This window comes from Gavia stellata, chromosome 8 (genome assembly GCF_030936135.1).
Source record: "Gavia stellata isolate bGavSte3 chromosome 8, bGavSte3.hap2, whole genome shotgun sequence".
NCBI lineage: Eukaryota > Metazoa > Chordata > Aves > Gaviiformes > Gaviidae > Gavia > Gavia stellata.
The window spans coordinates 15010463-15082142 of NC_082601.1; the positions used below are offsets into that span (position 1 = coordinate 15010463).

Sequence of the window (71680 nt, forward strand, 5' to 3'; positions counted from 1 at the left end):
ATCAGGGACTGAATCTCTCCAGATAGCTGGCCTTAGACCTCTTCTTTCGGCATTTAATATTTCTCTTCAGTTAAGTCTATGCTAATTATAGTTTCTCAGCTTGAAGCAAATGGAGCACAAGTCCCAGCAGTGCTAGGTGTTTGGGCACCTCACCAACTTCAGCTCTTTCTTTCTCCATGCTTCAGATCTCTGCGCTCTCGTTCCTGCAGCCTACAGAACAAGATCTGCTGCCCCTGAGTGTCCTGACTGCAAAGTGGTTGGATTGATTCATGAATGCCTTAAGATCCTGAAATGAAAAATCATTAGTGCTACTTCTCTATTCTTACGGCAGCAGGTACCACATGGATTTTCCCCGAATAATTGTTAAGTGCTAGAGTAAGACCACCAAAAACCTTGCAGAGTGCCATCTCTGACTTTAAGTATTTCATGCTGGTGGTGTGACTCCTCTTCCCCAGGAAATAAATACCTTCTGCCAAAGGCTGCCCAAACGTCCCCCCCCATCAGCAAGCTAACCCTTCTGGCCAAAGCGTGCTGGAGGAGGCAAAAAGACTTCACCAAACTGAGCAAAAAAACGTGGGAATGAAACTCTGTGACCAGCTCTGTGGGAAACTCAATGCCAGAAACCAGCTTAAGCTCTTGTGAAGGTTTGGAGACGGGGATGAGGGCAAGGCAAGGCAGGAAGCTCCCAGGGGAGGGTGGGCAGCACCCTCTCCGCAGCTCACACCATTGTGCTTTTTTCGACCTCCACAATTGTGTGAGCAGAGCCCGGTGCATCAGCCTTCACTTCAAATTTCCTGCTTTTTGTCGGCTCACATCCCAGGCACTGTTGTTTGAAACATGGCTCTTATTATGGAGCTTGCAGAAAAGAAACCCCTGCCCCATAAGCATGTGCCCGGGCCTTTGAGTGTGTTCCCAGCACCAGGGCTCTGGCTTTAAGGGGATGTGGACTATTGAGATGCAAAGAGGCATGCCAAATACCCGACTGGGTGTGGGGCTGGTTAGGCATGACTACAGCAGTCACTGCTGTCACAGAAGCCACATGATACCCACCTCTGCATGTGGCAGTCCAAGGACCAGCTCGTGACTTGTTCAGCTGGGCTGACTTCTCAGCAGAGATTGTCCTAATCACAGACCATACAATGTCTCTTACCCAGATTTGCAGAGGATTAGTTTATAGAACAGGCTCCCAATTCACAAAGCTCCTTCCTTCTCCTCTTGCTCCCGCTCTCTTATTGAGCAAATCCAGGATTTTGTCTGAGTCCCTTCCTCTTTGGCTGCTGGAGCTGACCACATGCTCAGTCTGAGCTCTCGTGCATGCCCTGGTCTGCAGAAGAGACCTGGGAGGAGGGACGGAAACCAGAGAAGTAATAACGCTTGTGGCAAGTCAGACTGCTGTGTTGGGCTTGGCACGGTATTGCTGGTCCCCAGGATTTGGCAAAGGAGCTCTCAATTCAAAAGAAAGAAAAAAGCTGTCCCAAAACTGCCAGAGCATTAGGGGATTTCGCCTGTCTCTACTCCACGCTCAGCACTGCTGGACATCCCCATCGCTGTTGGGAACACTAACCCCTGCACTTACCGACCTGGTGGGTCTCACATGCTGAGCACAAGCCTTCCTCCCCCGGCCCCCTCCCTTTGGCACTGCACACAGCAGCGACACAGCACCCGCACATTTCTCCTGCCTTGGGAAGTCTTCGCCTGCCTGACCTGCTGGCCACTGACTGGTAACTTCTTGGGGCTGGAGGGATTTGCCACAGTGGTGGGAAAAAAACCCCAAACCAGAGCATACCTCAGTGCTGCTGCTCCTCCTCGTCTCTCCCTGTCGTGGGATCCGGTACACACAGAGTCATCTCCCTGCTCTGTCCTGCTGCAAGCAAGTCCCATGTCATCCCAGAAACTGTCTGTGAGATCATCTATGAAATATTTATTCTCCTTGCATGCAGGAGAAAAAGAAGCAAAAAGCCTGCATAATATAAATGGAATCCCTGATAGCCAAATATTGAATTATTTACAGCCTAATTGTGCAAGTGATACTCATGAGAATACTTAGACTGCAAGATGCAATTAATACATTTCACAAAATTGGTGACTTCGCTTCTGACTTTGTTTTGATGCATTGGTGAGTCCCTAAAAAACAGGCGAGATCCCTTTGCAGAAGAAGAGCTAGAATATCCATAGAGACTTGCGATGTCCACAGACTTTCTCAGAGCGCTGCTGTGAAATGGCTCTCAAACCCCCACGGGCTCAACTAGCTGCCTAAAGATACACACCTGGAACTGTTTCAGATGCTCAGGTGAATCTTACCTGGCTGCTAGCTGTTGCTCCAGAAAGGCACAGATCTCCCATAGGTCCTGTGTTACATCTGAAACTCCCAGGCAAATGCCCTGGTTACCCCAAGGCATCTCAACTGGCATTAATTACTTACATGCAAGACACAGAACTGAGCCTATATGAACGCTGGCCACAGCATCCTTCATCTCCTTTTTACTGTAGTGCCAGATGTGTAGCTGTAATGCAGTACTTCACACATACACTAAAGGTCCTCCTTTCTGCCCAGCCTACAGCAGATAGAGGGGATTGGCCACTGAACCCCAACTCACAGAACTTGGATTTCCAGACACAGAGGTTTTCTGTCCAGTCCCAGGTACACGGGCTGATGTGGCAATTGTCACAGGAGCTTGGCTATTTCTCTAATGCCAAACTTCTCTCAAGACCTCTCATTAGTAAATACATATCTGAATCCTGACATCTGGAGTAGTCCACAAGTTGTGGCTCTTAAAACACTCTTATATTCTGTACTCCTCATCATATTCTACTCTTAGCAGAGCTTTGGGGGCATTGCCTTATTCCCAAGCACTTCAGCAGCATTTAGCACCCACCTCTTGAAATTACTGGAGCTGAACAAGGCTCTCGGCAGTCTGTTCGGGCCTTAGGATGGTAACAAGCAAAAAAGAAAAGTCTGAAGCAGTATTACAATGCTGTCCTCTCCGTGCCTAACAAAGCTCATTTCCTCTCAAGATGAGACACATCATGTATGTCTAAACCCCTCAGCCTATCCCAATTTACAAATTCTAGTACAGCTGTAGGTTTAAAAAGCCAGCCAAAATTAATTATGACAGATTAAGGAACAGAGCAACATACTGCAATGGCCTCTTGTTAAACTGAAACATCTGATCCAACCCAAGCAATCTCAGCCCCTTGTTAAGCTCCTGCTTGTCTTGTTCACCATCTCTAGTGTTTTTCTGCTGAGCACCATTATCTGAACATGATTCAGATGTACCCAGACTGTCATTGAGCAGCTTTGCCAGTGCTAGCACTGGCCTTGGCTGAGACAGCCAAGAAAGCAAGTTTGTAGGTAGCCCACCACCTGCAGGCCTGCACAGTTGGGCTTTTTTTGTTTGGTTTTTGTTGTTTTCAGGCTTTTGTTCCATTTAGAGTTGGCAGGCAGAAAGGGATAATTAAATTCTCTGCTCATGCCAGGGGGAAATACTTATTTTAGCCAGGTACTTTTCCTTCTCTTCCTTCCCACCTCCCCCTTTTCCTTAAATCAGAGACCAAGATAGACAGACAGATGACTTCGCTTGTACAATAAATGCCAATCAAAAGCCAGTAAGCAAACAAGCTAGTGCCATTATTCCTGCTTCATAAGCAGAAGGACCTGAAGGAGGAAAGAGCAACGCGATTTACCTGAAGACAGTGGTACCGCTGGGACAAGATCCCAGGCTGGGGAGGAGGCCATTTGGTTATCAAATACAAGTGAATCTGCAATGTTTTACCCCTCTCCTCTTTTCACTTTGTTTGTCTATTGAAAACAAGGTAAGGCTGTGGCCAGCTCTCCTTTCTAAAGTCCTGTTTAGCAGAAGAGGAACCAGATTGCTGAGACAAACAAATGCAGATTTACCCAGGGGCTGAAGACGATGTTAGGTCACTTGGACCATCAGCTCTTTGGAAAATGAGCCCCAAGCACACTCTTACAGGATCCTTCTCCAGACTGTCTCTGACGACAGCAAAAAGTCCTTTTCCATCGGATGCTCCATAGAAAAAAAACAGGCCACCCAGCAGCACGGTTGGTGCTTTCGGTAGCTTAAGTACCATCAACCAGTGTCTCACAAACCAGGTCTCTGGGTGCTGCATACGGCAGGGAAGGTGCTCTCGGTTTGCTAACAGCCCTGAATATGAAAGGGTGAGTTAGATGGCAATGGGCTTTGCATACCTCACTATTTTGAGCACTCTAGACTCATCAGAGATGTGATCCCTGTTGGAAAACACTCCTTGCTATAAACAAGTTGATGAACATGGAAGAAAATGGGCATGCTTTCCCTGTTTACCACTATCCATATTCAGTTGTTAATCTGCTCCTTTCCCCTCCTCCCCCATTATTCTGCAATAGCTGTTAGTTGCTAAAGAAGCTGAAGAAACAATTAAGATGCTTGAGAAAAAGCAGATAATTTCTCACATGCAGTGCTAAGTACCCAGCAGATGTGACTCAAGATACACACATGCTGTTTTCAGGCAAGTATTCCCAAGCGTTTAGATAAAAATAAGGATGAGGGGTTTCAGCAGAAATCAGGTTATTTTTAAGTGGAAGGGCTCTAGGGGGTATTATCAGGGCTCCCTGAAAATGCCATCATCTTCTTGTGTGGGGGATCCCATAGCATTAGTTGTGTACAATTCAAAAAAATGAAGCCAGTAGCCAGGCTAGGCAGGGATTCTGGCAGGAAAGCAGTAACAGGGGTTACAGCAAATTGGGTTGGTTGCACATATCAGACACCTTCTGATTTACTAGAGGTTTTCAAGGCAGAACAAATGAGATGCCCATAGGGAGCTCTTCACCCCCAGAAGATCATGGCAAGTCTCAAGAGCCAGGATTTGACCCAGATGGTTTTGGTCACCACAGTTCAGCCAACAAGGAAACAATATAGTGGGAGAAATGCTGCAATGGTCTGGAGCCAGATCTCAGTTGACACAGGGCGTTGCAACTTTACTGAAGCGCGTGGCCCACATCCAACGCAGGAGTCCATGAAAAATATTTCTTCCCAATATCACCCTCCTTAATCCAGCCCCAGCATCTGTCATCACACAAAAGGGGACAGAGGCAGTGGAGCCAGCGTTACAGTAAGCAGCTTGCTGATCCAGCCGCAGACATTTGCCATCTTCTGGCTGTAATGAAGACTGAACAAATTAGGCAGATGTTGTCATTAGCTGCACTCACCTGAAAAATAATCAGCAGCCAACTCCCATTTCTCGAGGTAGCCCAGCAAGGAGTCAAGAAACAAAATCCAGTGGCAAATGGATTGCAAAGACAAACATAAACAATTAAGTTTGTGATGATCCACCATCTTGAACGGATCTTCAATATCCAGTACCAGGATTTTCTGTGCTCAGACACACAAATCTCAGGCATTCATACCCTGCCAATATTTTAAGTCATGCCCATAAAGCATATTTGAATAGGATCCAAGCTGATGAAAAGCAAGTTGTTACTTTTAAAGGGGTTTGGTGACCCTGTGAATGGAGCTGATGGCTTCAGTCCAGCAGATGACAAACCATTAAATTAAAGAAAAAATTGCCACTGCAATTCTTAGTGCCAGCAAAGGTGTGAGAGAGAATGTGGCCCCTCGAGGATGTGCACAACCTATTTCTGGTGCCACAGATGTCGGCTTGAATGGCTGCAGGTTTTCTGCCTTGTCTTTTCATAAGGCATAAAGATATTTAGTCTCCACTGTTTTCAGGAGACATTTTAGATATACTAAGCTTATGAAGAGACACAGCCCACTTCAGCAATTTTCAAAACACCTCTTCCTTTCAAGTCACCAACTCTCAGCAAAGGGGGGAGAAGAAGAAATGAAGAAACGTTGAGCCAAAGCCCATAAACAGATTTTTTTGGCGTGTGCGAGATGAGCCTGGGAAAAGCAAAACAATTCATCTACCCAAGAGTGGCTTTGCAGGGAAAGGTTAAGGAATAATGAAGAGGGATTTAGATCGCACCACTTTACACACATTTATGAGGGAGAAATTCAACACCCAGATAACAAATTCAGTTCAGCTTTTACTTCCTCTCTCCTTTTCACCCCCTAAAAGATGACATACCCTTCCATTTGTAAATTACTTTAATTTAAATACTTCCAGGTTAACAAAACGTCTTAACTTTGACATGCCCCAAATTACAAAACAGAAACAAAACCTCTTGACAAAGGGTAAGAAAAAAAAATAATCCAAGCCCAAACCTCCTTTCCTAAGCTGGAGTTTATGGTCTGTGAGCTGGCTGCCCTCCAGAGTCTGACACAATGTCTGGAGCACCCAGAGCAGCTGGAATTCATTTTCTTCCTCCAAATCTATGCACTTTCATATGAAGTCGTGTTTTGGCACTGCCGCATAAGAGAGAGTTCAGTGCAAAAAATCTAACCCTGGCCGTGTTTCTTTGCAACCCAACGCTTGCTGAGCAAACAACGAAAAAGGAGAAGAGGACGAAAAAAAAAAATTAGAGAAAGAAAAGAAAAGCCCTTTCCCTTCCCCCACGCATACACAGACGACTGTACCAAACAGGGGGGCTATTCATGGCTGTTCAGAAATGGGCCACAAGGAGAAATGTTTGCAGATAAAACCAACACTTTTTTTTTCTTCCCTTTTTTTTTTTTTTTTAAATAAACATCATGGAGGCCCCTGGAAGGCGCTGGGGATGTTCAAGAGTCGAGGTCCTGCTGATCCCTTCTGCCTCCCATTTGCACGGCTCCCACGCCAGCCCCAACACGCAGTCCCCTCTGGGGGGTCCGGACCCCGTCCAGCCGCCTCCTCCGAGCCTCAGCCGCCGTGGGGAGCCCGAGGGGGCAGCGGGGCCGTGCGGGCATCGCGCTGCTGCTCCTCGCCTGGGTTAGCAGTGGGTCAAGGGAGGAGGAGGAGGGAGGCATCCAAGGCACTCCCATGTGGTCCCATCACAAAATCACGCACTGGAGTTTGTGGGAGCCCGTGGCTCTGTCCCCTCGCCATTTGGTCTTTTTCTTCTTCTTCTGGCTTTTCTCTGGGATCTGCTGCCTGTTTTGGGAGACAGAGAGGAAAATAAGCAGGTGAGACAACAAGCAACAACTGGGCTGGGTTGGACGTCAGCACCCAGAGCCCTGGGCAGCCAGCAGAAAGGCATCTTGGGGTGAATATGTATATTTGCATATACATCTCCGTATATATCTCCACATACCCTTCCAGCACCACGTGGCTTTTCATGCCACACAGCTAACAAGACAACCACCTCCATTTTTAAGGAAGGAGGAAAGAAGCCATAAGCAAACATTAAGGCTAACGGCAGGGATGTATGTCCTGCCAGGGCACTGTGCCTCAGGTTGCCCTGGGTGAACTGCTGCCTCCTCCCCTGCCAGGGGGCTGCTCTGGGAAACAGGGGTGCTCCAAGCAATGCAACACCATCCATCACACTGCTGCCAACGCTCATTAGGGAAGAGGATGAAAGAGATACAGGGTGCACAGAGAAATAAACCCTGCTGGAAAGATTTGCTTTCAGCTGGCATTGCCCTTAGCCCGCTGCACTGTTGTGGACTTGGTTATGGAGGAGGGTTCAAAAACAGTAATGAAAAAACGGAGTCTGCTGCCAGTGGGGCACGGAGCACGGAGAGCGAGCTGACCCCAGAAAGATGTCCCTGGCTGTCTGAAGTCACAGCCACCAGAAACACGCAGCTGAGAGAGAGCACTCCTGCGCTGCGCCCCAGCAGCCCCCAGCAGTCAGGTGGGTTGTGAGCAACCTCTAAAATGTGATGTTGAGGGCTTCTCCCTTTTCAATAAGATGAGGCATTGCCCAAATGCCTGTTTGCAACTGTACCTGTTTGCAGCAGCCACTCAGCTAGCCCAGAGGTGCAAATCCAACAGAAGAAGGCTTTAGTTCAAACACCCGACAGGCAGCCCATAGACTTAGATTTTATTGCAAGATAAACCATACCAACACCAGCAGCTTCCATAGATTCAAACAGTGTCTAAATAACCAACCAACCTGGGTTTGAACAGTTCAAACCCAGCCTCTTTGCTATGTAATATGCCAGGCACTAAACTGAGTGTTTAGATCAAGTTATCCAGACCAGGATGAGACATAACTGGGGCTTCATTTGGTGTTTTTCTTACAGCTTCAGCTCCCAAATGCTTGCAATCATCTGAAAAACTCAGTTTTGACGAAAAAGATTTTTTTTTCAGCAAGTATGAAGGCTGGAGGCATGAAAAACATAAAACTTTAAAGCTCAAAAGCTAGAAAGCTGAAATAAAAAAATACTTTACAGTTAATTTGGCTAAACACTAAGCAGCCGCAAGCTGTTCACAGTGTTCTGGAACTGTTTTAGAGATCCAGAAAACCATGTCCCGCGCTTGCTCAAGATTTCTGCTGTGACAGTCCTTGTATATGCACTGCTGCAGCATAAAAGGGATATCAGGAAATTTAAAAGATCTATCGGGCAGACTCAACCACCCCACTCCTTTCTGGATTACTTCCAGACAACAGTTTCTTGCATGAAGCTAAATAAACTGGGAATCAGCCAGGTGCAAGGAGCACAAACAGTGCCAACCCTGAACGAGTGTCCTCACCCTGCAAACTTACAGGGGCTCTGAGGAGCCTCTACATTTGTAAAGCACTCCAGGAATGACAGAGTTATTAGGCAGGTGTAAGTCTAAATTTTATTTGGAAAAGCTCACTTAAAAAAAGAAAAGCAATGCTTGGTGGGTGATGCCATCCTATGGCTGCAGACAGTCTGCAACGTCCAAAGACCGAGCGAAGCTGCTTTGTGGCAAATGACCAGCTAGATCACACAGCATCTCTCTGCTCTCCGACTGAACCCAAGTTCAAGCCTTTGTGAGCATCTGTGGTGCTCTTGATGCCACAGAAGGTCTCACCTGGCTGGCAACAACCTTCACGGTAACTACTCAGGGAACTGAGGTACATGACCTATTTTTGAGGTTATGGAGTGCATTTTCAGGGCTTGAACTTAGTGATGTCGCATTACAACACTCCTTCCAGCCTGTCCCTGTCTGGATTCATGTTATGTAGAAAAAACAAACAGCCTCACCATCTGTGTGGGTTTTTTTTCCAGAGTAGAATAGATGGTGGGAAGAGATCCCTGTAACACGAAAGTAATATCGAGCCAGCTAACGCTGAGTTACGGAACAGTTGGGAAATAGTCTGGGACATATCCAACTCAGCTCTGTAGTTCTCCAAAGGCTTTCTGCCCCCTGCTTTTGAGACATGTGGGAAGAGTGGGCAGTACCATCTGCTTTTGATGGAGGCTGACTCGAGGCTGCGCTAAGATATTCACAAGTACAGATACGCTGTGAATAAATGCCTCATGGTTTAATTGCCGAGCGAGGCACTTTGACTGCACGGTGGGGAGGAGCATGATTTCAGCTCAGCACCCTCACAAAACATGAAAAATGAGGGCCCAGAAAAATCTGGCAAACAACCTATGCCAGAAAAACAAATCTTATCAGAGAGATTTGAGGTTATCAGCCGAGACGCCGAGATGTGTGTGCAGCTCTTTTCCTGCAGAGCAGCCGAGATTTTGGAAGGCAGTCCCTCCCTGCCAGCAGCCAGAGCAGGGGTTTGCCCAGAGAGAAGGCGTTTGCCAAAGCGAGCAAAGGCAGCTCATGCCAAAACTGGGAACAAACCTCTGCAGTCTGAGGAGGAAACCTGTGGCTTAGCCATTAGGTCATGCTGTTTCTCATACAAAGCAGCTTAATTTTTCCATTTAGTGAGCAGAAAATGTTAGAAGTCACCTACAAAATAAGAATTTTGTAGAATTTTTTGCCAGTCCTTTTTAACCTCTGACAACACAAAGCTATGAAAACCCAAATTACTGGTCCAGAGCTTTTAACACTGGCCTTTTAAAGCTGATCATTATAGTAGGCTTTGCACTGTTCATTGAATAATTTATTTTCATCATGGCCACAGCTAGTTCTCAACCTGCCTAGCACAGATGTCCTGCAAGGTTAACTAAGTGCTAGTAACATCCCTATGCAGATACAGGACAAGAAAGTTTAATAAACCCCAGAAATCTCCCAACCAAACCACCTGGCCCCTGCTCCCCAAAACTTGGCTCCTGGCTGTCCGGGCCAGGACTCCTGCACGTCCCGTCCACAGGCAGTGAGCAAGTGAAGAGTTTGCAGCTTACCTTATTACCCTCACGAGATCATGGAAGGCCTTGTCAACGTTTAGAGGTGGGTCCTTGGCACTAGTTTCTATATAGGGAATCTGGAGGAGAGAAGTGTATTGTGAAAGAGATTAGTAACAGCCTCCATGTTGGTAGCAAACCAGTTTCAAAATGAAAAACCCTAAAGGCTGGAAAAATTGGGTGCTTAAGAGACCAGGGAAATACAGGTAAACAAAGTGTTGTCATGACACTGCTATCAACACCTTCATGCTCACAGCAAGGTCAGCGAGCGCTTACAAAAGGTCTGGAATAAGCACCAGGCAAACCAGCTGCTATCAGAGCTGCGGGTTTGGGAAAGAATAATCATAGACTTCATGTCGTCAGATGTTCTCTCCCTCTAAGCTGTGCTAGCAGACATGAAAATAGCCGAAGGTTGTTGAAAGATGAACACTTGCCAAAAATTCTTGCTTGCCACATTTTATTAGGACTACTGCATGAATATTTCATGACTACAATTCCCCTTCAGTGTAAAATGATCTTCTCCTTCAAAGTCTGACAGCCAGATGGGGCCTCCTAGAGTGCTTGTCCAGCATGCTGGCAGAGTTATAAAACTGCCTCTGATAAGGTATTTTTGTACATGGCCTTTTCCAAAGCGTGTGTGTACAGATGGGTGCAACATGTTGCAGTTTAGGTGTGCTGGCTCCTACAGAAATGAGCTTCCTTGAGGAGGGAGTGAACCTGCCCTGCCAAACTCCCATCGTGGCTTGTTTAAAAACACCCCGCAGTTTGCCGTTTAGGCACAGCAAGCTGCCAAGAAGTCTCAGGCTTGTTTGCCTTTACCTTTCCATTCAGTTCCTCCTACAGGAGTTGTTGCCTCCCTCTGGGTACTCAGGGCTGATGGCATTTAGAGGTGATTAGTGGAGCATCATGTCATCTACACTCATCCAAGACCAATTTCTGAGGCTAAACTATAGCATGAATAATGCAGAGCTAAGATGCTGGGCCAGATTTATATAAGCTTAACAACTCTGTAACTTCATTATATTTAACAAGCTCACTTCCTACGGACACCTGGGTGTACTTCCTAATGCCTGACTCTGCCTTTTCACTCCAGGAGGGTGCACCTTCTTCCCTCATTTCGTGTTTCTCACCACTTGCACGTGGTTTCGTGATGGCCACAGCTTTGCTACAGCCTGATGTACACCAGGGGCTCTAGTTTCAATGATGAATTGGCCCTACTGAAAAGAAACTACTCTGTAGTAGTTGAAAATGTAATTGCAAATGTTAGATTGTAAGAGAAATGCTTTATTTCAGCTCCAAATGAGTAGGAAATTCAATTCTGAATGCCTGTAATGGGACAAGAACCAATTAAACAATCCCACAAACTTACATTATGTTTTGTTGCCATTTCTCTTCCCTGTTCTCTTGTAATTTTCCGTAAATGCATTAGATCAACCTTGTTTGCCACCAAAATCATTGGAAAGGACTCTCTGGAAAAAATCAAAACCACCACCCAATTATTAGCAAACTACAGTAAAAAATGCTGAACATAAGTTTCACTTTCTGATGCTGACATCATCTAATGTTTTCAGCTACAGACATACCACATACGTGTAAAGAAATATAAAGAAAGACCAAATGAACACACATTAGCCCCTAGACTGTAAAAATTTACTTGACAAGTTGCATGCATGCATACATTCATTCTTATTTGCAGGCACTTCAGGGACTTTGTGTCATTGTTTTTGCAATGCCTGATAATACCTAAGGCTGAAGATGCAACTAGATTAAGAACTAGAGAATTAGTCAGGAAATCAACTGAGACATAGAGACAGATCTTGAACAGGTGAACGGGACTCTTTTGTAACAGTTAAGGCATCTCAGTAACCACGTATCTTGGCAGCTGCTAATCATTGCAAGGCACTGAGCTATGTTGGAGGAACTGGTCACTTCATGTCCTGGTGGAGACTCATCCACTGAGAGCAACCATGGGGAAAGAAAAGATGGACTCTGGGAGAGCTGGCACTTCATGGGGGCACCTCATGCGGGAGAAAATGACTGGGGGAAAAGATCCCCATTAGTTGTTACCCCATGACAAATTAAAAGACTGGCAGTGGTAGCTGGAAGGATGCTGGAGGGAATCGCAGAGTTTTCCTAAGTTTCCAGATGCTATTACCTGTTTCTAACCCCAGAACAAAAACCTGATGAACAAAGGTTCCTTTGTACCAAACCCATCTACCTCAGTAATAATACTCAGTATTTCTTTAACTTTACAGGGCATGTAAGTGACTGTCTTCAGCCACTGCCTGAGAAGAGACCCATCTATCCACAGCACATCCAGTGCAAGGCTCTCCTGACGAGGTGTGTGGGTCAGGCTCTTCCCCAGTAGAAATCCCTGTAGCTCCAGTGACTAAACCGAATGGAGCCAGCTTGTGCCACAGGCGGTCCTGGCAGTGCGGCTGCTGCCCACCCCACCCCACCTCCCATACAGGAGCCTCTCCTCCGGCTGCATGGCACAGAGAGCAAAGTCGTGCTGCAGGGCCTTTACCCACTCCTAGGATGGAGGAGGTCCCTTCTGATAATTGACAGTTACTGCAGTATTATTTTCTTATATTTAACTTTAAACCCTTCTAAAATGATTGCAGTGTTCTCTGCTGTAAGGGAGCTGATTTTATTGGGGTAAGGAGCAGCTGGCTATACTCATTTCTGCATAAAACACTTCCCTGACTAACTCTGGATTTTCAAACAGCGTTTCTGTGTCATTTTTCATCAAGACGATAAGGGATCCGGCTTCTCTCTGGCACATTGCCCCATTGCTCTGGCTGGAAAAATACCGTACTGCACTCCACATTTTAAATGAGTCTTACAGTTATTCATTCCGATAATGTGGCTTTGATTTAATTTTAATACCTGAGCATTGATATATCTTGACTCTGATCATTCTGGAGCAAAACACTTGCTTGTCTGGATTATTTGATTCCTTTTTGGCTTGCAGCACATTGATAAGAAGGGATTACATTTGGACGGTATCTCATTTGCCTTGTTTACATCAGGCATAAAACTCTACAGGGACTTTGTTCCCTGTTGTAAGCTGTATGATTGCTAGTTGGACAAAGCTACTATAGTTGTAAGTTTTACTGTAATGAAGGTTATGGAAAGAAACAGGAGGAAGGCTTTGAACAGCTCTGCTAACAGGGCAGTCTGCAATTCCTTTGGATTTTAAGTTGCCAAAACTGACTGCTAGCTTGAAAACCAGGGCGATGCTCTGCTCCCAGCTACCTGCGGGTCTGGCAGGACGGTTTCTTTACTCACACTGCTCCTATTGCTGTGATTTTCTGAACAAGCTCAGGTTTTGGACGAAGCGTTAAACTCCTCGTGCTCTGCGCTTCGGTGGCGTTGAGTGGGGAAACAAAAACAACCTCACCAGCCTGTTTCACTTCCTGCTTCTCACACGCCGGCCGCAGTGTTTGCACAGTGTACGGAGGGGTAGAAGTTTCAGTCCAGAGCAAAACAATGCATACCCCGTCTTATTTTCACAAAGTTAAATTAGATAAAACCGACATCGGTTTGGGGCAGGTTACAGGAAACGCTGTCGCATCTTCTTCAGCTTTTAGAAACAGATTTAATTTGCCCCAAGCTGAGCTGGCAGTGAAGAAAAGACTGTCGTGATCTGGGAGGCAGACTGAGTGACTGACATTCTTCTTCATTTAGATGAAATCAAGGGGTGGTTTTTCCTTTACTTTTCACTCTTGTGGGCTCTGCTTTGGATGCTTTACTGGAAGAGCTGTCAGCTGTGAACCTCACATGATACGAGTCCACCCTTCCTGTGGGGAAGTTATTCAGAGCTGCGAAAGGAAGCCAGCAACGAGGCCCGAACCCTCTGGTGGCTTTTCTTGATGACTTCCATGATTAAAAGCCATTATGAATGGAAAAACTAAGTGTTTCAAAGCTGCAGACACATAAGGGCTTGATTCACACCCCACCCAGTGAGGATGGATTCATTACCTCTTGAACTGGGATGGGAAGAGGGAGTTATCTCAGAGATAAAACCCTGGCAGCTTCCCCTCACTCTGTCAGGACACATTTGCTTACCACGATTAAACCCTCAGCGCTACCGTCTCCCACACATGCACAAGGAGGGGAGTGGGTGACCTCTCTTGCTTTCTCCCCAGTCACGCAGAGATGTTTTATTCATTGAAAATGGTTGCTGCAGAGCATGATGCATTAACTGCATTACACCCCGGGTAAGAAACACAGTTCCTCCAGACGTGAGGCATTTTCCCCTTCAAGACACTTGGTCACAGACCCATATCACGCAGGACCTTCTAAGGTTTGTTTGGCACAAACTGAAGCCGGGGAAGGGAGGATGCTGCCAGGACACACAAAAGGATTAGGGCTGAACGAACACTTGCTGACTCCCTGCTGGTGTTCCTAAAGTGCCAGCACTGTGCACAAAGCATCCTTCTCCCTCTTCAGAGCCAAACGGGTTACCTTCAAAGGTGTCTGCCTTTCTCACACAGACAGTTCTGGCTGGAGTTTCTCCCTTCCAGACCCATTTTCACTCCATCATAACACTACTGAACTTTTCCAGGTTGAAAGCACAAGACGCTTACCAGAAAAGGTAAAATACTTCTTACTCCTCCTATTTAGGTCTACAAACCCCTACAGAGCATGCAAGGATTTGCCCCGGGACACCCAGGAGGCAAAAGGCAGGGCAAGACGTGCAACTGCCCCCACGGCACAGCCTCCAGAGCGGCGGGAGGGGGATCAGGCAGCGCCCAGCGCCTGGCTCCATGGCACCCACCTGTCCTTGACCCTGAGGATCAGCTGGTGGAACCGGTCCACGTGCTCGAAGCTAGCCTTGTCCGTCACCGAGTAGACTATAAGGAAACCATCTCCAGTCCTCATGTACTGCTCCCGCATTGCGCTGAACTCCTCTTGGCCTGCAGTATCCAGAACTAGGACAGAAGAGACGAAGGTTTTTAGTTAGTGTGCCTCACAGGGGGTCCCATCAGCTACATCATGGACCACATGCGGAGCAAGCTACGCCAACGTTCTGGGTAAACACCACATACTGACGAACATCATCAATGCCAATTCCTGGGCCCCAGCTTTGTACACTGCCAGAATTTTGACTGGCAGGAAGAGGGTACATAGGGAGTTTATCAGTTTAGGCTATGCCAGTACAAACGTGGTGTGAGCTCAAAATACATCAGCTGCTCAGAAGTAATAGTCCTAATGCATCGTTATATCCCAGAGGCAAACGCGGGACCTTTATGACAACTGGGAATATCTTCACGTCCCAGTCAACTGGGCTGGGTGGGAAAACTGTTTCCACCTCCGCTGTACAGCCACAGCGTTAGCATCTGCTGCCCACGAGTGATGGGGAAAGCCCAGGGCACTGGTGGATGGAGGCTGTGGCAGGAGTGTACTGCTGACAGAGCATCAGGGCTTGATACGGGTTTTTCTAGTCTGAGCAGGCCCACAGTCCTAGCAAGATGATCGCTGTAGGGGTAAGTACTCAGGCTGCCCTGATTTCCAGATGGGGCCAGGATAAAGCCCACTTTGCTGCCGGTGTTACTTGCAGAATCAGCACGGGTGGCCACCGGCGGATATGCTGCATGTCACAGCGCACCCCACAAGCCAGCCCACGCTTTCACTATGTCTGGAGGAAAGGCAGCTATGCTGGAGGACCTGGAGACCTTACTTGGTGATGGCAAGCCCTTTAAAGCCTTCAGCCTCATTCGTTCGCCTGCCCTAGCTGGTCTTGAATGCCTGTTTCCAGGGGCCTTTAAGGTGAAAAGAGCTTCTAGGCTCTTGCAGAGACCCTGAGATTTAGGCTTGTTTGCTGAGTGGCTGGAGCTTGCTGGAAAGTCACAGGTGTCTTTTCATAGCCTTTTATCCTGCTCCTCTCCTCTAAATCTAGGAAACAAGGGTCTCAGCTCAAAGGCATCCAGGCTATTCTTAAGGACTGTACAAAAAAGAAGAAAAAGAAAAAAGACAAACAACCCAAAGACACTGCATGTGCTGGTGAATTTCTATGCCCTGGGCAGAATTGCTACCATGGAATAAGGCCAGGGCTACGTGGCTAGGACGGAAGAGGAAATCAATCCTTCCTACCCACCCAGCCTGTAAGGAGAGGTTGGGCTGCCCTCGTCTGACTCCTGCACCAGCTGGACATGATGTCAGGGCAGGGCTGAGAGCTGTCAACCAACAAATGCATGCAAACACACACTCCTCCTCCCCAACACACCCCCCCAACTTGTGGTGGAGTGGGACAGCTTCTCGCAGGGGACCGGAGCCTCCTGCCCTCCCTCCCCCTGACACGGGCAAGGTGCCCGAGCACAAGCCGTGGGCAGGAAGGTGGAGATGGATGTGCCGTATCCTGCATGGTAATTTGCTTAGGGACTTCCCCTTGCTCTGGCATATTTGCAAACCTCCCATGAAACACATGAGGAGCACCCAGCTCTGCTCTTGCACCCATCAACCCACCCCCAGCTGCTGCCTCTCCAAACCTTTCCATCTCCGGCGAGAGGGCAGGGGATGAGCCCTGCGGCGTTGCTGGGAGGACACCCAAGGGACAGCACGGGGCTGTGCTCCTGCCACTCCTACCTCACCTGGATCTTGGCCACAGCATCATGCTAAACACAGGCAAAGCTGCTGTGTCAGCAGCTGCTATTTAAAGGGAATTCACTTGCAGCATTTGTAGAAAGGCGAGCAAGTCCAGGCAGCATTTAAAATGGCACTTTGGAAATGCAAGTAAGAGACATGCAGCAGTGAAGGTTAAGGTTAATGTCAGATGGGTTATTCATGCAAAATTAAGCATCATGTGGTTGGCCAGAGAAAGTCTTTGGTTTAATTTTAAATGTGCTCTTAAAGACACCGCGCACCCCACCCCCCCACCCCGCCACCACCCCATGCAAACAGTTCTGTGCTACATGAATTGTAAACAATCAGAGCAGAGAGCATGGTCTGGATCCTTTGTAGGCAGGACGGGACCACATCCTGGAAAGCATCAGCACTGAAAAAGGGCCAGATGCAAGCAGCTTTGCTTCTTGTGGCATAAGAGCTTCAAGACGACTCTTATCTACAGAAATGGGAAAGTAGCAGGGAGAAACCTTGAGAAGGTGAAACTGGGACGGTGATTTGACTGGCTTCCCAAAGGGGTGGGAGATTTAGGATGTTAACCAGCATTTGTCTTCTTTTAAAATTCCCGTTTCTGTAGACAGGATGCCAGAAGACATAGAAATAATCATGAGCAGAGAACTGCGAGCTCTCTCTTCCCCTGGTACACTTAAAACCAGCAGTTGCCTCTTACTGGCAGTTGCCCCACTGGCAGCGCATAAAAGCCAATGTGGAAACAAGGCTGGACCAAAGCACAGCGGGTTTCCCCTACCTCATTCTTCCAAGAACTGAAATCAGATTCATAGGCTGTGCAGGCACACGGTCAGGGACTTCCAACAGCAAACTTGGTGAAGTTCCCACAAACTTGACCAAAGAAGCAGCAAGGAGCGTTAACAAAAGCGTTTAGATGAAGAGCGAGGGGAGAGAAGCCAAGGAATATGTCTGACGTAGGAGCAGACATCCAAAGAGGGCAAAGTCATTATACAGAGCTATCATGCAATCAGCCGGAGACTCAACTAAGAGCAATTAGGCTGTGAGAGCCCAGCAGGAAGGTCTCTTGCTTCGCAGGTAAGAGGTTGCTCAGCAAAGAGATGCCCTTTTCCACTTTCCAGTGGATGTGACACCAACTGTTGTGATGAACTCCTTGCTAATTGAGTCCTGCCCCCTTAGAGCTCTACACACCATTTTTTCTGTGAATCCTGATGGGTTAGGCAAGAGTGCGGCTGCTTAGAGAGCACTTCTGAGCAGACACGGGAGCTCAGGAATACACAGGAAGTTGTTGCCAAAACCAGAAGGACTTGGTGCTTCCAGGTATTTTACGTGGCAATGTCTCTGCAAGTGACAGTGCTCTGAGTGCCTATCCAGAGACACAGGCATGTAATCTAAGCCACAGGCTGAGACACGCTATGAAATCTAAGTCACAGCATTGGTTTTTCTAGAGTCCAGGCTGGATTCAGTTCAGATTCAAACACAGCCTTCCGAGCCTTCGGAAAGTTCAGATCTGGTTGTGCAGGTGAGTTCTTCTTCTCTTTTCAACCCAGGCAAAATTCCCTTCTACATCTTTATCTTTACATTGCTGGGCAGCTAGGTGTATAAGTCAACTCAAAAGAGTTTCTCCACTGTCTGTGGCATCTAAGGGGCCAAAGATGACCAGATAGGCAGGTTAAACCCATTTTCTAGCCTTCAGCCCTTGGGATGCACTGCCCAAATCAGACACCGGTGGCCCATTCCAAGCAGTGACTGCACATTGCTGCAGCCAGTCCTGAAAGCAGCTCAACGTGGCTCTTGGATCACCTTGCCTTCCAGCATCCAGAAGAGTGGCTGCACACCATGAAGCTCAGGGACAGGATGCAGCTGTTTGTGCCTACCTTGATCTCATGCTTGGGAAGGTGAACACAATGTGTACGATTTGATTTTTGCAAGCAGTCTCCAGTGAAATCCCTTTGGCTACATACGTCCAGCATATGTGCAAGCCTTTAAGGAGGTGGGGTGGGTCAGCAGGCAGAATCTTCATCTTCCTTCCATCAGCAGCGCGGTAGGAGAGGGCAGCCCCCCTCAGACATTGGCTTCAGCTGAGGAATTGGTACTCCAGGTGCTGAGCAGATGGGGTGCAGGGGCCACGGCTTATGTTCTGTATTCCCACACCCCAAGTCACCCTGAAGAGGTATGAGGTGCCCATGCTGTGCACAAGGCGAGGTAGGTGCTTCACTTGGTCACTCTAATGCTTCTGCTCCTTCTCAGATACAGCCACACTGTCCCCGGCATGAGAGCTTTCCTCAGGGAAAAACACATGATGGAGAAACAGTGGGGCTTTTATGAGCCCTTCTTCTGTGCCCTGAACTAAATACACAGATGTTATAACATGGAAAACCCGAGTACTTGAATTCTTGCCCTTTCTTTAAGGAAAAAGAAAAGAGGGATCTTCAGAAGAAAGGCCTCCACATCAATAAACAGAATAAAGATGCGAGTCCTTAAAGGAGCTCTTTCTCTAACAAAGTGCAAGTATTCAAAGCCTTGTGTTTTCCATGTTGCAACATCAAAATTTTCCTGGCAGGAAAAAAATCCCCACAACCCAAGACAAAAAACCCTCTTTCAAGGTTGCAAAATCCCAGCAATTAAGGGAGGGAAAATACTGTACACACAAATAAAAGAATGAAAGTACAAACTTAACTTGAATTTTAGTTCTTTCAATGACGCTACCCAAAGTGTAAATAAAAAAAAGAAAGTGAGCTGCAAACCAACCCTTCTGCCTGCAAGTCTGAAGTGACCTTTGATCTCCCCTGGCCTCCTGGCTGAATTGTTCCCAAGCTTCCTGAGAAGAAAAGCAGAAAAGCAGACAGCCTGTCCTGGGATGACTAGCAACAAAAACCTTTGGCAAAAAGGGATGCATGGGAGACATGGGAGGAAAGGGCAGAGAGGAAGCCCGGGGGAAGGAACGGTGCTTGGTGTTACTCCACGGGGGTGCACACCAGGGCTGTGCAGGTCCAGCCCAGCGCAAGGGCATCCAGGGATTGAGAGGGGACTTGGGAAGAAGAGAAATAAAATGGAAAACTGAAGCACAGGAGTAGGAAGACAACTTCTAAGCAGTAAGAGTTTCATCTATATCATACCAGCGGAAGGAAAGGGAAGAGGAGGGAGACCACAGCCTCTTTTCACCCAACACACAGGCACAATTCCTTGCTTTGCTGGTACCAATTGGCACAGCCCTACTGACAGCTAAGGGTTTAGCCCAATTCATCAGCGTGCCCAAGCCATGTCCTTGGGGCCATCTCTTCCTCTCCTCTTCCTCACTGCCTTTTTATCGCTGTATGTTTTATGAGCCATAAGGAATTTTGAACCATTGGGAATTTTTTGCCATATTAAGGTATTCCGCTTTTGGCTTCATGCCCAGATTAACAATTCCAGACTGGCATTTTGCAGCCACACCAAAAGAAATCCTCTGCTAATTGCTAAGTTAGCCTGCACACAGAAAGGAGTGTACAAAATTAATGATAGCAACTCAATTGGAGCAACAGCTAATCAAAGCAGATTAACCCTGGCCCCCACTTAATTCTGACCTGATACGTCTATACGGCACCTGCGTGTGAATGCATTTAACCAAGCACATCACCGTTTAACCAAGCACATCACCGTCCTGATTTCCGTATGTACAGCAGGGAATAAACGAAGATAACAGATGCAGAGAAAATTGGAGGTTGATCTTAAAGCCTCGTTGGAGTGAAACTAAAAAACTGAAAAAATGGGCTAGCCACAAATTGCCTGTGCATCCCTTATTCAGCTTAAGTGCCCTGTTCCACTCTACAACACTTGTCCTGCAAACGCTGCATTGATGGTCTTATAAAGCTGGCGTAAGGTCAACAATAAAGCATTTTTGTGTAGTGTTGGACTTGAACACACCAAGCACAGGTCCCACAATCTTCTAGGAGGCAGGGAACTATCATAGACTCTTCTTTGGTAAGAAAATAGACACAAAGCCAGAGAGCAAATATGTAAAATTAGAGTTTGAACATAGGTTTGGTTCCAAAGTTTAAAATCTGAAATAAAAGCCTATTCCATTTTAAGTCTACTTTCAGTGAGACATTTCAGCAAAGGAAAAAAATGCAAGTCAAACATTTTATCACGCTGCCAGCTTGTGCTATTGAATAAATGTGGGTGGAGGTCTTCATGGAGGGAAGCCAAATGCTTTATGCAAGCTGGCTAGCACAAGGGGTTTTTTTACAACATAATGGTGGTGCAGATACCAAATGCTAGAGATGCTTTGTACAGAACTGCTCAGGCAACAGCCTGGAACAGGATGGGCTGTGTTTTCTTTTTTTTTTTTTTTAATTAAGTTGTTGGATGCCAATGTATTTGGCTTTGTTTTTAGGAACTGTTTCTGCAAACTTAGAAACTCATGGAGCACCTCACACTATGTACTCACTTGGTAGTCTCATCTTCTAAAACTAGTTTCTATTTTGGGGGAGGGCAGCTCCTTCTCTCCACCAATCACTGCACAAAACATCAGCTTGTAAAGGATTTGGCCATAACGGACAACTGCAAAGTCCAGAATTTATCATGAGGTATCTTTACCCTTCCTATCATGTTTGTCCCTAATTTTATACCGTAAGTGATTCACGCAACCACATGTAACCACAATAAGAGCAGCTGTCCAAGTATATGGTGACCTCTGAGAATGGCCTAGGTCCAAAGCCTATGATAGAAAGCTGTAGCAGAAGACACATGCAATAATCAGTCTTTATGCCCTGTTTCTACTCGGCAGATGGCAAAGGTTCACATGCTTTTCCAAGCAAGAATATTGCCTTTCTTCCAAAATTCTGATTGTTCAAAGTCTCAAGCAGTAAGAAAGAGAAGGAGAAGCTGCAGTTTCACTTCTGTGGCTGCAAGGCATCTGTGGGCACACGAACTCTGAAAGTCAGGGATTTCCAACATGCCATTCAAGGCCACATCTGAATTCAGTTCAGCCCAAGTACAGCCACTGAACTCCACCTGAGCTAAAGAAAGGCTTTTCAATAGAATCATAGAATCATTTAGGTTGGAAAAGATCCTTAAGATCATTGAGTCCAATCATAAACGTAACACTAGCAAGTCCACCACTAAACCATTTCCCTAAGCGCCACATATATATGTGCGCTTACAAGCACACACAGTTCCTAATCTATTTTCCACTGAAAACACACAGAATCACAGAATCATTAAGGTTGGAAAAGACCTATAAGATCATCAAGTCCAACACCTAAACCATGCCCACTAAACCATGTCCCACAGTGCAACATCCACATGTTCCTTGAACCCCTCCGATGATGGTGACTCCACCACCTCCTTGGGCAGCCTGTTCCAATACTTCACCACTCTTGCAGTAAAGAAATTTTTCTTAATATCCAGCCTGAGCCTCCCCTGGCACAACTTGAGACCATTTCCTCTTGTCCTGTCGCTAGTCACTTGGGAGAAGAGACCAACACCCACCTCTCTGCAACCCCCTTTCAGGTAGTGGTAGAGAGCAATAAGATCTCCCCTCAGCCTCCTCTCCTCCAGACTGAACAACCCCAGTTCCCTCAGCCGCTCCTCATTAGACTTGTGCTCCAGACCCCTCAGCAGCTTCGTTGCCCTTCTCTGGACACACTCTCGTTGTTTCATTAAAACAAAGGGTTAAGTTCCTGCTTGTTGGAAAACAATCTCTTTCCTCACTCCCACCCAGGTCAGGGTTGTTTCTGTTTTTTTGACTAAACAAAAAATCCAAACATTCAGTGAAAGATGCCTTTTCTACTTCCAAATAACTTACAAAACCCAGGCTGTTTCAGCCAACACCAATGTGTACAGCAGCTGGTACTGTTATATCAGAACACAGGGCATACCAGTGAAGATAAAGGTTGCTCACTTTAGAGGGCTGGATTTTGGACTAAAAAGGAGGAATGGATTTCATTTACAGCAGGATTGGATTTTTCTTTTATACAACACTGGCATTTTAAAAATAAAGGTCCACAGGTACATTACGTGGTGGTTAATTGAGAGCAGGTATCTCTGATGCAGATGACAACAAGAGACACATTTGGGCACCGATTGTATCTGATAAATCCTTGAGAGTGCAACTAACATCTCAAGTTTCCAGACCAAGCTTATGGTCTTCACAGCAAACCCCACCACCCTCCACGTTCCACCACCCATGCCAATCCCCCAGTTTTCTGTCCTCGCACACCAATGCACATACAGAGACACCAAAGATCTTGAGCGCCTTCATGACAAGAGAATGGAGGTAGGAACTCACCGCAAGTGAGGTTAAGTTTAGTTCAGTTGTGTTAGTGGCCACATACATGCACTTAGGTAATTAAGGCACAAAATATTTGCTTGCTTTTACGTACTACCTAATTATTATATAAAGCCAAACAAAACTTGTAACATTTAACAGCAAGATTCCCCTTATGGCTGCGGTCAGTCTGTCTCTTGCAGCACAAACTATTAAGTTGCAGCTTTAGGTATTACAGGGCTTTTTCCTCACCTGTAGAATCAAGATTTTTTGGTTTTGGTTTTTTGGGGTTGGCTGGTTTGGTTTTTGTTTGTTGTTTGGGTTTTTTTTTGGGGGGGGTGTGTTTGTTTGTTTGTTTGTTTTTTAAAAAAAAAAAAGCAAGCAATTTTTCTTCAAAGAACTGAAAGATCTTGGTTACAGCAGCTCTCCAGGCTGGTACCCTACCCATGTTTAAATGAAACAGGTATCTAGGTACGAAAACATTATGCCTGAATGATGGGAGTTAAGAGGTGTTACAATTCTTCACTGTCAGTAAACGACAGTTTTGATGAAATGTTCTTTCTGATTATAACCCTCATTCAGTTACCCACTCACTGTTATTTCCCAGGGGATGAGCCTAACCACAATGAAGTATCATTAGCAATAGCCACCTCACAGTGCTATAATTTACCCTTCAGAGAAGCCTACCCCAAATGTCTATGATGATCCATAGGTTTTCACGCTCCTGCAAGAAACATTTCTGTGCAGAACTGGAACCAACGCAATGGGAAGCAGAAGCTTTGCTGAAGGTCAGCTGCAGACCACGCGCCGCAGCTCACAGGCCAGTTTGCAGCAAATTCCTGGCAGCCCACAGCAGGGTAGGAGGGACACAAGGACACAACGTGCTGTGGGGGGCACTGAGGTCTATTTGAGCTTATGCTCAGCTAGAAAGGAAGGGGACCACGAGAGCAGCTTGCTTACCATCAAGAATTGCCCATTGCCCGTCTATTTCTGTGTGCTTCAGGTAGGAGTCTTCAATAGTTGGGTCATAGTCTGGCACAAAAATCTTCTGGAAAAACTGAATGGTGAGAGCGCTCTTCCCCACGCCACCGTCTCCAACCACCACCAGCTTGTACGTGGGGAGGTTTTCGCTGGGAACGGCACTTGTAGCCATGCTTCCAGTGTGCTAAACCTGCTGGAGAAAGAGATCATCTCCGATCACTCGTTAGCAATGACGAGGGCAACATGCACAAGGCAACTTTCACCTGGTGCCAAAGAAGTGACGATGAAGGCTGTGCTCCAAGGCAGCATCCCAGGGGTTTTTCCTTGGCTTTACCCCCTCCCTGATGCACTCTGACAACCAAAGTCCTTTTGGACAGGAGCAGCAGCACCTACCCTCCCCAACAGCTCTACCGCAATCCAGACCCACCACTTAGAAATGCAGACAACCCCACCACTGTGGCTTGTTTACTCCTGCCTCGTCTACAAGGATCACTAATTGCCACCAAATGCGTGCGCAAAACTTTTATCATCTGAGTACCTTTACCACAGGGGCTGGGCCCCTGCAGCCATGCCAAAAACCACCCCGGGTCAACGCAGCTGTCAAGTTCCAGGTATTTACCAGTTGCCAGTGACCAAATCCCATTGAGAAGCCAGAGCCTTGCTACTCTTCACTGCTTAAACTGGGGTACCGCAAACATTAAATGGCATGTTACGTCCGGGGGCCAGATCTGCTGGCGGAACCAGAGGTGATGGATGAAACCCGAGTTAAAGACCCAGCGCTGGCTCCACTGGCAGACAAAAATGCACTTAGCTGCTTTCTTCTCCCTTGCTTTCAAGTTTGAGAAATAAAACCAAGGCGGCAGCAGGCCAGGAACAACAGGTGGGTTTTGTTTTGCTTTTTAAAAAAAAAACCCCCAAGCCTGCCATGGCAGGAAGGCTGGTTTCTGTGGCTGTGACACAGCCCGGAGAGCCAGGAGAGCAGCTTCCCCTGCAGTGTGGTGACACCTGTCCCCTCATCTCGGGTGAGCTGCGGAGGAACTGACTCTTCAAAGGAAGAGAAAAAAATTCACCGGCTGGAACTGGGCAACGGCACACGTGCGTGGAGAAAGGAGAAGAGGCAGCCATTGCTGACAGCAACCACTTATTTAAGAAGCAGCTGGGCGAAGGGTTCTGTATGTGCTGCAGAAGGCAGTGCCCTCCATCCGCCTGCTGCACAGGGGCAACAGTAACGCTCACTCAAATCACATGGGCAACGGGTGGCCATCTCCCAGATTTGAATGGCCACTGCATTTTCGGGGAGGTTCGTCAGACAGTAAAAAAAGTAAAATGAAATTAAAAAAAACATCCTAACAATTAGGCTCAAGAGAGGGAAGCTGATTTCCTTGGCATCAGTTTTCTTGATGCAAGCCGTACCGTACGGGAGCAGCTGTGGTGATGCTTTCTGCAGGCACCTGCTCCCATCTATTTTGGTTTTCCCATCCATTTTGGTTTTGCTTGTGCCTTTCTGGCTGCAGGCACTGGCTGGGGTCAGAGCTATAGTGGGATGAGGACCGATCTGGACTACCTGCTCTGGGGAAGTCTCCATAAACTGTTGGCATCCCCATCTGTATCCCCACTTCTGTACACAAGTTTTTGGAGGCTTCCCCAATAGCCATAGGGATTTTTCTTCATTCAGAAGAGGACTTCAGCTTCTTCCTTCTCAGAGACCACCGAGCAAGGCCGATGCGCTCGGTGCCGCAGCTGGCCCAGGGGGTGCTTAGGAGCCGAGACTGCAGGGCTGCTACGTGCACAGTGCAAGTTGAGCCACCAACTAATACCATTTTATTTCAGCCTATAGTATTGAATATTTTTTTCCCAGAAATTCTTTCATTTTGATATTTTCCAAACAAAACACTTTGGCTCTTTATTTCCAAAGAGGCCCAAAAGCCAATTTGGACCATTTTTCAAACAGACAAGAGCATAACCCCCCTAATGGTTTGATTTCCTATTGAAGAAGCTATCAGACTTCCAAGTTTATTTTCTAGTTTCTCTAGTGCCTTTCTCCTAAATCACCCTTTCAGTTTAATACAAATTACTGAACCATAAAGGCACTTGCTTGGGGATCCCTCATTCCTTACTGTGTACTGGAGACCCCATCCAGAGAAAGGACCTTTCACAGTCATTTCACAGCTCTACTAACCAGCTTTTCCCCCCACGACATACCCACCTTCCCATGCACGCGGGCAAGTGCATGAAAGGAGACAAAATAAAACCAGTTGTGAACATTCACACTTGAGTTTAAGTTTTACTTATGGGAAAAAGATCCTCCAGCCAAAGCAGCTGTATCTGAATTTGAGCTGTAATCTGAAATATAACACCCCAAAACATTTGTCGTCAGCAGGTGACCTGAGGCACGCTGTGAGAGCACCACGTAAACCAGAGTAATGCCCAAAGACAATATCAAGACAATGAAACGTGAGTGATTCACCCTATGTTTTTTCTGTCTACAAGGCAGGCATGAGAACAAGGTTTCCCTGCTATTTCTTGCCTCTGATCACCACACCATAATCCAACTAGTGCCAGCAGGACACAACTCTGGGAGTTACATTCCCACCTACAGTCACAGCTCAATGCCAAAAGAGAAAACCCCTCCATTTTTTAAATGAGGGAATCTCTTCTCCTCCATCCTCCCCAGCACCATGTTATATATGATGACAAGGTACAGCTTGTGCTTGAGGGACTTCTGCAAACGCAGGAATAACTTTGCATACGTGTAATCTGCATGTAGTGCAGGTTAAACGCCTTGACCCCTAATTAAGGTCATGTACCGTACATTTCTCCTTGAACCAAATGTATAGGAACTGTATTAGTTTCTCCTCTAAAAAGAAAACCTCATAGAGGGAGAGAGAGGGTGATCACAGCAGTGAGATCACTGAGGCTAATAACTATAAAGGCCTCTTGTCCAAGTTGAGACAAGCCAAAATTGTCAGAGCAAGAAGAAACATGATCAAATCTGCTTGTTTCTAAACTATCTTTGGAGAAATTCTTGAGAACGGCAAGAATTTCAACTGCAAGCAACAGCTGCTGGATGGGGAGAAGGAGACCAAGCACCAGCTGAGATCTCAACCAGTCTTATTGCAGTTCCTCACCATAATCCCAAGGAAAGTTTCTTACCCCCGTCTCAGGGAGAATAAGCGACTTTCTCATGTTTACAAGATCACATCATCAACAAGCAGCATGCTTGGCTGGATAGAAACCTATGAATTTCAACAAAATTTCTCACTTTCCCTTCGAAGACCAAGCTTTCCGCATAATCCCACAGACGATCCTCACAGGCTCTTTAGGACAGAGACCCTGGCTAGAACCCTGCCCCCCCAACACATTTGACGACAATTTTTTGCCCTGCCCATCGCCAAGATTTCACCCATCCTTCTTTACACAGCGGAGCGGCTCCAGCCGGGCGGGGTGAAAGGCCGATTGTTACTGACATGGCAGGGGACAGGCCGTGGATGTGAAAACCATACTCCATTGTGCATAATTTTTGACCTCATCACAAAATCACAAGCTACTGCTTGGCAGACAAGTGTTACATTTTCATTGACATTTCGCACCAGCCCCTTTAACTCGCTCCTAAGAAGCCTCGAGCTTATCTCGCATGAAACTCTCCCCAAAGTACTAGGATAATATTTAGCCCATTGTACAAACTGTGACTCTGCCCAACGCACTTATGGGTTGAATCGGGGCATTTGCTTCCCGTCATTTCCAGAAGTTTGGTCATACTGTAGGTCTAAGCTACCAGACTGAATATTATGTAGCCTGGGGAGAAACAGCAAGAACGGAACTGAAAAAAAATAATTAAAAAAAAAAAGGTCAGGCACTGTAGGCTGGTTTGTTGAGCACAAAAAAACATCTTTTAGATGATAGCATGAACAGATGAAAACTTCTATTGAGTGTCAAAAGGCAGCAAGTTTAGATGGTTCTGCAGGGCTGTTTCTACTGCTCATGGAAACACTCCTCCTTCTATGAGATGGCAGGTCCCGTGCTCCCAACATGCAGGTATGTAACGCAAACCCTCTGAAAGCAGAGTACATCAATCCCTCTACACCTCCACCTGCCCTGATAACCAAAGCAAGACAACAGCTCATGCCTTGATGAGATTATCATCTAAACCAGCCAATAAATCAAACCTTAAAAACAACATATGTCACCTCCTGGAAAACTTTAAACACTCCCAAAGGTGTGCAGAGCTTCCGTGCCGGCTGGTTACATTGCTACGGGCACGTGCACAAGACTTGGGCTGATCTTCCTGTGTTTTTGGCAAGAGTACTGACACAGTCCTCCTCAGATGGGAGCAAGAATAAGCGTGTTTGCTGTAGATCCGACTCAGAAAAACGAAGCACAGACGTTTTTATCTATTGTCTGAATACAAAGCAGCATGTGGTAATACATTAATAAGCTCTGATGATAATCATCTTAGAATTTATATAGTTGTTTATTTTGAAGGAGCCAAGAGAAAGATCCATACCCTACACCAAGGAAAGCTGTCAGGTCTCTGGTTAAGTCACTGGAAGGAGGCTGATTTATACTGCCGTCTTCATGCGCACTGGCAAGATCTGTGTCCTGACAGCACAAGCCAGTAATGCTGAGACAGTCAGAAATGTGGCTACTTCTGGGGTAGATGGCAAGGAAAAAAGAGAAACGCTGACCCAAAAGTGTCACTGAGGCTGAGCCTCCTCTGCAAAAAGGATTTCTTATGGAGGCAGAAGAAATTGCGTAAAACCCCATTTACCTGTCTGGACGTGGGGATGGAGTGGAAAGGTTGAGCTATCCCCTTGGAGCAGCCAAGTAATAGAAAACCACCAAAGACAGAGAAATTCAGCTTAGTTTGTGCTACTGGACCCCCAAGCCACAACATATGTCACCACAACATATAGGTGGTGTATCTAATCCCCATCCTCATTGCAAAACTTGCCCTGAATGCAAGTGAGACAGATCTCAGCCTGTGTAAATGATTATAATTTCTGTTCATCTGAGCAGAGGTGTGGCCACATACCACAGTAAAAAAATTGACCCCAGATATTTGATATTCGATGTGTGAGCACCCTTATCCACAGTTCCAGCTCTGCTCTCCTGGAGGCAGAGCTCCCAGGGCAAAGCCATTACAGCAGGTAAATGAGCTCAGAACCAAGCCCTGGATTTGCAGGGCAGGTTAGTGCAATTAAAGACACCGGCTCCCTGACAGAGAAGCCCAGTATGACAGTGATTTACGGTCTCCATGGGAACACGCGACACAAATTTCTTAATTCTGTTATGAAACCTCATGAAAAAGCTGCAGCAGGGTCTGCGTGGGAACCACCAGCTCCCTCCTCCTCTGCTGCAGCTCTCCAAAACCGACAACTTTAGGGAGCCTGTGGCTGCTATAGCAATAAACTGAGGTTTAGCATATACTTCGGTGTATGTATATGCTGACCAATTCCACCAGGCCATGGCCAAGGGAATTTTTCTATCATTGGCTTGCTTTGGTGTATGGATAGCTCTTCACATACACCCTGCCAGAACTCTGCGTACCTGAAGACGCCAACCTCACCTGAGGCCGAGGAAGACTACCAGCCACTGAGGCTGCCAACTACTCCCACGGTTGCAATTAATAACTCTTCCTCTAGCCACGGCTCACTCGATTACGCCCTTTTACCCGGCCACTTTGCAAGCATTAGCAGCTCCATGCAATGCCTCCAGGGCTGAAACTCTGCAAGATCTGAACACTTCCCTCTCTGTTCCTCTTGCAGACTGCTGGCTGCAGCCACACAACCACCATGACACACCCAGAGACGCTCGCCAGGTACCAAAATAGTTCAGCCTTATGTGTTGCAGGCAATCCCTTGGACTGGGAGCTACTGAGAACCCTTGAAACATGGGACGTGCCCTTTTAGGAGGCAGCTGCCTCCCTTGAGTCATGCTGGTCAGGACCGAATGAACTTCAAGAATTTCTCCCTCAAGTTGGCATGACTGTGTCCTAAACCTTCGAAAGCTGAAGGACCTGTAGGTGTATGAACAACCACCGCCAACTATTATTTAATAAAGATGATTAACTCTTAGCCAGGTTTCCTCCAGCCTGTCAGATTTCCTGCCCAGTCAAGGCCTCAGAAAGGACACAGCAAGCCAAAGCTGGGCTGCGTGCAAGTGTTCAGTGGGAAGTCAGTATGGCAGAGACCCGTCACACGGGAAGGCAGAGCCTGATGCCCTTTGTAGTTCTGGCATTAAGCTGTTCAAAACCTAAGTGAAATTTCAACTCTCTGAGGTTTTCTAATAAGGAAGATCCTGCCAGGTGAGAGCGCTCTCAACTCCTATCAGCTTCCAGGAGATCTGATGGAGCCCAGCACCTGGCAAGACCTGCACAGGAAATTACAGGCATTTCCTTTTGGAGCAGTGATCAAAGTACTATCAGATTGCTACTGAAGAGGAGAAGAAAAAAGTCATAAACCAACTGCTATTTAAAAATAAAATCCTCAACCCAGCAATAAAGAGCTGCAACTGGTTGGGTTTTGAATTTGGGGGATGTAGCTGCAGGTCCTGGAAGCGGCCTCATGAATTCCCCTCCAGCGCAAAAAGATGCTGTACCCTGAGGGCTGTGCTCCCTGAACTCCTCACCAGCCTCCTGTGCCAGCCAGACCTTTTCTCCTTTTCAACCCAAGATCGCATCGCCTCCCCCACTGCACAGATGCTGCTCAGATTTACTGCAAGAGAAAGAAAACGCACCGGGGGAGTAATGAAGCACTTGAGATTCACACAAAAGGCAGCTAAAAGCAGTAGCTGCCTGATGAATACTTGGTGGTTATTTTAGGAAACATGGAATTATAGCCTAAACAAATAACAAAAAGCCACGTCACTGGAAATTGGTTAGGTGGTAGGTGACCCCCATCTCCCTCTGCTGCGAATCCTTAAGTGATAAGAAGGAGCCCTTGCTGCAGCACTGAGAAGTAGTTTTCACGTAGCCAGGCTGGGCTCAGGGGCTGACTCGTATTTACTTGGAAGCACGTGCCTGTCGGTGTCCTGATCTGTATGTAGATGCAGCAAAGCATGCGTCAATCATAATGACAAATGTCATCCAAAACGAATTCCACTTCCCTCCCCCAACTCCTCCACCTCCCACATGCACTCCATTAATCTTTAGCCTGTTTCTCCCGGTGATTTAGTACCCTTTTCAAAACACGTAAGAAGATCCCTGTCACTCTGACAAGCCAACATTCAGATGCAGAAGCCAGATTTTTATTTTTTTTAATTAAAAACAACCCTTAAGTCAGATTTGGGTCATCTGTAGAGCTACAGCACTGCTGCTACTGGTTTTGTAGCAGAAACCAGATATGCGACCAGAAAGTAGCTACATGACATCCATTCCTGTATCTCTCAGGTCTCGATTAAAACTGTATGGTTTCCAGTTTAGGGGCGTCCACTGAAGGTTGATCCAAGCCTTTTGCTAAAGTGTGAAATGAGAGCATCCCTGCACATTAGACTGGGGCCTGAGGAAGCAGATGGCTCAGCTACTAAATCCACCATCCCTTTCCCTACTCATTTATTTCCAAAGCTCTCGGGAGACATGGCGGTATGACAGATTCCTGTATTACTCTTGAAAATTCTTTGCTAGTGAGGCCAGGAATGCCTCTCCTATGTTATCATGGAACTGATGAAGCTGACCTAAACATACTATAGCAAAAAATGAGATAGCCAAGATGTTCCCTTGCCCTGCCCAGCCAGAGATAACACAACAAGAACAAATTTACAGTGGAGGAAGCGGCTTCAAATTCCAATAGCTGCCCTTCCTGCTCGCACAATCCCTGGAAATGGGCAGCTTCCCTCCTACACATCCCAGTCTGCTGACACGCCAATACAAAGACCCCAAATCCACTGCCCTGGGTGGTTTTGCTGCTCTGTTACACAGCTCAGCAAGGTTTCTGAAGCAATTGCCCAGTGCTGCGGCAGCGCTCGGTCTGCAGCCAGGCGCTCTGCTGCCTGCACGTGGCCCCGCTCCTGGCGATGCAGCCAGATGTGCATGGCACAGCCAGATGTGCACGGCACAGCCCTTCCAGCCTCGGCTGGCATTGCCCTGGGCAGGCAGAGTGGTCCATGTGCCAAATTCGTGCACCGTGGAGCTGAGGGGGTCATCCCAAGCAGCACCTAAAACTGCCTAGCATGGACTCACGGCTTCACCCTGCCTTCCCCACCATGGCCCTGCGTCCCCCTGCCAAAGCAAAGGGTGCTCGATAGTATCCTGACCATGCTGTGCACCCTGCCCAGCTCCTTGATAGCTCACTGCACTGTGGTTTTATGGACATTGTGATGTGCACAGGGCAGGCATGGCTAAGCCAACGCACAGACTTCATGGCACCTACAGATGGTTTGGAGATGGTTTATGCATAGAAAGGCTACAGGCCATCTCATTCCAGTCGCCCTCCCACAAATCAATCAATGCATTTGGCTCCAAGTTTGTCTTCCAGTGAGGCTCAATTCAGTATTTAATGCTTTTTACATCTCCAGTGTTGCTACCGGATGTGTTTCGGGATGTAAATGGCTTTTTAAAGACTCCCTTCCCTCCTGGCAAACACTCTGCATCTCTTCAGACAGCTCTAAAGAGCTGAAGGCTGTGAAGGTCCCTGGTAATAGCATTTCCACGTGGGGATAGGTGAATCCTGTCAAGTCCGTGGCTGATGCTGCCAGAGCCTTTTGGGGCAGATGGAAGAAGGTGAGAAGAGTGGGGATCTCCAGGCTATTTTCAAAACCTGTGCTCTACTGCAAGTCTTCTCCAAAACTTGACTCATGATTATGCCCTTTCTAGACAAAAAGACTATTGTTGTCCATATCCTATGGAAAAACAGACAGATCGCCCGTTCCCTCTCTGCATCCCATTGCTCCCTGGAATTACCTGTGAGCTATGGAGCAGCACAGATGTTTCTGCAACACTTCTATACCCCAGGGCACAGGGCAGGCTTGTAGGGTGCTCTGTCAATCTTCCCAGGCTGCTGGGTCGAGGACAGTCCTCCTGGTTCCCCACAGCTCATTTAATACTCATTTGCAGGTACAGAAAAGCACAGAGCATGCTAGTCTCTGACACTGGAGCTTTAGTAGAACTTCACCAACATGGAATTCAGAAGATGAAGAAATAGCCATCTCCCAGGTTTACCCAAATAAGTACTTTACAGATTTTAGATAGAATTTCATGACTCTAAATCCCAGAACCATGTGGAAGGCTATTTTCCAGGCATTTCCTGGGTCCATGTCATTACTCTATCACTTGGAAGACTCCAAGATCTCATCACTGGCCCAGGACCCATAACAGTCATTTTTTCCAGGCTCATTACAGTGTCTGCCAAGAGCATGTGCCTCTTATTTACGTACAGACTGCTGGGGAGGCGACTCTGTACTTGGCAAATCCAACAGCCTTTTTTGAAAGAGGAGTGTGGGCAGAGCTCGGGGCCGGGTACCGGGGTGAGGAGCGGGATGGGGGGGAATGTGCGGCCCCCTCCTCCACCCCCCTCATGGAGACCCACAGCTGCGCAAGGCCACAGCGCCCCTGTGAACCCATCTGAGGACGGGGTGCACGTGCAGCGCCAGCATCTCAGCCACGTGCCGGGCCAGCCCCCGCGCCTCTTCTCAGCCCTCCTCTTTGGCAAGCTGCACGGCTGTCAGCCCCTTCCCTGCTGTCCTCCTCCTGCTCCCTGCCAGCCTGGGCAAGCCCTCCCGGTGGCAAACGCACACCTTGATGCTCAGACCAGCGGGCAGCTGGCCAAACCACCCTTGAGGAACAGAGTTTACCCATGCATGACTCAAGTGCTCGCTCCCATCGAGTGCATTCGCCCTGCCAGCACTGGAGAGAAGCATCCCGCAAGGATACCCCTTCGGAAAAGATGTACCCAGGTCCCAGCCGGTGCTGCTCAGTACCTGTGCTTTGCTGTTGTTGGATGCTCAAGTTCCTTTGCAGGTGTCACGAGTGGATGATTCCATATATCAGAGAGCAGCAGCCAAAAAGCAACACATCTTTGAAAGACCCTATGGGTCAGCTGACCCAACTTCAGACCACTGTTGCCACCCCTCACCCCCAGTTTCAGCACAGACCTGCATCAGGATACCCTAAGCCTGTTCCTTCTATGCTCAGTCTAAACCCTCTGCCTCAACTTTTAAGTCATTCAACTTGCAGCTGCGTGGGAGGGTATATATGTACATTCATTAACACTTCCATTATGCCCCGTGGTTTGGCAGGTGGTGCTGCATTATGGATTTAAACAGCGCCAGCAAGTGAGTCTACAGCACTTCACTGGATTAGCATGCTATGGGAAATCATACCTCAGAAGTGTTTTGCACTCTCATGAAGCACCTCGAATGAACAAGGTAACAGCAGGGCTCCAACCACCACTACCTCTGTGCAATCACATCAGAAATTAACTCACAACTTCAGGAAAAGATAAACCCCCTCAAACAATCAATTGCCCTTTGGGAAAAAAAGAAAAAGCAACAGCAGAGTCTCTCCCCAGTTAAAGGAAAAGGGAGAGGCACACCCTCCACTGCCATCGCCACAAAGCATCTTTCACACACACCAAACAATAACATCTTCTGCTTTTGCCCTATAAACTGGTTCTAGCATTCACATGGGAGAAACACGCAACACATGGTTATACTCATTTCAGAAGTCAACCTTGAAGGTACTCAGCCTCCCAGCACCCCACGCCAAAGATGATGCCTTCTGTCTAATCATCAGGCTGGCCCTAACAGGTTTCTAGAAACTGTGCAGTCAGATTCCCCAAGAGGATGCTGTCCCAGAGGGATGAGGAGATGTGCTGGGCTACTCTTGACCTGCCAAGGAGCTCCCTCCCTGCAGCAATGCAGACAACAAACACACCGCTCAGTATTGGCAAAGGGGCGGATAAGGACCTTTGATGGGACAAAAGGAGAAAACATTGGTTAAACACAACTATCAGCGCATTTCTCATTTACTGAGGCTGGACACACTCACTTTTCCTTAAATGTGCAGTTGCGTCTGCTGTGGTACAGAGCGCTGGCTCCCACAGGTGTACAGGACTTCTGCTTTACCTGGGCAATGGGAAGAGTCATTTCACAGATAAGACCACACATGAACTGAACAAAGCAAAATAACTGGACAAAGTTTCTGAGCCTAGACTCTTGAGGTCAAATCAAGAGCTGCTTTCAAAGAAGAATCCCTGGTCCTTGATTAGCTCTTCCAGAGCATCATTTTGGTTCAATTACTGTGGTCTCCTGCATGAACAGGTTTCCTTGCTCAGATTCTCCTGAGTTTCAATCCCCTACACACCTTGGCTGAGAAGTTTCATAGAAATGTTTAGGCTCTACCATCACAGCCCAGGAAGATTCGTTTTTTTCCTCCGTCCACCACACAGCTGTGAAGTACATCTATCCTGCTGCAAAGTCACAACAGAACCAAGACATCAAGGTCTTTTCTCAAAAATAGTGAGATGCAGTGCTGTGTTGCTCTGACCTTACGGTAGATCTCATATGCCATTCCTATGCCTGTATAGTGCCATTATTTTTAAACACCAAGCAAAGAGATGCTAGCCTTAGTCTTGGCAACTCAGGTACATCTCTCATTTGTGTCACATTTTAAATATTGGACTCACAAAAAGAGCAAGCAATTTGGATTTGGCCCTTCTTTGAACTGCTGGGTTCTTCCTAAGGGACATTCACTCCATGTAGGGGCCTTTTTCATATGCTTCAGTACATTCAAGGACACTGCAAAAATAAAATTTTAACTGAAAGGCAACTGTAGGTATCCTTATGTTTTATCTTGACCTTGTCAGCTATAACACAACATGGGATGGTTTACCCTGATGGTGTCTTGACATGTTTCTGCACATAAAAATCTATTAAAAGCACAGATAGAGATGGCATGGATTGCAGCCACTTGGGGGAAAAAAAAAAAAAAAGCCCCAAAGCATTAAGGGCTGGTAAGGGACAAGATTACTTTCATCCTGCCACAGCATGTTTCAATTTAACCACTGCATCTCTCAGCACTTTTCGTTCATATTCTTTTACCACGCAGAGACACAAGTTTGGTATACGCCCAGCCTTAGGAAGGGGAAATGATATTTTGGGTCATCAGCTCCACCCACCATGTCCACCCACCGCTTCACTCAACAAGGCTTTTGAAGTACAGCGGTCTCAAACAGGAGCAAAAGTACATTAGCCTGGGGTCAGGAGGGCTTGGGGAGCTGGAGCGCTCATGAGGTTGGGAGGCATTTCGGGAGCTTGTTGGGGCCAAGCAGCTTCGTCAGCAAGCCCCTCAACTCCCACTGCCCACGAGGACACCCTGCTCAGGGCTGCCTGCCCCTCTGCTCCCACCACGGACGCTAGCAGACACTTCCTCACCTCCTTCCTCAGCTCCTTGTTCACTGCCTTGAAGGTGGCAGACCTCCACCCACCGCCCGACTTCAGCAACCATTCACCACTTCGGCTCCGACGACTCCTCTTTGTCCCTTCCCACCTCTTGGCCAGACCCATCCACCTCTTTGTAAGCCTTCCCAAGTCCATGCAAACTGCAACTACCGTTACTTTTCTCTACCTTTTTTCCCCCAAAAGGGATGAGGCAATCTGCCTTCCAAACCAGAGAACTGCTCCCAGTGTTTTGTGCAGCAAAAGGATTTATTCTCACACTGCACAAAACCAAACAGATGCTTCAACACAGCATACACCTTAAAACACGATTTCGCTCCTTCGCTGTGACAACCTAACATTTATTCCAATATTCCTGTGAAGCCGATATGTAAACAACAGGGAGTGACTTGCTGTGCTCAGGAGACCTTAGAAAAAGAGTTGTATTCCTCTGCCCTCCCGGATCCAGTAAGTCGTCCTCCTGAGGTTCAGAAGAGTTTCTGAAGCTCCTAATTTAAAAATCCAAGGAATAAAAATGGGTTGCTGGAGATCTTTACCAACACAAAAGTAGATTGAAACTGTTCTTTATTTAATAATTCAAATCCCAGATGCTTAATTAAACAGACTTGCTACATTGCAAAAAAAAAAAAAAAAAGAAATTATATATCCCCTTAGAAAACTTTGCTGATTAACATGGAAGGCTTTTCAGGCTCTGCAGGCGTTCAGTCCAAGTCAAGCTTTTGAAGATGGACTTAACACTCCACAGGTAAATCTCAGGTAACAGAACACTCACAGCTCGCAGGACAGGGGTGTTACCAGCATCTCTGTGCCGCATGGAGCCACTTTGCAGAATGAGCAGAGGAAACGATGCTCAACAGAGCATTTTAATGGAGCTTTTCTGACCAGACCAAACCTCAAGAAAAGCAAACGGTCTGCTCAGCTCCTCATGCTTGCCACTTTGCCTGTTTGCAGATTAAATTTAAAAGCATCCACAGCATGTGGAGGAAACAGAGAAGTCTCTCTCCCAGTGCTTTGCCCTTGAGCTATAAAATATTTTCTGAGGGAAGAGCTGCAAGTACTCATTCAAGTCTACCTCATTGTTACGGCTCATGGTAACCTTTGAACTTCTAATCCAGAGTTACGATCCTTCACCAGCTACCACCAAGGTCTCTTCAGGTGGAAGCAAAGCAGGGCGTGCACAGGGTGAGCTCGGGCGATACCTGCCTTGTTCTCCAAGGATGGTTATGTCAGACGTAGACTTGTGGCTAGGCAGGTACCTAACAGCGAGATCATACCTAACTCAGAGCCACGATGGCAATACTTGATGTTGCACTGTTGTTTCACAAAAACAAGTCACAACAGCTTGGGGTTTTGCCAGAGCACTAGGGCATGTTTCCTCCTCCTCCCTGGTTAGCTGGAGACTCTTGTTCCCACCAAATGTCAGCAGCCATCAAACCAACCTCCAGTCTGCAGCTTGGCAGTGAGCACTCCTGAGCCGAAGGGATTCCTTCAGTGATCTCCCCCTTCCCAGTTCATCACCCCACAACGCAAGCTCTGTGAATGCCCTTGATAACTATTTCTGGGATTGAGTGCTGGGTACCGAATAACTCCTTCCCAATGAGTCCTACTTTATAGAAACATGTTCCCCACCTGGCAAGTCTTGTACTTACCCTGGTGGCACTAAAGCTTCCATACCAAGTATTACACAAGACATCAGCTACATATTTTCGGAAGATCACAATCTCCACTAAATTGCCAGCTGCCTATGCAGACCACTCAGGAGCTATTTGGGTATGTTAAGTACAGATGACAGACCCGATAACAGTGTCTGGATGTGCCTGAAAGATTAAATTCCATCTGCATCCTGTTACTTTGTCATTTCATACCTTTTTGGAGTCTTTCTGTGCCACAACAACCAACTGGTAAAGGAGCTTGTATCACACGCTTGCAAACTTAAAGAAGAAAATCCTCTAAATGCTTTTTTGGAGTGACTGGGTACCTGGAGACATGCTACAGGGCGTGTTTTAGTAGCCCTTTAAGTGGGAAGGCTGAAGTTCAAGAAAAAAATGGACGGGATTCCCACTGCACCGATGTCCATTAAAATCCTTTTAAATTGGGTTGGGTGGGTCTTTGTTCCAGCTATTGTGTACCAGACTCACCATTAGCCTTTGTGTTTCCAGCAATGCAAATAACAGATCCCTATTCAAAAGCTTTTCAACCCCTCTTACTATTGCAAGATGAGCAAGTATTTGTTTCCACAAAATAGAACCAGCCTTACACTGTTACAGCCTTTTCTGTTTTCCTATGTACCCCAAAAAATATGTCAAATGAAGCTTAAATATGCTCATTTTGATACTGATATGACCGATTTCTAAAGAAGCAAAACAAAAAGGCCAATAAACCTGAAGACTTCACTTTAATGAGTATTTTCTGCTCACTTTGAAAACTCCTCCTCTCAAATAAGTGGGCAAAACAGAGGAGCTGCAGAGCACTTTGATGTTACCAAATCTGCATTTTCCGGGCACACCACGCTGTCCGGGTTTGTTCACAGTGAGTCAGTCTCCATCCTCTGTTCTTGACTCACCCAGCAGAGAAGCCCCAGTCCCAGTCCCAGTCCCTCCTCTACCTGTGACCGGAGCTGAGCCATGCTGGCAAGCAGACACTTGGAAAGCTGAATTCACTGACACTCTCAAATAAAACAGTATTTCATTAAGGAACTTTTAAATAAACAAACAAACCCCAACACTTGCACTTCGTAATTAAGTGCAAGCCAACTGAACTAGTGTCAAGACATGCCATAAGTGAAAGCATCCAAACCCTGGCATCCCTGTGTCCCTAGCAGGCTCTGAAAGGAGAGCTCCAGCAGCTTGTACCGCAGCAGACCCGGACCTTACTTCTCTTTGGGACTACAGCTTTTGTAGAGGAGTGGGCAGAAGCCGAGATGTGCCCAGGCTCTGCCTGCTCCTCTCAGGGTGCAGGTACCTGCTGATGTGGTGCTGTAGGCATGGCCTGAGAGGCACAGGGACATCCCTCCCATGGCTGTGACAGAGGTGGGACTTTCCAGCGGAGGAGCAGTGACCACTGGGAGGGTAAGCTCTCTGCTGCAGCCCGCGGCTCAGCGAGCTCCTGCCCGAGCCCAGGGAAGTCGACAGCACTGAGCGCTCCCAGGTTTTTTAAGAAAAGCGTTTCACTGTAACCACCACAAGGTACGCGATACGGGCCCTGAGCGAGGCACAGCGTGACTTACAGCTGATTTCAGTGGGCTTTAGTTTGATCCGTAAATCCTCTAGACACTTCACAAGAGTGTTGCTCAACTCCTGCTGCCTTCAGCCACACAAGAGGTAGACATAAATACTTAGCATTAGCATAGCTCCCCATGACTCATTTTTTCTCCTTTTTAAATATAGCATCCTATAAATGTGGATGCATTCTGAGCAATAAAACTCAGAGCATTACTGTTCACCATGCAACCAAAACAAAAAATTCCTCCCGACGGCTTTGCAACAGCTTCCTCCCCCAAAACCAAAACACTGGTGCCCCTCACAAGGCCAGGGTGGAGCGAAGGCAGCTCTCCTCCATCAGGGAGCCCAGGCAGCACAGGGACACAGCACGGTGGCAGCAGATGTGGTGCCAGCGGCTGGGTAGAAGGCTTCATCATCACCCCAGCCACTCATATCAACTTCAGTAAAAAGTACAGAGCTGGCTCTGGGCACAGGAAGAGCAGGGGATTGCCCAGAGGAACGGAGTTTCAACAGCTGTGAAACAGCCTGTGACAGCATTGGAGAAGCCGGGCTTGCTGAAGAAGTGATGGTGGCATCTCTAGCTGGGGGATGCTCCCCATGCTCCAGACATACATTATCTTCCTTCCTCCATCACCAGGCTTGAGCTTTCGTCGTTAGAAAAGCCAAACCCCACCTTGTCTAGCCAAGGAAACGCCCCAAGCTGCCTCAGAAGCTCTGAGGAGGAACCTGATGGGAAGAGCAGGGACTAAAGCTCACTGGTTTTCATGGAAATCAAGACCCAGTTTCAGCACTCTCCTGCCTGTCCTGCTGCAGACTTCCCTGTGTGGTCCTGTGTGCTGTGTTTAGCTTTACCGAACCCTCCAGTCCCCCAGCTGTACAAGTGAGATAAATAGTAGGTCCCTATGTCACAGGTTTGTTGCAAAATAAATAGATTTTGCATTACAAATGTTACAGGAATGCTTTAAAAATTGCATAAGTACCAAGACTAATCTATCACTGCTCAAAAAGAAACCTAAGATTGATAGCAAACTAAAGTCTTACCTATACAAACATAAACACTAGAATATGCAAGACTGTTTTCTTAGTTTATCTGTTTCTTCTGATAACCATGTTTGCCCTGGTGACTCGAACTGTTCCAGTCACAAGTTGTTTGAATTCAGTGCACCAAATCGTGTTTGGAGAAACGTATGTTTTGCTCTGTCTACAGTGATGGCCGAGACATCAGTCATTCTTCCAGCTGTCCTAAAGACACAGCTGAAAATACATGCTCACATCCATCCTGCTGTCAGGTGACTGAAGAGTAGACTTTTTTACATCTTGGACCTCTCTAGTAAGATTACCCACGCGAATCTATTTTCCACAGTATTTTTCTAATTGTTTCTTCAACCTCCTTATTTAATGTCTGAAATGAGTGGAGAGGCAGAGCTGCCACGCTTTTCCTAGAAACTGTCACTTTAAAGACATGATAACAGAAGCCTTTTCTTAAAACTTCCAGGAGTACGTGTGGCTTAAAAAGCTGATTCCTGTTTAAAATCATGACTAAGACTCTTAAGAATCTAACTCCCAAAGTCATACAGGTAGTTTTGAATATGTTACCCGTTTAGAGTAATTATGCCTTCAAAGTTCCAGTCAAAAGCTGATGAGCGTTACTAATATATGCCGATGAGTGAGCCTGTAAGTGAAAGACCTTCTTGCTTTATTTACACTCCAGTAAATCAGAAAGCACACCAAGACTTATTTTCACATGCAAGAGTAACAGACCTGACCCCAAGACACACTTAGCGAGGTTAACCCACAGCCCAAGGAGCAGGTTTATTGTAAAGTGACTGCAAGCTGATGCAGGTGTACTCATTTTCACTGAAGATGGTGGAAACTTGGAGCAGCTGTTCAGTCTTCAGTGGACTAACACCAGTCACTAGATAAACCAGTGGTCTGCCCCACTATGTTCGATTGTTACAAGTCACCATTCAGATGTGAAATAGCCCCCAGGAAGTCCTCAGTGATACTCATCTCTAGACCAAGAATTAGGCAGATACAGTCAGGAGTTGGCAATAACCAAACAGAAAAAGAGCATTTCCCCTACCTTTGCGAACATACATAGATTTTTTTTCCCCTCCATGAAATGAAGCGCCTGCTTCAGGTAGGTTTAGCAAGTTAATATGGGAATGAGTACTGTTGTACATTCAGAAGACAGGCTTTGTATGAAACTATGTGGAATCTGCAGCAACAAAGAAGGTTTAGTGGAGGGCTGAGAGGGATGAAGAAAAGAATAAATCATTTTTACCACACTGCGTAAAGTTATATATTTGGTACAACATTCTTTCCAAAAGCAGACCTTCTAAAAGACAAGGCAAGGCAGGCATTATGTTTTCTGGGAGAAGGTGAAGGGATGTCAGCACACTTTTCAAGCTGCTCTATAATACTAGTAGAAGAAAGTACAAGAAAGTAGTTCAAGATTTTAATCTCAAGTCCATCAATGGCAAACAAGATTTAGACAAAAATTAATCAGAAAACCTCAGTTGTAGAAGCACTGAGCAATTCTGCTGGTCAATTCAGTCCAGAAGACAAGCAGCAGGAAGGGGAATCCAATCCCAGAGTATCTCAGATACTTCAAAAGGCATCTAAGTATCTCAGCATTTGCTATATTTATGGTCCCAACACACCCCACAAAGAAGAAACTTACACTATGCCTTTTTAGAAAGAAGAGAAGTGGGCTTAATGAGAGGCAGATTCACATTCATGGGTATCTGTAAGAGCTACTGACCTAAGCCTACCTGCCTTTGGGCAGTCTGTGACAGAGAAGGTGCCTGGGGGCAGGTTCCCCATCTCTTCAGCCAGCTCCAGCCATTGGACTGGTCTCTCTGACAGAAACCTATACGTCTGTGCAGCACTAACCACCACTTACTGAAGAACTAGTGTCTGAAGCAGTAAAATTAGCAGGAGAGTCAGTAATAAGTACCATAAGTACTGTAAGTACAGCAAACCGCTTAAAAATATCATTAACCTCCCCCAACCCTGCCCCCAACTCTTCCCCCAATCATTATTTCAGGAGAGATATTTCTGTGTAATTATTTCATCATCTAAGAACAGGTGGCCAGTTTGCCGTATCTCTATAAAAGACTTCCATAGGTATTCTCCTCCGCTGACATTTTCTCACATATACATGCATGCATGGATCAGCAATTGCTCCACTACATTCTCAAACGGACAATAAAAGTCATAAATCTCAAAAAAAAAAAGGAGTATGCCAAAAAATTCAGCATCTGAAGTTACAGCTGTTCATTTCTCCTTTCTGTTCAGAAAGAACCAGTCATGGCTTATTGCAGATGTTACTGAAGTTGATGGACTTGCTCTAGTTTTACAATGGATACAAACACTCAGGATGTGACCCACTGGAGCATTGGACATTCATTTCCCCATGGTGAAAAATACAGCCAGTGACATTCAAGGAGAACAGGCAGGCCATGCTCCCCTCCCCACTAGACATCTTCTGTCAAGTCCCTCTGTAGGCAACAACAGGAGAAAGAAGCAGTAACTTCACCAAGGAGTGGGCTAACGTTCCTCCCATCTGCCAGTCCCACGCTCATTCTGTTTTCACTTGGACCAAATCCTCCCAACCCCTTCTGCTCTATACTTCATTAAACTCGGGTGCCTCAGACACCAAGAATAGTATTGTTGATCTTTGAAAGGTCACTTTCAAGGCACATTTCCATATTTTTTAACACCTTCCTCAGCCTTGTCTGTAGTACTGTCTTGGAACCCTGAAAATGAATTCCATATTGAATCTGTCCCCTCAACCCTGATCTACTTATTTATGACAGTAAAAGCCTATGCAAACACCGCCACCATGAAAAACCACTCCCCTCTTCATTCCTGAGGATTCATGTTAATATTTTCCATCTCCAGAGTCTGGAGTACTCTCTGCATCGAGGGCTGCACATCCCCACGCTGAGATGCAATCCCTCATGCCTCCGCCTCTGCAGGTGAGAGAGGTAAAGGGATGCGCAGTCATGGAGAAGGTGCAAAGCTGTGGCAAGGGCAGCTCCCACGCGTAGGGGCACCAGACCGCCTCAGGGCCCCCACGCAGGCTGCAAAGGCTGAGCAAGGCTGGAGTGAGGAGCCACCAGGAATGACAGCGTGGCTGGAGCAGTGCAAAGCAACCAAACCAGGCAAAACCAAATTAAGGTTGGTCCAGTCGAAGTCTGGAACCTAAAACTTTCACAGGGCAGGCTGATTGATCCTCATGAATTGACTCACCTGTACCCAGCAGGTCAGCAGGGATGCCCAGCTTGGCAACTGCGGGAGGTAGGTAGAGGCTCTTGGCTTGAATCCAGCCACAAAAAATACTTCACACCCGAAGAGGGAAGATAAAAAGCAAAGGGCAGAAATGAACAAAAGCAAACAGCTTTCCTCAAGGAGCCCTCCAGAATTAAGAGCAGAAGGGAGCAGAGTTTCTGCCCTGATGGTCTCAACAGTGAAACACCACCGGCAGCATGTGGTGCGAGCTCAAGGGCCAGGCCACACAGGTCTCGGGTAGAGGACACTATTTCTGTCTGCAATTAAAGAAGCGCTCTAAGGAACCACAGCACGATGTCAACGATAATGATTCATCACATTCATTCTTCCTATATTCACTTGTCCTTATGTTGCCCTCATGTACTACTTTGCCAATGACAACACCAGCTCATGTACAGGACTCATCCTCCTCCTTCCAGTCCCCAAATGCCATGTCTCCCCCAGTGCCAAAAAATGTGTGGGGAGAAGGAAAGAAGTCCTCTCTAACCACCAGATGATACAGTTTTATGCCTCCCTTTTGTTAGCCTCAGTCCCAGTTTAAGAAAAAAAACCAACACCCAACACAACACATACCAAAAACTCCCCCCATGAAAAAGGCAAGCTTTGTTTCTGTAATTCTTAGTTCCTCTGCAAAAAGTCTTGAGTGTGTGAAAACACCCACCAAAAACTTCAATAAATAGAAACTGCCTTTCACATCATTTCTGAAAACAAATGCTGGGCCAGCTCTGACCCTGGTGCAACTGCTCTGGTTCAGGAGTCGTGCTGGTGGGGTGTTTCGCCCTCTGCAACCTGGCCTACACCCTCTATCATATGGGCTATGTCCTGGAATAGAGGATCAAAGGAAGTCAAACAAACTGACGCAGCACTAGAATATGAAGAACACCTATTTTTCTATATGCGCTATTATTTTTAAGGAGATGCTGTCAGTTTTGTATTTTGAGACTCAAGTATGTAGAAAGAAATCCTATCTCTATTAAGCACTCCAAAGCTATGCGACCGAGAGGTGGGTTTTTTTAAAGCTATGACTTAATAATTTCCTTGCCACACCCCTGTTCTCTCTCTTATCTTACCCTAGTTTTTCTTAAATTAACAGACCCCATTTTTGCAACAGATTCATAGCAACAGACAAGCACCTTTCATAAAGAAAAATAATGACAGCTGACCCATGCAGTCTTAGGCCTTTGAAATGCACTTCTCTTGTGCAGAAAGGGCCTGAGCTAACTGGGTAATTTCATAGTGAAAATTTAGAAAGCGCATCTACATCCAGGTATGACTATAAAGTTGGTGTGGTTGCTCTTAGTACCAACTGTTGTACGAACAACAGTTTTCAGATAAGACATAAATAGAACGTTTCCAGTCAATAGCATCCCTTTAAGCCTGCCACCAAAATCCGAACTTAAGATGGCTTAAGATACCTAAGGAGTTGGTGCCTTAGATTTTCACACTTTCGTAACATTAGGCAACTAATGCAGAAAAATGCCAGCTGATGGGAGCAGAAACACTGCAGTTACCTGTGCTGGGGGAGAGCCTCACACAGGGGTCAGGACTCCACTGTGCGCTTTGCTCTTCTAACGAAACCCCAGCCTCTACCCCGAACTGCCAGGGTGTAAAGCCCCAATTTGTTGCATAAAGCGATCAGCTCGACAGGGAGGGTTACTAGAGCAGCCAAGCGCAGGATGCTGAGACTGGTCCACCCAAGGTCTTGACTCTTAACTTGCTCCTCAACTCGCAGCCAGCGTGGCTTTATCTTAGGCTCTCTGTCTCGAACGCAGGGGTTTCTAAACACTGTTTCTAGGGCTCTTGAGTCGTTTAAAAAAAGAAAAAAAGTTACAAGTTTTCTTTCTAATCCCCAGCAATCCCAAACCCAAGAGCTGAAAAGTCCCTGTCCTTCAGCTGTGGTTCAGTTCATTTTCTTAATGCAAAGAAAAAGTAGAACTAGAAAAAAAAGTACCCCCTTCTCTCCTTGTTTCTTTGTCATTAAAGACAGCATCTGTGTCTTTCTTCTGAAAGTCTAGCAAATGACTCAAACACATGAATCTGGACGATTTCATGAAGTATTTAGTGGTCCCAGAGCAGTTTTAATGAAGGATAAGAAATTTTGCGATACACAGATTGGAACACGCAAGGGGTAGGAAAGTAAATGATTTGCGTGGCTCTGAATCTGCTGAGGGGAAAAACCCCAAATGCGACAAAAATCCAACAAACCCTGAACTTACAAAGATCTTTCATTACGCAGTATAACTCAGTGACCCCCTCTGCCCCCCCAAGCCACGAGACCCACAGCGGTCCAGCCACTGCTTTATACAGCCCCTTTTCAAGCGCTCAGCAGGGAAGGAAAGAACCCCCCAAGACACCGCAAGCCCACCGCCGCCGCGCAGCGAGACCCGCGGCACAAAGCGACCGTACCGTCCCAAGCCCGGCGTCTGGTGCCGCTGAGAGCGGCGGCTCCGCGGCGACAGTCGGCGACAGCCCTTTCTTCCCGACACCGACCTCCGGCCAGGGAAAGCGGCGGTTCCCGGGGAGCGCTCCTCCCGCCGGGGGGGCTCATGCCAGAGCGGGGCACCGCATTTCAGCAGGAATTACTGGGGGGAGAGGAAAGGAGAGAGGGGAGAGCCCCGCCGCCGTTACCGCTGGGTGTCACGGTGATCCCATCCCTCCCGCGGGCTTTCCATGCGTGGAGCGCCGTAACTCCTCGCGGCGCTATTCCACACGCCCTCACTTCGTGAGGGGAAAAGCAAAAGAAAGTGTAATTTATTGGGGGGGGTCCCCCCCTGCTAAAAGCACCACCCAACCCCGAGCCCTCCAACCCCCGTCCCCGAAGCCCCGCTCACCCGGGCTGCCGGGGCCGCGCCCTCAGCGCCCGCCCATGCCCGCCGAGAGGCGCCCGCGGCCGGGCAGCGCCGCCGGCCCCCGCCCGCCCGCTCCCGCCCCGGCGGCCGCGGCAGGGGAGCCCGCACCCGGCCATCCCTTATATCGCCGCGGCGGCTGCTATAAATAGCCCGGCCCCGCCGGGGGCCGGGCCGGGTGCCGCCGGCAGGGGTTTCTCGGCGGCGGCCGAGACCCGCCATCACCTGCGGCTCGGTGACGGCGGCGTATTTCTCAGTTTTGACTCATGTTTATGCCGCTCTCCGGCGGGCGCGGGGCAGCAGCGCGGCTCCCGGGGGGGGCCCGGGGCCCGCCGACCCCCGGCGCGGCAATGGGCCCGTCCGCCGCCGCAGCCGCCGCCGCGTTAAGGTGGACCGCGGCGGCGGGAGCGGGCGGCGGCACCTTAAGCCGCCCGAGCGGGCAGGCGGCCGGTGCCTCGCCTCTCCCCGCCCGGCACCCCGGGGTGTTGCGGCTGAGAGGGAGCGGACCGACCCGACCCTCCGGGCCGCGGGGGTCTATGCAGCCGCCAGCAGAGGAGGAGGAGGAGGAGGAGGAGGAGGAGGAGGAGGGGGGGGGTAAACAAGCGCGTCGCTGCGGGCGCTGCTTGATGGACAGGGCAGCAACCGAAGGGCAGAGGATTACACAAACGGAGTTGGTGCCACATGAAGGCGACACACGCTGTGCCGTTAAGAACCAACCACTATATTGACACACTCACAGATGTGCTCCTACTAAATACGAGGAAGCCTTACCAACTTTTATCACAATAACAGAAGTGGTGTTTAATACAGCAGGGTTCATCCTAGATGGGACTTAAAGGAACACAGGGGCAGCGGTTACTTTTCTTACCTCTCCTTTGTGCCCTTGGCAATGGGAGACACAACCAAAGCAGCGCTTCACAGCTCACCTGCAGAGTCCTTTGCCACCTCACACCTTCCCCGTGGAGCTGAGGGGAGCAAAAGTCCTGCTTCTGTGCGTGCACGTGTTTATTTACACACGCTGCCCTCAGAGAGGATGCGGGCAATAACTACATGACAATCATCCATGTGAGTAAGGACTGGTCAGTCTGGCTCTGCCCCGTGTCTTACAACAGGAACGTGTCCAGAGAAGGGCGACGAAGCTGGTGAGGGGTCTGGAGCACAAGTCTGATGAGGAGCGGCTGAGGGAACTGGGGTTGTTCAGTCTGGAGAAGAGGAGGCTGAGGGGAGACCTCATCGCTCTCTACAACTACCTGAAAGGAGGTTGTAGAGAGGTGGGTGTTGGTCTCTTCTCCCAAGTGACAAGAGGAAATGGCCTCAAGTTGCTCCAGGGGAGGCTCAGGCTGGATATTAGGAAAAATTTCTTTACTGAGAGAGTGGTGAAGCACTGGAACAGGCTGCCCAGGGAGGTGGTGGAGTCACCATCACTGGAGGTGTTCAGGGAACGTGTGGACGTGGCACTGCGGGACATGGTTTAATGGGCATGGTGGTGTTGGGTTGATGGTTGGACTTGATAATCTTACAGGTCTTTTCCAACCTTAATGATTCTGTGATTCCGTGCTGAGGCATGTACCAGGCACCCAGAGCACCTCAGGGGGCTGCATTTAGGCACCTGCTAACTTACCTTGCTGGGTCAGGGTGCACCTCCATGCTGGTTTGCAAAACAGATGTATGTGACTCAAATTGGTTCTTACAGACAAGTGAACAGCCCCAGCTCCCCTCCTGTGCCAAACTAGCGTTACATACACCCCAGTACTCCCTGAAAACATCTACCCGAGGCAGTCTGGCACCGCACTGTGGCCTGCACAAAACAAGAGAAAGCCTCCACGCTGTCTTTCCCACATTAGTGAGAGGCAGAGAGGAGCACGCTGCCATTTTACGACCAAGATACATGAGCCTCTGCCTCAAAATCTGCATTGGTCCAGTGGCATAGAGGAGGTGAGAGGGAGCAGACCCACAGCAAGCAGCCACAGCGTGCCTGGCCATGGTGCCTGTGCCTGCTCACCCTGCAAATTCTCCATTAATCTCACCCTGTCTTGAGACACAGGAGACATGTTCAGGGGAACCCCCGCAGGCTTTCCCAACCTTGTAAGACACACATTTGTCGACCGGAATCACAGGTTTGCACGTGAATTTGGTGCAAAACTCAGCTCCTCTGTTGGCTGCAGATTTTCTTCCCAGGACAAAATGGTGTCCTCAGTTTCCCGAAGGCAAGCTTTGTCAGCAGCCACGCGAGCAGCACAGTGGTGCAGGTGGCTGGCTATGAGGAATCTGTTTTTTTTGCTATCAGCACATCTTGCTGCAAGCGAGGGCAGCTCTGGCAAAGCTGCTGGTGAGTGATACCCATTAGTGAGTCTCAAAACACAGCAGGTCATTTATACACCCTCGAAGGTGTGGAAATGTTGTCACTAAATGCTGGGGACACAGCAGTCCTGGGACCGGTTGGCCAAAGGTTTCAGGTTTAGCTCTTTAAATCTGAGCATCTAGCTTTGTACTTGGGCCTCTTAAACAGATGACCGTTCAGAGCACGCACATTCCTGCTTCTGTGGCGATAGCTGTATTTCCAAACCAAGCCCAATATTCAGATACCCAAACCTGAAACTCTCTGATGCATTTCATACCAAAGTCAGTAACATTTGAGAGGAAAATCCCGTGGCCTGGCTCCTGCATGTCGGGTCTCCAGGGTATTCCTCAGTTCTCAGTAGCCTTCCTGCCCGTAATAAATACTAAAATTATGTAAGGAGGAAAGCCAAAATCTCCTCTTTCAATTCCAGCCAGTATCTGGAGCAGCATTAAATTTCTTGTAGTGCGTATTAGTTAACAACATTGCTAAAGGGGAATTGCTGCTGCGGTTGAGCGCTTACACAATACAACTCCTATTTAAGTGCATTTTTGTATCCTGCTGAGTCACCCCAAGGAGCCCTCAAACAAAACTTCACGTTCAGTTTGACAGCAGAGGCAGTGGCATGAAGAGCCCCCTCTACCAGCCCTCCTCAGGGGGGATGCGAGTGCAGGATGGGCAACACTTCAAACTGTGGAACTTAATGCAAAGCTAAAAGAAAAAAGTGCCATAAGATTTCAGCCAGCATTTTCCCCCATACAGCTTTAAGCACAGGACATTTCCAGTTTGTTTCAGTGTCACTTAATAGATTAGTGACCGTACAGTCTCTGAACTGCTTAGGTCAGAATATACTTCAGATGAACTGTCTCTAAATAAGAGGACGCATTATTTATATAGCATAATATTTCACTATTAGGGCTAAATGAATGTGGTTGTTTATTGTCCCATATTAAAGCTGAGTGGGTTAATGCAGCACGAGCCATTTGCAGCCTCCCGGCTTTTTTTGCTGGTAGCTGCCTTTCAGGCTGGCTGGGAACGCTTCCCTTGCCTGCCCCTGGCATGCTGCATGCAAGCTGAGGACTGCAGCAGGCAGCTGCAAGCACAGGAGCTTGCACAGCATGGCAGCAAGGCAAGGACTGTTTGCACAAAAAATGCAATGTTTCCTCTGCAGGAACAGTGCAACGGGTAAGATTTTTGTCTGTAGAAGTTCGTGCCGGTGCCATGGAGTCGGGGATAAGAGGTAACTGCAGAGAACGCAGAGGATGGAGATGGGGTCTGAGGGCATGTGGTGGCCCTCCCATGAGCTAACCCAAGGTGCTGCTGGCATTGCTGCCTGGATGGCAGCTGGATTGTGCTGAAGCAGGGAGCTGTAGCTGACTGCACCCTGCAAAGATGCATGCACCATCCTGCACTGGATCAGATCTTGCTAGAGTGGAGACCCACGCGCCTGGCCTTTGGTGTTGAATTTGGAGAAGAGCGCAAGGAGACCAAAGCCTGAGCCCTGCCTGATGGCTCAGTCCCAAATGAGAGGCAAAGGAAAAAGTTGAGGTGCTCCTGTGATGTGCCAGATGGCTCCAAACCTGCATGAAACCAACACAATAGCTTTGCTGTCGCTGTAAGTCCAGTCGGTCAGAGGTAGCAGATCACTCCTTCAGGGTATGGGCAAGGAATATTGCTATGCATCTATGGACTAGGAACAATGAAACTATAAAAAAAGACAGCTTAAACAGCTGAGATTCATTTCACTGAATTTCTGTGTGGTGCTTGGCACGGGCTGCGGTAAAGCTACTTAGCAGTAGAGGACATCTAGTGATACTCACATGTAACTACATAAACCCGATATAAGTTCACATGTGACTGCTGAAGAGTCAGTGTGACTAAAGTCAGGATATGGTGTGGCTGTAACAGCTGCAAGAGGGCTGGGACGGGCTGACCACCCAGCACCCTTTATAAACAGGTCACGAAGAAAAAAAGGTCCAAGAGGCTTTATGCATAGAAAACATGCAACGAGTGCATAGACAGAAAGCTCAGGGGAGCTGGTCGTGCTGCACCTTTTAACAAGGAGGCATTACAGGGAAGCACAGTGCTTTTATTTCTATGGCAAAGACCCTGTAGGCAGGGATATAGAGATTAAAATCAGTAGTTTCCTTTCAGGAGTCTTTGCTCTTATCTCAATTTGCCTTTCATGTGACTCACCCTGAACACACACTGCGAACATCAGCCTCAAGATCAAGAGGTTTTTTCCTCCCCTAGTGCAAGTCTCATAGGCGCAGGAGCAGGCCGTCCCCATGTGCTGGAAGAGGAGCCGGTGGGGAAGAAGACTGGCCTGGCTGAACAGAGAGCTTTGGAGGGAACTCAGGAAAAAGAAGAGAGCTGATGACCTCTGGAAGAAGGGGCAGGCAACTCAGGAGGACTACAAGGATGTTGTGAGGTTTTGCAGGGAGAAAATTAGAAGGGCCAAAGCCCAACTAGAACTTAACGTGCCGGCTGCCGTAAAAGAAACAAAAAATGTTTTGTAAATACATTAGCAACAAAAGGAGGGCTAAGGAGAATCTTCATCCTTTACTGGACGCGGGGGGAAACATAGCGACAAAGGATGAGGAAAAGGGTGAGGTACTTAATGCCTTCTTTGCCTCAGTCTTTAATAGTAGGACCAGTTGTTCTCCGGGTGCCCACCCCCTGAGCTGGAAGGTAGGGATGGGGAGCAGAATGAAGCCCCCAGAATCCAAGGGGAAACGGTTAGCGACCTGCTACACCACTTAGACACCCACAAGTCCATGGGACCAGATGGGATCCACCCAAGGGTACTGAGGGAGCTGGTGGAAGGGCTGACCAAGCCACTTTCCATCATCTACCTAGACAGCATTCTCCTGGAGAAACTGGCTGCTCATGGCTTGGACGGGCACGCTCTTGGCTGGGTAAAAAACTGGCCGGATGGCGGGGCCCAAAGGGTTGGGGTGAATGGAGTTAAATCCAGTTGGCGGCCGGTCACAAGTGGTGTTCCCCAGGGCTCAGTACTGGGGCCAGTTCTGTTTAATATCTTTATCAATGATCTGGATGAGGGGATTGAGTGCTCCCTCAGCAAGTTTGCAGATGACACCAAGTTGGGCGGGAGTGTTGATCTGCTCGAGGGTAGGAAGGCTCTGCAGAGGGATCTGGACAGGCTGGATCGATGGGCCCAGGCCAATTGTATGAGGTTCAACAAGGCCAAGTGCCGGGTCCTGCGCTTCGGTCACAACAACCCCATGCAACACTACAGGCTTGGGGACGAGTGGCTGGAAAGCTGCCCTGCAGAAAAGGACCTGGGGGTGTTGATTGACAGCCGATCAGCTGAATATGAGCCAGCAGTGTGCCCAGGTGGCCAAGAAGGCCAACGGCATCCTGGCCTGTATCAGGAACAGTGTGGCCAGCAGGAGTAGGGAGGTGATCGTGCCCCTGTACTCGGCACTGGTGAGGCCGCACCTCGAATACTGTGTTCAGTTTTGGGCCCCTCACTACAAGAAGGACATTGAGGTGCTGGAGCGTGTCCAGTGAAGGGCGACGAAGCTGGTGAGGGGTCTGGAGCACAAGTCTTATAGGGAATGGCTGAGGGAACTGGGGTTGTTCAGTCTGGAGAAGAGGAGGCTGAGGGGAGACCTCATCGCTCTCTACAATTACCTGAAAGGGGGTTGCAGAGAGGTGGGTGTTGGTCTCTTCTCCCAAGTGATGAGTGACAGGACAAGAGGAAATGGCCTCAAGTTGCACCAGGGGAGGTTTAGGTTGGATATTAGGAAAAACTTCTTCACTGAAAGGATTGTCAGACATTAGAACAGGCTGCCCAGGGAGGTGGTGGAGTCACCATCCCTGGAGGTATTTAAAGGATGTGTGGATGAGGCGCTTAGGGACATGGTTTAGTGGTGGACTTAGCAGGGTTAGGTTAAGAGTTGGATTTGATGTTTTTAAAGCTCTTTTCCAACCTAAACGATTCCATGATTCAATAAAAGATCAGCTCTTTCTCCATACCCTTTTGCAGCCTGCAGCTCTTTGTTTTAGAAGGATACATAGAATACTTTCCCCTCCACGTTATTTATAACAGGGGATTCTCTGGAAATATTTTTCCATACATGTTCCAGGCCTGGGATGAGGAATTTGGCTGTGAAACAAAGAGACTGCCAGTTTGGTTTCTAGAAAGTCAAGGCTCAGCAGAGCTTTATAAAAGAGCACACTTCCCTAAGGAAATAGACTAATTTTATCTGACACTTCCTTGAGTGGAATTATTCGCCTTAAGATCACCATTAATTAAGGAGTAAGGACTTCACATTTGAGGCCTCACCATCTTGCACTTATTTCCATGTCAGATGCACTCAGTTTACAAATGTTGAGGAAAAGTGGGACTTTATTACTCCTAATAAAACTCAAGGAAAGTTAAATTTCTGCTGGCCAGATTAGATCCTTGGGAATAGCTGTGCAAATCTACAGTAGGCAAAAGTTTTTGGCTCAGCTGCCCGAGCTGGCTTCAGCTCAGCAAACAGGTCTGATACAGGATCTGAGTGGTTCCTGGCTGTTAAGTGATGGCAGCAGACCAGGACTGGGAATAAACTCTGACCAGTGCAAGCAAAGAGCAACCACAGCATCAGTGAGTAACCAGACAAGACTTTTACAGAATGATTTTTCTGGGCTGAATTGCATGTTGAAGGCCCAATCCTGGACACTATGAATTTGGTACGCAGAGATACCTACTCAAAATGCAAAGGATGGTGTTGAAAGGCCACAGGGACATGGGCAAAAGAACAGAGGAAAAGGCTGTATTAGCTAAGATGATGCTGCAACACCTGTTGGTTCTTGTGCCCTTCATGCATTTATGTTATTTATCAATGGACTCTATATTTAGCAATCGTAAGACCAGAGTGTGGAGCAGCCCCAGCTCCTTGCGGGTGAAGGGGCTCTCCGGAGGGGAGCTGGTGGGTAGCAGAGGCTGGCACAGCTCTGAGAGCTCCACGGTAGCTACTTGTACAAGGCAGGAGTCATTTCTCCAGCAGACTGAGTCATTGTAGGAAGGAGACTGAATCTTACCCAATTTCCGAAAGCAGAACAGCTCTGAGCTCTCTTGTGATGAAACAAAAGCTGGCAGAGCACATGCTGTTATGTAGCAGGCAGGGAGGCCACTTGAGACACATTCAGGAGGTCTTCGTATGAGCAGCAGTAAAGGACACTTCAGAGGCTGTAAGCTGCTGGTGTTGAGCAGGGAAGGCACAGTGCAGCTGCTTCAGTACTGGAGAGCCGCAAATTAAGGCATGATGTGAGTTTTAAGGCAGAGGAGATGAGGAAATCAATGACCCAGACAGAAGGGGAGATAGTGCCAGATGAAGCCTGATGACGACATTTCCAGGCAATTTGTTCACACTGCTGGGTGAGCTGCTTGTGGAGAGATGGAACAGATTAAAGATGACTGCATATACTTTGCCCAAGAGCAAGATTGTGAGATTCACAGTTGCAAGGGCCTTGGTGGCTGTGCTGCCTCCATGCAGAAATACTAATAGCTGATTCTCTTAACTATCAAAGCGTTAAATCCAGCTGCTTTTACCATTTCTGCATGTAAAAAGGTAATTACTTTCCCTCTTAGGGATTTCATCTGAGGGATGTACAATGTTACAGTCAGTTACATGTTCACTCACAAATACAGTCTGGTGAAAAAGCCAAGCTCAGGGGAATTTGAACCTGAAGGGTTCAATCAGAACACTAACAAAACTTAGCTATGAAAAATCTTATTCTAAGAAATGCTGTAACTGTCATTTTACTGGAAAGCGAATGACAAGGGCTTCTTACATCACACTGGCAGTCCAAAAGCAGTTGCAGTGGACTAACCTGCAGAAAACTAACATCCAACAGAAAGAAAAACTAGCTAATCTATCTAGTTAATGCTCAGGTTTCTGGTTGGACACTTACGACACACCAAGAGGTAAGGCAACAGAATTAAGCCCAGGAGAAAGACAAGCGGCCTGGACACTGGCTGCGTGCTGTGAGACATGAAGACAGAACATGGCAAGTGGGAAGTGGGGTATATTCGCATTGCTTCAGTTTTAATGATCTCAGTCCCACACATACAAGAGAGCTTATCTTCTTGGAGTGCTTGAGCTTTGGGCGGGTCAGTTCAAGCACCACATCTGAGATGCAGCACTATGGCACTCTGGAGCATGCTGTGTCTCAGCCTGTAACTCCAAATACAAAGCAGGGAACACACATTGAGAAATATTATATGGGGAGAGCTGTAGCAGCTGCAGTTGGTGGTGGCTCTGTCCTGCTCTTCTCCAGCACCTCCCTACAAGTTATTTATTATTCCCTAGGCTCATTTCAGCCAACTTATCCAGTGACCTTATGCATCTTTTGGGCTGCTTCAAGATGGTTAGAACATAGGACAGATGATCCCCCAAGAGAAGATGCAAGTCAGGCTCAGCATGGAGACTAAGAAACACTAAGGCACGGGCCCAGGATTTCCCAGCTCTCTGTCCTTGCACCTGGAGCTTATTTCTGCTTCTGCTGCAAACAAACCACAGATGTATGTGCAGCAAGTCCTATGTGTAGGCGACTCTCCGCCCACATGCTCTGGAATTGGCAGGGCTAGTCTGCCCCACCATTTACTGAGGGCAGTATCTTAATAATGCAGTTGAGCTTGTAGTGGCTCTCAAACCTACACTGAGGCACGGATCCTGCTCTTTACTTGGCCTTATCGGCTTGTATACAGAGCAGAATGCTGTAAACAGAGCTATAAATACTACTGTGCCCACTGCATGCTCCAGGTCAGAGCAAATGAGCGTAGCAGTTCCTTCTGGCTTTAAAAATAAGCTATGAATCAATGCGTTCATTGCATGCTGAGTATCCCTGGAATAAGGCTGATGGTGTTGCTCCAAAACATTGCATCCTGGGCAAGAGCACTGTAGAGAACAAGGTACATGGTAGTGAACAACACAGAAGAGGGCATGAAGCAGCCTGGTCCCTAAAATCCACCGCTGGCAAGAAGTGATTCAGCAGAACACCTGGATGCCAAACCTAGAAGTACCTGTTGACTCGAGGAAGTATTTATAACCTTCTGAATGGCACTGACCTGTCAGGTTACATCTCAGATCTCTCTGCTGCATCTCAGCCTCCATGCGAAACTCACTTTATCAGCTCATAGCTGAGGAAGCAGGACAGGCAAGAGGAATGGGAGCTGACCTGCAGCTGGAAAGCCAAACCTCAGCCCTAGGCAGGGCAGCACGACCTCACTGCCAGCACATCAGCTACCACCCTGCAAGCCCAGAGAATGCAGTCAAGAAGGCAGGATGCATCCTACTCAGCGTTGCCACGAGCAAAAGCTACTGCTCTTCAAACTCCCTACACAGGGAAAAGGCCTTGGATCCAAATACCTGCCAGAATTATACAGTGGCAGAATCCAGCTTTAGATTAATCCGGTCTTAGCCAAGCATGAGAATGAAGGTCCATCCTCCCCACCTTCTTTATGGGAAAGCCCTGTAGTTACACCTAAAAGTGATGCACCCTCTGAATCCACCTTGGATGTCCCCTGCAGGGAGACACTTCTCTGATTTCTGAAAGACAGTTTTATGTGGAAAGGACACCTGTCCCCAGTAAATTCTTGATGCTACTGGCCCGAAGACTACAGTAGCCAATATTTTTGTGGAAAAGCATTTCAAAGAGGCTCTCCCTCGGATTCTGTTTCCAATTCATGTTGCTGTTCTTCCCCTACTTACCAACTCTGCAAACATTTTTGTGGCTGAATAATGTTTTTGGTCCACTGCCTGTTTCAATCAAGGAAAACCTTTCTATTGACTTCTGGGACAGTCAGGCCCAGCTATTAGTGGAACATAAAAGCATTCGAACCCCACAGTACTGGGACTGTGTGTGTAAATGGCGTTACTTCCCTCCTCCTGTGGTTGCTCATGAGATCAGGACACAAAGGCAGCCTGTCTTTTGGGAGCCTTCCTTCCTTTAGAAGCCTGTTTGCCTTTCTATCTCATAATGACAGTGAGAAATCCTTAAGGGTTTTCTAACTCCCATTCCGCAGCAGAGAGCCCCAGCAGGCAAAGGCTTTGTCAGGCAGCATATTAATGAAACAGAAAACATGACCTGAATTTTTATAGCTTGTACTTAGCAGATCATTTACTTGTCATGAAAAGGGACATTTTGCATTAGTTGCCAATAATAGCTTCAGAAAAGCAAGCACTTAGCTCTCATGTTTAATTCCCATGAGGAGGAAGGGGGAGAGGAGACCCAGAGCTGCTCCCTTTCCCCCACCCCACACTGGGATATTCAAACTATGCAGGGCACTCCTAAAATTTAGCTGCAGGAATGGGAGTGCTTGTGTGACCCTGGGTGGTGAAGCCCACATGTGTGGCCAAGCTGAGCCCCAGATCCCAACCTTGCATCCTGCTCAGCAGCAGCCCAGCTGAGCAGCTCTTTGCCGAGCAGAGCTTCTCATTTTTCCTGGCAGGCCTGCACTGTTCTGGCTGGTCAAGTTAGCTCTCCAGGTCAAGGCTGGGTCACCAGACCCAGGCTAAAATTGTAATACAAAACCGCCTTAGCTGTGGGGTGATTTTCACAGGCTGGACCGTCAGGCCTTCCTCTTTATGCAGAGGGAACAGTGAAGCTTGCAAAGACTCTCAAAGATAAGGAAGATGCTCTTAAAACAGTCTCTGTGTCCAAACTAGCACACGTACCAGCTGCAAGACTGAACTGGGCACCAGAGCAGTCTAGGCCTGTGCCAAACCCAAATCATTAGCTGAAGTGCTGATAAGCACTTTCAGTCTCTACAGAAGGGACGCAAGGGCCCATTTCTCTCCTCATGTCTCCATGACCATTTAAGCTTCAAAGAATAAAATGGGTCGGGGTGAACCTGCTCACAAGACCTTTGAGCACCTTTAGTAGCTCCTGAGCTGGCCAAGAGGTGAACAAAACTTTCTCACAGATTCCATACTGCATTTTCAGCTGTGCAATATTCTTTGCGTCTCATGGAGAAACCTTAAATCTAAGACCAAAAATGTTTGTGATTTCCACTCTTTCAATGGGAAAAACTTTAGATTTCCATGGAATACTCTAGAGACTAGAATCTCTCTGGTTGGTACAGACTGCTTTGCTCTCCACCTGGTATCTCAGTGTTTTGGCTCGGCCTTGCGCTTCCTGTTGTCCCTGTTGCCATAAACCTCTCCAGCACCTCCTTCTTGATGCCTTCTATTAGCTGAGTCCCTTCCAAAGCAACATGCTAAAGATGGATGAAGAAAAAGAAAGCAACACTGCCATACTGTTTCCAGCTCTCTCATGATGCCCTGTGCATATATCCAATATCTTCTCCCCATCCCTAGACCCCTTTCTGTGACACTAGGGTGTGAACATTTGTGCATTGTGCAACATGACAGGACTCCTGGGCAGGGTCACAGGCTCCTGGAAAGGTATGTTGGAAGGGACCTGTGGAGGTCTGTAGTCCAACCTCCTGCTCAAACTGGCAGTTATTGCCAACACTAGACCAGCTAGCTGTGGTTTTGATCCCAGACACAACTGTAGTGCATTAATTACTGCCTGCTGCACTCTCACATATGAGCTATGTGACTGTTGGTCAATAGCAACAAAATTGAGTCACGATATTATTCTATTAATTCCTTCTGTTCCTACAGCTTACTTCTAAGTCTTGCTGTCATCTGTGCTATTAATGAACTAAAATCACATGCCCATTTTTCTGGAGGGCATATAAAACTGAAGGCCAGTGTTTTCATGCCCTCACCAATTAGTAGTACTGTAGTCCATCACGGATCAATAGGGCTGTTGTTGAACAGCCCTTCGCTCTAAAAAGAGCCAGGTGTCAGAAGACTGTCCTCACCAAGAGATAGAAGCTGTCCTCAAGAGCTGAAGCAGAGCAAGCATAGGTGAGGACACATGACTGCATGAGGTAGGAGCCAGGAGTGCTGACATGATGCTGCTGTAACTCATGTAGGTCCACACGCTTCATCATGCATTTATGTCTTTGAGGGGCAAATCCTGTGCAGGGTCTTTAAGACCCTGGTATCCAACTCTATTCACCAGGGCAGGATCATTGAATTACTTAGTGCACTCAGTACAGGATATTTAATAAGGGCATGAAAAAGCTACCGAGAAAAAGAGATCATGACCCTGTTTCTGCTAAACCAGTTTAATTTTAAAATAAAAAACTCTAAAGAAAAATTTGAAGGCACCTGTAAACATGGATAGCATGGCTCATCAGATTAATTACAGGACAGAGTGCATTTCAGATATTGATCTGGGTCTGGAAAGGATTTAATAAGATTAGTTAGGAGTTACTAGCACAAGATGGAGATATTCATCTAGTTCATAGCTTTGCTGAAGTCAGGGTACTTACACTAGACAGAAGGGCAGCCCTTTGAAATCCCCAAGCAGAAACTACCACGAGCTTTACAAACGTCAGTAAATTAAGCCTCAGAGGAACTGTTATCTCATTTCACGTATGGGAAATGGGAAAACAAAGGCTTTTTGCCCCACTGTTTTAAGGGTGGTTGATGGGAAACCTTCAAGCACAGCAAACTCTAGAAGGAGAAAACCTCCTCACAGCTCAGTGAATCTGCCAGGCATTAGATCAGGTCACAAACAAACTTATACTCCTTACTCAAAAAAAGACCGTCTTGAAATGGAAAGTCACTAAAATTGCCATCATGATTGGTACAAGTTAGCTTCATTTTCGGTGCTTCCTGAGAAGGGAGTGAGTTTGGAACAGTTTCAAAGACAGACTAATGATTTCAGCCTGAAGAGTCACTGCTCGCCCAGCATCCAGGCACCACGTGGAGACCTTACCGGGATGCTGCTTGGATTGTGCTACTCTTCACATTTCTTGTGCTTGCTCCCAAGTTCTGATAAAAGTGAACTATTTCTTTTCAGAGGGAAATCAATAATAGCTTGCCTGAGTGAGCAAGGACTCAGCCTTCTCTTCCCATCCCCTTGCTCACCAGGCCTGGGTAGTATTTATGGAAGGCCATACATTTTTACAAGTATCTCTTTGCAAGAAGCAAAGCTGAGGGTCACAGGACTTCAGTGGAAGTCTCCTGATGAAGGCTCCTAATGCTCTAAGAACCTCTGCTTGAGTATAGCTGCATGGATTCATGCAGAGTTGCTTGCAGCATCGAGGCTCCATCTCACCTTCAGTGTATTGCCACTCTGAAATTCATTTGGATAATGGATGTTGCTTGCACAGGTCTTGATATGTGAGGATGTAATCTTTTGAATTCTGTGATAGTCTGGCTTCCAAGTCATAATCCAAAGGATGTCCTGAATGAGCACATGGGGATTGTTTGCACTGACAAGAAGTTAATTTAATCTAAAGAGATGCTTCAGCATGCTTCAGTAATTCAGATTGCATGCTAATTCAATCCCTGGCCTCTTTTCTGTTGATAGTGTGTCACCAAAATTTCCAGTATCCCGTATCAGCCATGCGTCTTTACAAAATAGAAGCTACCAACTCATTTAAAAAATGGCTGTCGAGTAATGTCCATTTTTACTGAGACCCCAGACAAGATCCAAATCAGCAAGACCAGAAATAAAAGGCTCTGAAGTGGGCTACTAGCTGGGACCTATTCATTCCCCCTCAGCTGTGCAAAGATCATGAGCAGTTACATGATTTGAGAGCCTGAGCAGCATTTCTGAAGCAGAGAAGCCACAGAAAAGAGAAATCCAAGTGTCATGACTTGAGGCATTTGAGGAAATATCCTAATAGAATATGAGGAAAATTCAGTCACTTACAGGAAGAAAATGATTTCTGGGTCACAGGGGCAGGGGGACCTAGTTCACCCATGGGTTGTGGAAAGCAGTCTGGGCCATTCATAAGAGACTTTCCTTTCTTCTGCCACTGGAGGATGACATAAGCAATCGAGTGCATTGCATCATTGCCTAGAAGTAGAGATCCACTAACAGGAGTGGGAATAAGACTTAAGGGAAGGCGATCTTGATGTGTGATGGTATGCCGGTGTCGAGTTTTAAAATGTTGCAATTAAAAGAAAAGCAGAAAGTGACACAGCAGACTGAAAATAAAATCATTGGAAGAGGACAGACTCAGGCACAGAATAAAGGGATTTAAGGAGCTGACGCATCACGTGCGCTTCAGTGATCAGAAAAAAGCTACAAAGGAATGCTTACTTTTATTTGTAACTTGTACTTTTCTTTGGGAGTGACAAAAAAAAAAAGCCTGACTCTCAGTTGTATTGGGGGAAAAACATCTGATGTGTTCCTCCCGTAAGAAATTAAGCTAACAAGGGATTTCGATTTGAAAGGAAGAAAGATGATCCTCTTTGCTTTCAGATTAAATGCCTAACAATGCCACTTCTGCCTAGACTGCTTAAAATCTGTGGAAGTGCTCACATGTACACTAAATCCACAGGAGTTAGATCTCAGAGGCTGAGACTACAGAGACTGGGTGAACACCAAGCAGTCAGGCTCCCCCTCCTCCCCCAAAATCTCCTCTTTCCTCCTCCCACTCCCTTTTTCAGCTTTGATGTGAAATCACCGTTTCCTGGATGTATTCTTGGAAGCTCACAATCTGATTTTGGGGGGAAACCTCCATCCGTGATAAACTGTTTCCATGGGGATTAAATGTTTCAGTTTCATTTTTGTGCTGGGAATTTCTATAGAAGATTTACTTGCCAGTTTTCATGCCACTAAAAAGATAAGGAAAATATCACCATGACAGAGGTCAATTTATACTCCCTCCATGTAGAAGATACTGGGTAGAGTGAAGTATGGCATATCAAAGATGTTTGATTCTGTATGATAAATCCAAACATTTTCTCATTTTTGCATCATCCCAATAAACAATTGAATGAGAAATATCAAGAGATCAATTTGAATAGGTTCAAGTCTCCCAGTCCCTATTAGCATTCCAGAAGAGGCAATAGAAAAACCAATCCCGTAACCCCAATCTGTCTGGAGAGTAAGCTGGGAAAACAGGTAGTAATGACATACCTAACCAGGGATTTCTCATTTGCTTTTCATTGTATTAATGATAACTGGCTCCAACCTGAATTCTGCAGCTATGCAAGATTCCCAGTGAAGCCACCAAGAGTTTACAGGGGCAGGGAGGAGGGAAGCCTCTCAGTTGCACCTTTGATATCTGGAGTCACTCCACCTGTGCCTGGAAAGGCTAAAGCATCTTGGCCTTATCCTTTTATACTTGACAGAAAAGCTCCTAAGTTGTACATAACTTAGCAGTATCACTTCACTGATTAAAAAATACATCTTTGATGCAGTTTTTCCTCTGCTTACTTGATTACAAAAAAGCTTATAAAAGCAGAGTGTCCCATTTCAGTATAGACTACTTATTCACATCTCCTGATTGCAAAACAGATATTTCCATGGCTTAGCAGGGCTTTGGTCCTGCTCCATACCTGCCTATTTGCACAAGTCTGAATTGAGACTAGATTCTCATAGCTTGGGCGTCTCCTTCACATGTTCCCAAACTTGGTTACTGAAACCAGTTGTGAGGTCTGTGGGGTAGATTCTCCTTTGCTCTTGTCTCCTCAGATTGGCCATCTGAGTAGAAGTCTAACTAGCATTCTACTCTCAAAGCGGTGTCCCTGCGTCCCTATCAGGAAGCATGGATCCAAACCTGTCCACGGCAGAGCCAGAGCAGGCACAAGCTAGCACAGTAAGAGCAGGCAACTGAGCCATGCAACAACCCAAAGCTGAACACTGACTTGGCCCTGGTGACACCCAAATGGGTCCTTCTTCAAGGCAACTCTGCAATGCAAGTGCCGTTGCTTGTGCCATTCATACCTGAATGGACTCCTGCTTAAAAGTGATTGTGGGAGACACCATCAGACTGTAATCAGAACATAAAGGATTTATCATAGTCCTGGAGCTGGTCAAACAGTGGTCAGAAAAGTTGGGTTTCTTTCCTCCAGAAGTACCATTTTCTGTTGAAAAATTGTGTGTGTGTGTTTTGGGGGGAACGCTCAAAACAGCTTTCATCAAGAATTCTCATGCTTTCACTAGATACCTCTAACACTTTTAACCCCAACATTTTCCAGGGGGAAAACCCCACAAAATTCAACGACAACAACATCTAAAGAGATCCTCCTGGCTGTCTTTCTTCCCTCTTAATCATTAAGAGTGGGAAAATAGTGAAAGGTGCTTCCCAGACAGCTGTGATGGTGAGTAACTTGCAAGGGATAGGGGACTTTGAGAACACAGAAAAGACTTGTTATCATATCCCCTCCCTACATCTATCTGTCTGGGGAGCCAGTCTGCAGCATCTGTCCACCTTTGTGTTGTCAGATAACACCAGCCTTTAAGGTACTCAGTAGGATGCTGGGTTTGGACACCAAAGAGTAAGCAAGCACTGCATGAGCTAATTTAAGCAGTGAGGAGAATGGATGGGGAGATCCTTGCTTCCAGCTGTTTTGTTGCGTGCTGGCTCATTCACTTAGTGATTTATAATTTGTTGCTGGTGAAGCAAAACAGAACTCCTGCCCATTGCTGCCACATGAAGAGCAATGGGGAAAAGCCATCTCTGTAGGCTGTCTGTGACACAAACCTTCCCATTGCTGCTTCTAGGATTGGAGCACACTTGCAACACACTGCTTAAAGGCTGAATTTGACTCCATCTTTCCTTTTAAAGAAGCTTTAAAACCACTTCTTTCTATTTAGCACGTATCACTACTTCGAAGAAATTCAGCTCTCAAATTCAGCTTGTAAAATTAATCTCACCATTTCCCCCAACCCCTGTTACCAGCTGGAGTAAAATATCCACGCTGTTTTCTTGATTAAAAGATTGTTGCAATCAGCAATGAATGAACAACTGTTCACAAGGGTAAAATTGAAATGATCCCTGATGTGAGCACATGAGTGGTTACAAATTTTTCCATGCTGAGCTTCAAAATAATTATAGTAACCCTGCATAATTCGGCTTGGGCTTTATTGTATTCCACATCAAATCAAACCCAATAACGGTTATTTCTAAAATAGCAATATTCTTTCAGTACAACTCACCCAAACAGAATCAGTTCTCTCAGTGGGTTTTCTCTTCTATGAAGAAATGCAAGTGTGATTTACAGTTACACAGAAAATTGGCCCATCGATGCAGTCCTATCTCTGGTACCCTGAATAACAGGCTCTGCTGCCAGAGATTCACCTAGTTAAAGATAGCATGTATTTCATACCTAATACACTAGTGACAGCCCAAGCCTTCCAGCTGCTCTCAGACTATACCCTGGAGAAAGAAATGCTTCTGATTTTTCAGCTCTGGTTCTGCTCTTGCACACAAAAGCAGTTCTGCCAACTGGCTCCCAATAGCCACAAGCTGGATCCTAACAATTCATAAGAAAAAGGATCAGGTTAGACACCCCTGTCCTGAGATTTGGTTGGACAAAGAGAAGAAATCAAGAATTATATAGCAAGGGCGAAAGATCAAATTAAGCTGGATTTAAACAGACTTAAAATGTTGTCAGATACAATTGTACAAGTTAATGCTCAATTGAGCAAAGGTTGGAAAGCCTAGAAAATAATTAGAAGACTTTGGACTGATAAGTATTGGGTTTGGGGAACAGGAATGGGAACTGAAGGAGGTAATCCTCTTATTATGCTACTAAATTGTTGGTGGCATTAGTGGGTGAAAGTCCAACTCATGAACTGATGCGTTCAAATATTCCCCAATAACACAAAATTTTATCCCTCTGGAGTTTACCCTAGCAGGGAGTGGCAGTACTTGAACAACTTGCCGAAAACTGAAGCTGGAAAAGTTTCACAAAAGAAATAAGGCAAAGTATTCTAAACCAAAGTCGGTGTTTATCATTGGAACAAATCCCTGGTGGAAGGGCTGGATTTCCTCCCATTTGTGCTTTTGTACAGAGACAAGATGCCTTTGTATAAGATCTGAAACCCCCCCTACAGTTTTTGACCTTAAAATAGGGTAACTTGGTAAAATTAGGATCATCTGAAATACAATGTTGTTCCTTCATGAATGACTTCAGTTTTGAAATAGGTTTTTGTTTTCCACCAGCTATAGAAGTAAAGCTTTCAAGACTCCCCAGTTCCAAGGACAGAAAAAAAAGATTCCCCACAACAATTAGTGTGCAAAGCCCGGGGCTGATCCACAATATGGAGCTCTGAGATTCAATCCTTTCTCTGTCCAGGCTGGTAAAAACTTTTGGATGTCCTTTTTTGCATAATATAAATGCTACGAAGACATTTCTTTAAGGTGAGCAATAGTTATCATACTGAAGTTAACAAATTAGTAATACATTCATTGACTACATTTATTAAAATAATTCCCATTACAAAGAGATCCATTTCAGTTTTGAGGAATCGGGCAAGGGGGAAACATGAGATTCCTCTGCAATTCCATGTGGTATTAAATAGGCTGTGATGTGCAGGTGATCATAATACATGAGCTAGTAGGCATAGACCTTATTCTTTTCAGCCTTAGACATCTAAGGAAGGAGTAAGATTTTATTAGTGAGCTAGGTGAATTTTAAAGGTAGATATGTTATAACTAGCTTAACAGGGACAGCTGAAAAAACCAGACAGGTAGCTCTCCTTCAGTCTGAAATAAACACAGAGAACTACGTGAGGTTTCCCAATTGACCATTTAGCTATCAGTAAATATGCGAGGGGGGAATTACCTTCAGCATGAAGCACACACTGATGTTTTACAGAATCAGGACCCAAAATAAGTCTAATACGGTCTGTTCGCTAGCTCATTAGCAGATATGGTATGAAAGTGTTTGCATTTGCTTATCCACAATGGGACAGCCATGTTCTTTGGATCAGGAGGGATTCCCAGAGATTTTCAACTCTGTATCAGGCCCCACACGTTAGAGTTTGCCATGTTCCGCAGGCTTCAGAGGAGCTAAACCAAGCCCATGAACGTGGATTACACTGTCTACAAGTGTGGGTCGCATCCTGAAGCCATTCAAACCCAACAGGCATCAGGAGAGATGCTGCCAACCCCAAGGTGTGCAGTCAGAGCCTGGAGAGGGTTTATTTTGAAGATTAACAGTTTAATGCAGATACTCAGGTCTTCTTGCTTTTTAGCCTGTGTCCTTCCTGAAACAAGAATCCTCCCTTTTTCTAGCTGATCCAAAAAGCAAGCAAGTGAGGACACTAAGTGGAGAGTCATATAATAACACCCTCCTGCCCAAGGCAGCTTGCAGGTGGCTCTTGGTGGAAGGCAAGCTCCCCTATTCAGCAGGAGGTCAGGAAGCAATCCCTCGATTTTAATGGTCACCGGAGCTTGCCAGGGCCAGACCAAATAGCAGAATGGTCACACAAGTGCTCACACACGCAGCAGTAGCACCGCTGACCTCCAGACAAGCACACTAAGATCCTACTCAAGTTCTGTATAGAATAAAGGACAAAACTTGATCCCCTTGCCAGGCGGTGTAAGCATTGTAACCCTTGTCCTTCCATGCTCCAAGCCTCATTTCGTCATGCTAGCTCAGTGCTCTGGCCAGCTTAATATTTCAGTTTATTCAGTGTGACATTATAAGACACAGCATTGATTTTTACATCTCATTTGTAAGTGGTGACAATCGCTATGCTGTTATCAGGGAAAAGACTTTTCAGCACCTTCTGGTGGTGGGACTATGAAAGGACCTTGGCATCTGCATCACCTGGGGGAAAAGATGCCTTATCATTCACTGGTAACTAGAACAAAGTGATTTTCTAGAAGAATGTGGAGTAATTTACTTAGTTACTGTGTATTAGATACCAGGAAGCTGAAACAATAGCCTGATGTCTGACATTTTTAAAATACTTGGCTGAAGTATCCTACAGAGATATATCACCTATATTCTTATCCCTGGTTTTTCATTCTTTTGCGACACTGGCTGTTTTCACTGCAAGCTGTGACAAGAACTTTTCTCTAACCTGTCCTGCCGCCAAAGATCCGAGATAGCGTAAGAGGTAGAATAATAACAGTCTCTGACTAAACCAAAGGTTTTTCTCCCGCATGGTTCTTCCAAGGCTATTATGTTTGCGAACCCTGCTTACCATGTTAAAATTAGGTTGCAAATGACATTTTTTTCAGAGAGAGATCTCTGTAGTACATAGGGCATTTGCAACAATGCCACTAAAAATAAGAGCATGGTCCAACAGAGCATTCAATTATTCATATGTTCACAAGTACAGGACAGGCAGGCTCGCAGCCTACAGAGCTGCCACCAAACATGTCACAGGCACCATCCAGATCTCATGTCTGTCAGTGCAGCATCAGCTGGATGCTCTGCACTCTTCTGTTAAGAAGGGGTCAAACCTTTGTTTAAGAAAATGCTGTGGAAGTCCAAGGAGGAAAATCCCCAGGTTCTGAGAAAACTGCCTCAGCTACCAGAGACTTCATGGCCCGCTCCTGCAGGCACTTGGGCTGTCATGGCCACGCCAGCTCCTTCTTAGGGAGATATCTCTTAGGAGGCCAGCTCATGAAACATTTACTCTGCATCAGTGTCACATACAGTGCACTTTTCTATCCCAAGCTATAAAAAATGCAGCGTGCCTCCCTGCCTTCAGTTAAAGGAAATGGTTTTGCAGTTGGTTAACCTTTTCTTTCCTGCCCGCCACTTGAAGACGACTCCCTGCTGCTTTACCTTAACTCAGAAGGAAGCCAAGTGTTTAAGGCAACTTGCAGTAGCAGGGCACTTCTGTTGGGTGAACTTCCTTCAGAAATGACTGGGCAGCTAGGGATTTCTGTGAGCAGTGAAACGGTGACAGGGACATTAAAAGTCTTCGACTGAAGCCTGGGGCGTACCTGGGTCCTTTGGAGTGCATTTAGAAGAGGCTGAGGGAAGGTGGAGATGATGTCTTCTCTCGTACCTCTCTGATACACTGTTCATCCTGGGTTCTTCTTACCATTAGTAGGATGAGGTGCCAAAGTTTGTTATTCTGCATTTTCCCTCTAAAAGGGAGATTAGTTGAAGGACCCAAGATCTGTACAGGGAGTTCTTAGGTGGGATGTGGCCAGATCTCCTGCGTCCCACTACATTAGCAGCACAAACCATTGCAGACAAGCGCAGGCCCTGGTGGGTTGAAAGGCTGTAGTTTTCCAGCTGAAGGCTTAATGATCCTGCAGTGAGATGCAAGAAGAGGTTATAGACTATCCAGTGTTAGCAAGGTAATTTTTATGGGTACGGAAGCTTGCCCAAATTCTGCTCTGCCAATTACTAATCTAGCTGGAACTTGCTATTCCTAATGTCTCAGGTCTCATCTTTGACTGTATTAAGGAGTCTCAGTGGAAAGAGAACTGCCAGGTGCTGCAAACATGCAGAGCACAGAAGCCATCCCTGTCTGGGATACTCTGAATGAGAGCTGCCCTGGTCAAGGACAATCTTGTATTACATGACTGCACACTAATAAAGACCACCCATGTCTCTGGCGAGGTCTCTAACTTAGAATGACAGCAAAGGATGAGAAGCACTGCCCATTGTAAGATTAAAATGTAATCGCCCTGTTAACCATACACTACTTACTCTGTTGGTGCTGTGCCACTGAACAGTTCTGAAGTTGCTGAATAGAAACTGTGTGTCTGTAAAGTAGGAGCCAAGTAGTGAGGAAACATCCCCTCACTGCCAGAATCAAAGTGGTATCGTCCTCCAGGTGTGAGCTAGAAAGTCAAAAGAGATCCACCCTCATCCTGTTATGTATTTAAAAGCTAAAAGTAAGACTGATATGGTTCATAGCACTCAAACTTGTTCATATTTAGGAATTAGGCATTTTTCCCTCAACCAATTTCTAACCAATAGTTCATTAACTGTTTGGGGCTATCGAGTGCTAATTTACATGCAACTTAACTCTTATGTTACCACTAAAGATTATAGTGCTATTGCAGCTCTCTTGACCCTTAGACGCAAACTAAAAGCAAAAACCAAAAGGCTAAAGAGCTTAGGACTGCTTGAAAAACAACTCCCCCCCCCCGATAACATATAAAGCCTTTAAAATGGCCACAACAAAACTTCCTCAGAGGCGGGATGGTGAAACAATAGATTCAGCTCCTACTTTGAAAAGCTATGTCTGCAGTACAGACTACAGCTGATTGAACTCACTCGGTGGAGTTGCACTCAGGAGGGTCGGGCAGTGGGGTGAGATGGGAGCTTAGGCGCCTCAATCGGATTTGCTGAGGTGGAAGTGAACCAGCCATGTTTTGTGCTAAGGCATCTGCAATTCAAACAGGAAGGAAAATTCTCTTTCATCACAAACTTCAAAGTGGTTTCCAGTAGTCTCATTGACTGGCTTACTGATTCTGCCTTTTGTTCTCAGAGGGGGGAAAAAAAGTCCAAAAGAGGTAGCTTGCCTTAAGAAACAAGAGGGTGTACTATGAGTCTCATTTAAATTCTCTGTGATTAGTCATTATTTGGCAGCTTGTTTCAAAGGATCTCTTCAGCTATTTTATATGCCTTCATTTCTAATGCTGTCCACGATTATCCTGTAAGATCCTGATCTTCTAACTTAAAGCTTTGCCCATGCAATAGAACTCAAAGGAGCCTTTCTGTGATTCTTAAATGTTTTAACAGCAAACTCCGATGGGTGACTGCAAGTACGGCATACTCTGTGCCAGCCCTTTCTGCATCCCACTGTCTTTCATGCATCCCAGAGACAGCTTGTTCAGGTGTGTGCAGTGCATGAAAAAGGGGTGCTCAGTAGTATTCAGAGAAGACCATGGACATCTTCCCCTCCTCATGCTCTGCATAACAGTCTCCAGCTCTACTGGGTACCCAACTGCAGGTTCACCGTTATCTTGCCTCTCAAATGCAACAGAGATGTAGCTAGGAGAGTTCAAGCAGGCAGCCCTTAGGTAAGCATGACAGCATCTCCTACCTCTTCCAGTATCTTCCTCATCTGGCCCAGATATTAGAATAGATCCTCTATGATTATCCTACTTGACCCAGAAGAGCAACGTTATCTGTGAATTTTTTTCTTGCTACTTGCAGAGCCAAAGGGAATTTCCACTTTGATTATGCAGGAAGATGAATGTAAGGGTAAGTTTTCTACCCATCTGTTGCACATAGAATGGTGATGAACAGGAGAAGTTTAAAGCAAGAAGAGATGGGGTTTTGGTCCAAAGGGGGACCTGACAGTGTTACCTTCAGATCCCATTCAGTGCTTATGAGAGCAGTAGTAGAGAAGTGAATTGGAAGTCAAGGCAGCTCCTGAGAGGTACCTGTTCCCACTGTAACCCTAGATCATCTCTGATAGCTAAGTAGTTTTATTAAAACTGTCAATATAGAGTAGTTTTGTGAATGACAATTGTAAATTTTGCTCAGTGGCAGCTTAACTAGGATCCCCTATGACAACTCAAGTATCTTCATATTCCTATTCATTAATAAGGTTTCATCCCCCATCCATTTCAAGCCTTTAATTAGGAACTGGCTCTACATTTTCAGCCTTGTACTGACTGAAGTAAGTGCTTGAAGGTCCTAATTGCACACTCCTTTGGAAATTATAGGAGCCATCAGTAAGACTAACCCCTCAACCCTGTACCTGGGTTAGGAAAACATTGTCTGATCGAGGCTTGAATTCAAGGTCTATTCCAGTTGCAAGAGGTAACAGTTTAGTAAGTGAAGCAGCCAAAAGGACCATCTTCTCTGGGAAGGGCAGGGACAGTTGTTTCTCAGGTTCTGACAGGTTGGAGATGACATCCTCTACCCCATTTAACTACTCCCACCCTGGGAGCAGCCGTGAGAGTAAAAAAGCCCCAAAACGTTAAATTCAGGTTCCTAAGTTTAGTAATATTGGCTGTAATTCTAGAAGAATAAGTAGTCAGGAAACTTTTTATCTGCAATTATTTGACAGCAACTTTAACTGTGAACTGACTATTGGTGCTGCAGGGCAGCATTCACAGCAAGATGATGAGTGCGGAGCCTTGCCAAGTGCATCAAGTAGGATGAGTAACAGCTCCAGTAATCACTTTGACTGCATTTATTAGAGTTTAGCACCACCTAATGTGTAAGTGCTTCAACTTCAAGCACTTCCCAGTGCAGGCAGGATGGAGCTAGAGAAAGCCCGTGGCATCAGTAAGCATAACATTTAATCCCTTATCAACTCAGCTCCTTACTCTTCCCTTGCTAGGGGAGCAGAATTTAGGAAAAGGAGCAGGCAGCTCTATTGTGAGCGCACCTGGGACAGTCGAGAGACAGAGGAGTCAGGAGAGCAGGGAGCCCAACCACACCAATGTTGGAGAGGGAGAACCACCCGGAGTAACGATGAAATCTCAATATGAGTATAGTCGTTCTCCCCTTTATTCAAGCTTACAGAGTATATATAGACAGATGCCAAGAACACGCGTCCGCAACAGTTGTATAATTGGCTTACAGCCTCTGTTTACGCGCCAGGGCAGCGAGTGTGATTGGTACAGTGCTCTTGTGCACGCACAGGAGCACTTCTCTTCGTGGATGTAGCTCCTTCTTCTTGTTTACCATTCCACTGTCTCTTATCACATCAGGCTTTCAAGGACAGTTAGCGGTTCCCTCTGAGCCTTTCCTCTCATCAGAGACTGAGTTGCTCATGGGAATCAGATCGTGTCCCTTGTTACTAAGCCATTCCTCCACACACCAATGGTGACCGTCCACAGTTCAGACATACAGGGAAAGGTCATTTTTCATTCAACTGACAGATTCAGCTGGGAGGAG

The 71680-nt window shown here is 46.7% G+C and overlaps 1 protein-coding gene across 2 annotated transcripts; it reads right to left on the reverse strand.

Moving 5' to 3' along the window:
* Positions 1-6777: 6777 nt before the first annotated feature.
* MRAS (muscle RAS oncogene homolog) lies at positions 6778-46460 on the reverse strand. 2 transcript variants are annotated; one of them, XM_059820093.1, is made up of 6 exons: positions 46287-46460; positions 23953-24163; positions 14932-15085; positions 11518-11617; positions 10149-10228; positions 6778-7029 (listed from the first exon to the last, which is right to left on the reverse strand). In XM_059820093.1, the coding sequence occupies exons 2-6, from the start codon at positions 24143-24145 to the stop codon at positions 6930-6932; spliced, it is 627 nt and encodes a 208-aa protein (XP_059676076.1). In that variant the 5' UTR covers positions 24146-24163; positions 46287-46460; the 3' UTR covers positions 6778-6929. The 2 variants fall into 2 exon arrangements, with proteins under 2 accessions (XP_059676076.1, XP_059676077.1); XM_059820094.1 differs by having other exon boundaries at positions 23953-24166.
* Positions 46461-71680: the final 25220 nt, after the last annotated feature.

What these genes read in the sequence shown, in the direction of transcription:
- MRAS (XM_059820093.1), bottom strand. Translation starts at nt 24,145, where the DNA reads ATGGCTACAAGTGCCGTTCCCAGCGAAAACCTCCCCACGTACAAGCTG. An exon ending in GCAATGGGCAATTCTTGATG is followed by an intron (nt 15,086 to 23,952) that starts GTAAGCAAGCTG and finishes CTTCTGTCCTAG; the next exon opens with TTCTGGATACTGCAGGCCAA. An exon ending in AAATGGCAACAAAACATAAT is followed by an intron (nt 10,229 to 11,517) that starts GTAAGTTTGTGG and finishes TCTCTCCTCCAG; the next exon opens with ATTCCCTATATAGAAACTAG.